The 61,340-nt window shown below is 42.8% G+C and overlaps 5 protein-coding genes across 6 annotated transcripts; 2 read left to right on the plus strand and 3 right to left on the minus strand.

Moving 5' to 3' along the window:
- The first annotated feature begins 17,748 nt into the window (after nucleotides 1–17,748).
- On the plus strand, nucleotides 17,749–24,504 carry slc32a1 (solute carrier family 32 member 1). Its single transcript, XM_053868974.1, has 3 exons — nucleotides 17,749–17,981; nucleotides 18,072–18,547; nucleotides 21,077–24,504. The coding sequence occupies exons 2-3, from the start codon at nucleotides 18,155–18,157 to the stop codon at nucleotides 22,262–22,264; spliced, it is 1,581 nt and encodes a 526-aa protein (XP_053724949.1). The 5' UTR covers nucleotides 17,749–17,981; nucleotides 18,072–18,154; the 3' UTR covers nucleotides 22,265–24,504.
- Nucleotides 24,505–27,725: 3,221 nt separating this feature from the next.
- Nucleotides 27,726–31,793, minus strand: aurka (aurora kinase A). Its single transcript, XM_053868975.1, has 9 exons — nucleotides 31,497–31,793; nucleotides 31,200–31,265; nucleotides 30,669–31,008; nucleotides 30,558–30,597; nucleotides 30,294–30,485; nucleotides 29,899–30,037; nucleotides 29,201–29,349; nucleotides 28,389–28,563; nucleotides 27,726–28,305 (listed from the first exon to the last, which is right to left on the minus strand). The coding sequence occupies exons 2-9, from the start codon at nucleotides 31,260–31,262 to the stop codon at nucleotides 28,129–28,131; spliced, it is 1,275 nt and encodes a 424-aa protein (XP_053724950.1). The 5' UTR covers nucleotides 31,263–31,265; nucleotides 31,497–31,793; the 3' UTR covers nucleotides 27,726–28,128.
- A 255-nt stretch (nucleotides 31,794–32,048) lies between these two features.
- Nucleotides 32,049–37,317, minus strand: prelid3b (PRELI domain containing 3). The gene is made up of 6 exons (XM_053867978.1): nucleotides 37,178–37,317; nucleotides 36,089–36,257; nucleotides 34,393–34,482; nucleotides 33,459–33,529; nucleotides 33,286–33,388; nucleotides 32,049–33,185 (listed from the first exon to the last, which is right to left on the minus strand). Exons 1-6 carry the CDS (start codon nucleotides 37,207–37,209, stop codon nucleotides 33,069–33,071), a joined length of 582 nt encoding a protein of 193 aa, XP_053723953.1. The 5' UTR covers nucleotides 37,210–37,317; the 3' UTR covers nucleotides 32,049–33,068.
- A 1,296-nt stretch (nucleotides 37,318–38,613) lies between these two features.
- tubb1 (tubulin, beta 1 class VI) lies at nucleotides 38,614–43,068 on the minus strand. 2 transcript variants are annotated; one of them, XM_053868385.1, is made up of 4 exons: nucleotides 42,944–43,068; nucleotides 42,221–42,329; nucleotides 42,041–42,151; nucleotides 38,614–40,106 (listed from the first exon to the last, which is right to left on the minus strand). In XM_053868385.1, the coding sequence occupies exons 1-4, from the start codon at nucleotides 42,998–43,000 to the stop codon at nucleotides 38,965–38,967; spliced, it is 1,419 nt and encodes a 472-aa protein (XP_053724360.1). In that variant the 5' UTR covers nucleotides 43,001–43,068; the 3' UTR covers nucleotides 38,614–38,964. The 2 variants fall into 2 exon arrangements, with proteins under 2 accessions (XP_053724360.1, XP_053724361.1); XM_053868386.1 differs by lacking the exons at nucleotides 42,221–42,329; nucleotides 42,944–43,068 and having other exon boundaries at nucleotides 38,614–40,102; nucleotides 42,041–42,093.
- Nucleotides 43,069–44,978: 1,910 nt separating this feature from the next.
- On the plus strand, nucleotides 44,979–59,843 carry LOC128760746 (guanine nucleotide-binding protein G(s) subunit alpha-like). Its single transcript, XM_053868388.1, has 12 exons — nucleotides 44,979–45,695; nucleotides 46,109–46,178; nucleotides 46,508–46,562; nucleotides 46,858–46,977; nucleotides 49,918–50,015; nucleotides 54,958–55,012; nucleotides 55,938–56,011; nucleotides 56,229–56,287; nucleotides 56,359–56,479; nucleotides 56,572–56,702; nucleotides 57,697–57,764; nucleotides 58,567–59,843. The coding sequence occupies exons 1-12, from the start codon at nucleotides 45,557–45,559 to the stop codon at nucleotides 58,711–58,713; spliced, it is 1,137 nt and encodes a 378-aa protein (XP_053724363.1). The 5' UTR covers nucleotides 44,979–45,556; the 3' UTR covers nucleotides 58,714–59,843.
- The last annotated feature ends 1,497 nt before the right edge of the window (nucleotides 59,844–61,340 follow it).

A 61,340-nucleotide genomic window follows, 5' to 3' on the forward strand; every position in this document is an offset into this window, starting at 1 on the left:
CTTCTTTAAAAGTGCTAACTCGACCGAGGACAAGACAAAACTGGCCAGTGCATGGTACGAGACAAGGAGTCAGGAGGAGGCCAGGAGGAAAAATAATATTTACAATATTAGATACCAGATACCAGAAGATGAAGGAAAAACAAGATGATGACCCAAGAAGGACAAAACACAAGGCAAAAAGGAGGAGGAAAACACGAGTCAAGGAAGGACCAGAGAGGCAAAGAGGAGCCAAGGACTGAAGAAAAAAATATATTCAGTAAAGAAATAGCTTTTGTTTAGAGAAGAAAGGAAAGCAGGACGGACACAAAAACAAAGTCCAAAGGAGCATGAAGACGTCATAAGATTTAAGAAGAAAAGAAAGACCATGACTAGAGAGAGATGGTTTTTGAATCAAGGGCCAAAAAGAAGAAGAAAGAAAAAAACAAGACAGACTGAACACAAGGTGTCGCATGGAAATGGTAAGAGGTCAAGCCAGATGATAAGGGAGTCGAGATGGCACATAGATGAGAGGAGACACAAGACCACAGTAAAACAAGTGGAGGCACGTGCCAACTCGCATAAAGACAATCAGAGGTGGCAAGACCAGCTGCCAGAAAAGAAAAGTACACAACAAAACAAAGTATGCAATACGCGAGAAAATGGGTGACGGACTAAAGTAAAATGAAACGCACATCAAGCAGGACAAACCAGGGTGGGCCAAAGCAAAGGTGGGCCATGACAACAGAAGAAAGGAAACACAAGTCAAGAGAGTTTGAAGGAGGAAAACACATTTGAGAGATGAGAGCGGGGAGCAAAAAAACACGATCAGACAACACACAAGAAGTCAGGAAGTTAAGTGTTGAAACAGGTTTGCCAAGTTGTGTAAGACAACCGAGGATAAAAGACTGATCCGTCATGAATATGAACAACTCATCTCCAGCCATCTACTCCCCCCTTTTCTGCCTCCCTCCTTTCGCCGAATCTCTCCCACCCTCGGCTCTCACCGGGGGAGGATCCCAGCGTTTATCTCTCGCATCCAGCCCCGGTGTCTCCTAGCAACAAGGAGCATTTTACTGCCGCTGCATCCCACGTCTCGCCCGTCCTGTTGTTACATCGCCTCGCGTTTTTTCCTTATTCACATCTTTTATTCCCCCGGAAACTTGCGAGTGTCAGTCCGTGTTTCTGTCGGTTCTGCTGGTTCCGAGCACTCGAAGCATATCAGTGCGGCACTCCAGGCAGAGAGACAGGCAGGAGAGGCTGTCAGGATGTGTCACTCCAGGATCCAGAGCAGGTGCATGCACACACACACACTCACACACACATCAATGAGGGACGACAGGACCTGGCCCTCCGTCTGAAAGGCCCTCGCAGAATCAATTAGCATTTAAATTAATGAAGCGGGTAATGAAGAGAGCGCTATCTCTCCTGCCGTCAGACAGGCGGACAGACCGCTCCCTGTCAGGGAGACACAGGCGGGAAAGGAGCATCAAAGATAGTCGAAACAACCAGCCCTGTTTTCAGGTGGAAAAGTGCCAAATAAGAAAAAGAGCAGCTCTGTGGAACAAAGCAACAGAATGTTTCGGGGATGCTCCCATTTCCATATAAAAAGTTGCCCCATTGAAAGGCATAATTAAAGATAAAATGATTGCTTTATCTTTTCAATACCCATCAGTGCAGATATGATTTAGAAGAGGGCGCTGTTTCCGGCCAGGCACCTCGGCTTATTTGGCAGCTGATTAAAAGGCGATGCATTTGCATTTGCATCGGAGATGTGGGATCCGCTCCTCTGACAGAGGAACCCCGACTCATGAAACGACAGGCATATGAAGCTCAACTTCAAGTCTCTAATGGATGACTGAGACTCGAGGTTCGTAGCAAGAGACAGAACAACTCGGAAAAGTGGAAGGGCAAGACAAGGGGTGGACAATGGAATTTAGATAGATAGATAGATAGACAGACAGACACACAGACAGACTGACAGATAGACAGACAGACTGACAGATAGACAGACAGACAGACAGACTGACAGATAGATAGATAGATAGATAGATAGATAGATAGACAGACAGACAGACAGACTGACAGATAGATAGACAGACAGACTGACAGATAGATAGATAGATAGACAGACAGACAGACAGACTGACAGATAGATAGACAGACAGACAGACAGACTGACAGACAGACAGACAGACAGATAGATAGATAGACAGATAGACAGACAGACAGACAGACAGACAGACAGACAGACAGATAGATAGATAGATAGATAGATAGATAGATAGACAGACAGACAGACAGACAGACTGACAAATAGACAGACAGATAGATAGATAGACAAACAGACAGACAGACAGACAGATAGATAGATAGATTATACATTTTTGGAAACACACCTCCTTGTGGGGACCTTTTGTTGGTCCCCACAGGTTTAAACCAGAATTTGAGGATTAAAACTTCATTTGTTTTGGATGGTTATGTTTAGCATTAGAGGCTGGTGAAAGGGTTATGGCAACAAGGGGTCCCCACAAAACATAAATACATAGGCGTGTGTGTTAGCGAATGAGTGACTGACACAGCAGACAGACAATGCAGTTGAATCCTGTATATATATCTGTGTGTTTGTGAGTGGCACATGAATGTTATCAGTGAACACAGTGAGTGTGTAGAGCTCCGCCGCCTGGGGTGTCGTATTGTTCTGTCATTTCTAAATCCCTGCTGACCATCTCAAGAGGAGGTGTGTCCCCTCAACCCCCCGAACATGACTCGCTCAGACGTACACACACCAACAGACCAGACCCACTTTTTCACACTAACAACTGACCCACTTCCTGCAGCATTTAGTAAGCCTTGTGAAGTCTGCTGCCATTTTCTTTTTTGGACTCTGACATCATAGCAGATGACGGCTGTAAAAGACCAGTCACAAGAACAAAGGGAGCGAAGAAGAGCCAGCGTGTGGGACATACGAGGAATTAGGTCAAAGATGCGAGAGACACGGCACAAAAAGAGACCCGGCACGTGGAAATGGAGGCAATATGTGAGTCCATACAAATCTGACTGAAGTTTCTTGACCTGAATTCACCAGATAAATCAAACGTAAAAAGTAAAACACACGAATCTGAGGAACAAGAGAAGGTGAATATTAGATGAAACATTAAAGGTAAGATTAAAGGTAAGAAAGGACAACTGGCAAAAAAGAAGAGGCAGGCAACACAAACCTGTTGAAAATAAGACAAAGATGATTGAGATACTAACAACTGAGTCACAAGCGACAGAAAAGGCTCCACTAGACTATTAAAGTCAAAAGCTTTTATATAAACACAAACTGAGGAGATGACAAGGCTTTAGCTTAGTTGACCAGGACAACTCAGAAGTAGATGGGAGGATGAGGTTTGAAATGAGGAAAAGAGAAAGGTTGACACCAGAAGCCCAGTTTCCTTGCTCCACTGTTTCCCTCGAAGATGGAACCTCCTCCAGAGCATCGTGACCAAACAGAGTCACAAGTCGAGCACCCACCACCCCACCACGTCACCCGCACCACGTCCTGCAGCTGCTGATTTACTTCCCCGCATGGAGAAAACACCCACGCAGCACCGTTTCCTGGAGGGGGCTTTCCTCAAACCGAGGAGACGGGAGGGTGACGTGGGTGGACGGCAGCAGTAGTGACAGTGGAATGCCGGAGGATATGGGAGGCGGAGGCGGGTGGCGATGCTCTGATGTGGAAGAATGGGCTTCATTCAGACACAAAGTGACGGCCACTTCATTCACCAAACATGACTCATGCCTGCCACAATTTTATTTTCACTCCTTCTGTGTTGGAGAGGTGGCACTCTGGTTTCCTCCCACAGTCCAATAGCATACTTTGATGAGCCTGAGTTGGTCATCGAGTGATGGTGATGCATTCTACGAGATGGCAACTCAAGGAGCCAATGATTTGTTGGCAAAGTGGACCTCAGAGAGTCACCAACTTTTGGGAGCCTCCCAAATCACTCAGTTGCCAGCAATGCACCTAAATGCTGATTATATTATCACATACCAGGAAAAGTGACATACTTGTGACAGGACGGAGATTCAGACTCCTCTAAACCTCGTAACAAGAATAAGTCACTAATGCACTCAGATATTTAGATTTGGATGCTACAGAGAGTTTTGGGTGGATCCTTGGTTTCAAGATTCTGTTTTCTAAAAAGCATGGAGACAAGACCAGGTTGAGACAGAGATCCTCAACAATGCTGCAGAGAAATGCCTCCAAATTCCCATAAATTCAGCACATGAGAGGTTTCATTCATATTTCCGTCTTTCTTTCGGCAGCCCCTGATGCAATAGCACTCCCTGCCTCTAGTGAGCAGCGTTGGCCCCAATCTCCGCTGCTGAAAAGTCACTCTGTTTTTCCTTTGTCTCGCTCCCAGGCTGTAGACATGAGACACACTCCCATCCTCGCACACAGAGAGGGGAAGAAGGGAGAGCGCTCAGCATCTCAATTATTGTGACCATGGCAACTATCTTGGAATAAGGCCTGTGGTTACGTTCACCATTACCAGGTCATTGCCCTGCAGCCTCCTATTGACACACACACACACACACACACACACTCACACAGTGTCGAGTCTAATCATCAGCCGCCCAGAAGACACAATGCTTAAAAAGGGACAGGAGGGGAAATAACCATGGCAACAAATCTGAGGCAATTTGGGTAATTCTACGAATTATGACAGACGGGAGAGAAAAAGCTCTCAGCTCTGCTTTTTGAAGTGGCAGGAGCCGAAACTCTGTCTGCGCTTTATTAAAGAAAGAAGCTATATTTATAGCTGCGGCACGTAATCATGCCTTAATAGGAACGTTGACTCACACACACACACACACACACACACACACACGTCTGGGCATAAATGGCAGCTGGCGAAACAGACTTAGCCAGGCATGAAAACCAACATGAATTCCCACTCGACAGGAGCTCCGTGCCCTGATGCGGCGCTGGCTGTGACCCATGTCCCCAGACAGCCCTTCACACTGAGGAGTGGCGAGTGGCAGTGTGGAAGTAATGTCATATCACTGAGACAGAGAAGGCACACGAGCAAGCGTGCTCACAGTAAGACGCGGTGCAGAGTTTGACACTCTCACACGACTAGCAGAACTTGGAGATGTTCGAGAGCATGTTGCGGCATCTTATGCACATTTTTGGTGGACAAGTAGTAAAAGTAGAAAGTACAGAGAGTAGAGAGTAAATTCAGTGGAGATGCATTTGGGGGCACTTTTATTTTTATTTGTACTTCTGTTTATTTATAGGTCCCCATTCATTTCTATTACTACAGGTCACTGGACTGGCTGTGATGGCATTGTAGCATTATAAAATAAAACACTGGATCGAAGGTCTTCTGTAAATCAACTTTCCAGGGTCTATGGGCACAACTTCACTTTAAAACACTTCAGTGGAACTAAAGCAACAGTGCTACCAGTATTGCAGTAGTGGTTTTAGACATGCCATCGACTATCTTTTCTTTTCTCTGCCTTGAAGTAATTCTATATACCAAGCTAAATAACAAGGCCACATTGTGTGCCATATTAATAACCAAGTAATATGCTGGACAAAACAAAATCCAGATCAAATGTGTCCTAACTCTGAAGGGGATTGCACAAACACTGTTTACCTGTCTGATGTCTGAAATGCACTTTATTATGCAGGGAAAAGGGCAGGCACCACTTTATGCACTTTCTGCAGGTGCCTGGTCTAAAATAAAAATATTATAACCTAAATAATTAATCGTCAATTTAAAATTTTATTTATAGGTAAGATAAGGGCGCTTTCTTAAATAAACATTTTCTATATTTTTTCAAGAAAATGTTTGAAGGAAAAGAGACAATCATCAAAAAAGGTTAATTTTTATAGCAAAGTTAGTGTTTTTTTTTAAATGTAGTATTCTGATATAAACATAAAGGACGCAAGAAACAGAAATTTAAATGATAAGTATGATTTAAAAAAACAAGAGGATATTATTTTGTTTTTCCTTGTTTTCATTATAAAATGAAAAAAATCATAAAATCAAAAAAGGCAAAAAAATGAGTAATGTATCAAAGAAAGTAATGATAGTTTTCTCACAGAAAAAGGTTTAAAAATAATAGCAATGAAAACATGAACTGAAAAGTGATATATTGAATGACATGTATTAGGAGAAACACTTGAAGTTAACTTCTCAGGTGGCTTTCTTTTGCTCTACATCAGGAACATTTCAGCTCAATAAATCAGTTATTGGATCATAACACGCAACCCAATACCCAGGCGAAGAAGAGAGTGAAGGCAAGGTAGAAGGGTGGCAGCAAAAGAGAGGCTTCATGGGACAGTAGTGAGAGCGGTCATGATGTTTCAAGACAGGGAGAGTCAGGCCAGATGCCTGTGGAGCATGTTGGACGAGGAACAAATGAGATACTCTCAGCCTTGGTGTTTAAGTTCTGTCAGTCACAGTGTAACATTTACCTCTGGCGCTGCTCCCATGCGCCTCTTGAATCCCACCGACGTTTGCCTTCAGGTAAAACTTGTCCTTTTATGATTACAAGAGGACTAAAATACGCAGCTTGAATTTTGATTGATCCACAAGTTTCTACTCCAGAAACACAGATCAAAGCAAAAATCATTTTTATGAGCCCAAGATGGCGCAGCTGTGTCCATGGTGCCACCACAGATCTCCCCAGAACTCCCTCTAAACTGGGTTTTGAGGTTGCATATCCGTGTATCATGAAAGCGACAGACATTTTTGGACGTGATGCGCTCTTGAAAGGCAGCACCGGTTTTTGCCGGAGCCTCATTTTGGTTTCACGAACCTCCATCTTTCCAACCACCCGCCATTTTGACTCCCCAGATCTTCTCTGACTGGTCATCTTCAGCCTGCCGTGAAGCAAATGCAAAAACCCTGTCATTTCCCGTCAATAAAATCAAAATGGTTGAACTCGGATGCAGTGAGTCTTTTCACCCTCCAGAAAGCACCAGCTGTGGGAAACAGCGGTGACAGAAAAAAAGGGGGAAATAGAAAGAGAGGGGTGCCATTAATCTCTCCCCTTCTTTCAGCGGTCCACAATGACATTGCAGCTGTGGCTGCAGATAGAAACTGATCTTTTTTTTCCTGAGTGATTATTTGCAGTCGGGGTCTGGAGCAGAGGAACAATCACGACGGACCAGGAGGAGAAGGACAAGAGGAGGAGTTGGAGACGAACAGATTTAAATCTCAACTCAGCGGTGGAAAAAGGAGATTGAAATGGTGTGGAACTCAGGTTGTGACTTAAACGCCTGGTTATCATTATTATTCAAATGATCAGATATTTTTTTAATCACAAAAAGGTGAACAGAAAATAATGACCGGAAAACAGTATGTAGAACTGAAAATTGTAATGAATGATGAAAAAAATATATAGAACTGTATACTGTATGTAGTATAATTTATTTTGTAGTTCTCATATTAAATATGAATTTTGAAGCTCTCATATTATAGTGCTATAGTATAGATAGTGCTACAAAAAGCTGCAGATATGGGCACATTAAAGATTCAGCCTCGAACATACAAACAGGCAGGCAACAAATAGAAGAATCCTTTAGTGCAATGCATTCTGGGAGGCTTAAAATAAGTTGGGGCAAAAGGTTATTTGTGGAGTGTTTGTCCTGTCAGGGTCCCCAAGTAGCTGGGACCCCCATGACCACGCTGGAACAGTGACTCATTTGAAAAGACAAGATATGTAAATATACTCAGAAAACAAAACAAAAAAATAAGTTGTTTTTTCAATTCTGCAGAAGTATAACTAACTCAAATTTTCCTCAGAAATAAAGCTACTGAAAAAGGTAACTGGATTAAAAAGGTGGTGTTGATTTTGGTGTTCCACCAAATAAGTTTTGTCAAATAATTTTTCTCTTTATTTAAAAGAAATAATTTTTTTTCATTTAAAATTAAGCCAAAAATTGAATACAGAAATAAATCTATGGAATTAATCATCTTAGAAATGAAGTTTGAACGATTACAGACTTTTTTCAACGTCCAGATCTTGCAGTTACTTCACGGCCCTGTGGCGCATTATTATCCTGCATCCTGTCTCAACTCACCTGAGGGTCGATCGGGTGTCCATCGACCACTCAGTCTGAACTGACCGCCGGCGCGACATCCCCATTCTCATACATTTCCAGCCCTGTGAATGTCAGAGGGTCATTCGAGAGAGCATCTGGTCGCCAGCCACAGTTTCTGTTTCGCATGAACATATGAAAACACTGCAACTGAGGCCCGAGCAGCTGAAGGTGCTGATGGAGGCACAAACTCAAACAGCACTGGGAGATTCCACGGCACTCGTGTGGAGGTGGGCTGCAGCGGGGGGAGGTGAGCTACTGAAGCATAATAAAACACCAAGACCTGGATGCTGGAGATGTAAGGCTCCGATACGGACGTGTTTAATATTGTTTTATCTCCTCTAAACAGAGCGGCACAATAGGGGCGCTATCTCGGCCACCTCAGGCTCGGAACGTTTGAGATCGCGCTGAAGAAGTGATAATGGACACATTCAAGATTGAATTAGGGAGAGTCGCCATCTGATAACTTTCCTCTGCTGCAATTGATGCCGGCGCTATTGACTTATTTTCAGGGGATGGACCCACACCCCACAGCAGCTACTGTTTAGAACAATAGGATGTACATCAGCCAGCCATCTACATTCCATGTGGCCCACAAGAACTTTCACGGTTTTGAACAGCAAACTCCCTTGTTTCCAGATGCTTTCTAGAAAGTGGTGATTATAAACGCCGACCTTTCAGTGTTTCTAGTGTTCGAGGACAGCTCTTTTTTAAAAGCTACCAAACTTTGTGCTAAGAAAAATCGAACAGGCAGGGGATCTCTCCTTTGTGTGCGTTTGACACCCTTGTACTACAGGATGGAGTGGTAGTAGCAGCAGTCGTAGTAGGACCACGTGTGACAAGTATTTTAACCATTTCACACGTGAAATATCCTGTGTATTTTCCACACAAAATGACGTCATCCACCAAGTGACACCACATTATACTGCACAGAAACGTACAGCATTAGAGCAGAGGTGGGCAAATTAGGGCCCAAGGGCCTCATGCGGCCCTTTGCATTCATTTATGCGGCCCTCATTGGGTCATAACAAAACTGCTTTTTTTTTAGCATTCCTTAGTTAATTTTAGGTCCCTGAAAATAAAAAAAAAATACAAAAGTATATTTTCCCCAATTTCATGCATCTCTTTTGTTTTCTCCAAAGCTATTTATAGGTAAATTGAAATGCTAATGAGTAGATAGTAGTGTGTGCCCCTCATCATAAGTCAATCAGACACATTGAAAAAACGCCTTGTGATAAAACCAGTCTATACAGGACAAAGACACGTGGATGCCTTTTATTAAAAATAATATTCACAAATTCATTTCTTTCATTCATTTCCTCAATGCCAGTTTTGAAAAATGGTAAAAATGGCATCACGATTTAAACACCTTTACGTGTCAGTGTTCCAGCAGTCGCCTCAGTTGCCATCGTTCAACCGCTACCCGCCACTCTGAAACTGCGAGCTGACATCAAAGCTTGAGAGCCACCTGACTGTGTGTGGTTTTAATGCGAAGGATTAGCTCAGTACGATTTAAATAAATAAATTCAGTCTAGTTTGAAAACCCACAGTCAAAATGCTGGTGTGACCTTTGAACAACTTGTGTGTGTTGAGAGTCAATAGGGTGTGTGTTTCCCCCGTGTTCTCTAGAACAACACAACAAGGGTGTGAGGAAACAATCAGAGCAGAAGGTGCGAGGTGCCGACCGCCCGAGGGCTGCTGTCGGAGAGAACAAGACACACACTGGACGCTCCACAGGGACCTGAGTCACAGTGATGACAATCTGCGAGGGAATGTGTTCGACAAGCTCCCGGTAAACTGGTCCATCTGATCCAGCGAATATTAACTTTTAAAAGCAGCGACCAGAACGTGTCTTTCGTGCTGTGATTGACAGCCGGACTAAATATAGATTCTCCTGTGATTCTCCTCGGCCAAGACCCAACACACCTCTCTTGTATTTGAGCAGCGTCTCGCACATGGCGGCAGAAATCGATAGTAACATTTATTCTCCCGCGGCGCACGAGGCGCGGCTCCCCTGTCCTGTTTTTCAGCTCATGATAAGTGCTGTAGTATTTTTCTCTGCTCTTGATTGTGTCGCTGCCAATTGCAGTTAATGACAGAGTGCGCGCAGTCGGGGGGGAGAGGGGGTTGGGAAAACCCATTTTTCAAAAGCATACACGGTTTTTATTCATAGACCTGTGTGCAATATGGCCGACGGTTGCCTCTCTAAAGCGAAAAGGAGTCCTCCTCTGAGCCGCCTCAATTAAATCAAAGCTGTTTGAGGGCTTGCCCACATCACAGCCGCCCAACAAAAAGCTTTCAGCGGGTCGCGCGTGTAGTCAATTGCAAACAAGACGTGCATTTCAATGAATCATTCAGAGAGGATGGGGAGAGGAAACGGAGGAGTTAGACTCATAAAAACAGCAGGTCTAAACAAAGACTTGGTGCTCATTTGAACTCTGATGAAGGACATGTTTGATCGTCCTTTGATCCGGAGAGTGAATTGTGTTTATTTTTAGAAGTTTCGGGGGCATTAAAATGAGCTCTGTGGTCTTCCTCATCAAAGGGGCAGATTCAGTAGCCGTTTGTGTCCAACTAAAAATACCCTTCGCTCAAAATGTAAACCCAACAAAGGCATTGAACCAGTCAGCTGAGTGTGGTTCATCTTGATATATATTGTGTGTTCAAACTGTTACCAGTCCCCTTGCACACGTTCTTCACCCTCCATATTGGTCCAGCCTACTGTTTGCACGTACTGTTTCGAAGGATGGACATTGTCAAAAACAAAGTGTGGCTCGTCGGCCACATGTGGCCCTCTTCCTGAATTTTTCCAGCCCTTATAAGCTCCAAGTGAAACTGAGTGGAAATGTTTTAGATCTCTGCTGCGATACTGAGACCAGCTTTTAATATTTGTATTTTCGCTTTATTGTCATTACATTTTATTTCCAGACATTGATTTAAAAGACAATTAAAAACCATATTTTACTGTAATGTTGAATAAAGCACTGATTTTATCAAATTATCAAAAATTCTATTTTATTGATTTCTGTTTAAAAATCTTTAAGGTGAGAATCATAAGGCAAATATTAAAGGAAAACAAATCTCCTCCTATTTATGCCTTTATTTTACAGCACTAAACTTCACAGGACAGGCTCAGTACACGTGTACCCACCTCCTGTACTGTAGTGTCCTGGCGTACTGCTCCAGGACACTACAAAACCATGGCAAAAAAGTCCATTGGTTTGACATCCAATATTACCAAAGTAAATTGGATGTTTTGGTTATAATATTAAACATAAGATTTTTATTCACATTTAGAAATACAGGTTTTATTGACTTTCATGCCATTTACAGTAGCTGTACCAGTTGAATTTCTAGAATATGCCTTTTCCAAGTCAGATTAGAAGGTATCAAGACTGTCAGACATACAGCTAGTTGCAGGATAGAAGTTAATAAATGGTGATACCGGACTTGAAACATGAATGCATAACCCAAATGAGAGGCACAATAGAATTGACTGATTTTCTGTGGAAATGTAAAAGTTCCTGCAGTTTTTTTTCCTCAGTATATTTTGTTCTGTGTGAGGTTAACAAGTCAGTCACTTACTTTTTTGTTTCTTTATCCATAATGCACCATCCACGTTGAAAGAACAACAATGTGCTTCATAGCTAAACTGTGAAGGTGTTTGCCATCGCAAGGCAGGTTATGATTGTTGGCAATTTCTTTCAGAAAATAACTCAAAAACGGATCAGTGGATTTCAATGCACTTGTTGATTATGGTCAATTGTGGAGTTGCCCTGGACAACCATCTGGATCCACTCATCTTTTGAAGGATTTGTTTTTATACATTTTATTCGATTAGATTAAAGGAGAGGGGAAAAGATTGATAACTTTAATAACACGCCAAGTACTCAATAGTATTCTGTACCGGCATGAAACTAAATTCTTAAGTTAAGGGTCGAGTTTCACGGCACTCTTTTGCCACCGTTGGTAAAAACCGACGGTGTATGAACGGGTCTCTATTCAGAGTCAACACGTGACACTAAAAGCGTTCCTGTTTTTCCTCCCTCCTTCAGAGGCAGGTCGAGTGGCGCAGATCAAACACGGCGGACCTCTTCACTCTCCCTGTCAAAGTGCAGCCTGCATCAACTCTCCAAATCCCGCCGGGAGCCGACAAGATGTCGCCTCTCTCGACACATAAAAGTTTAATGAGAACAAAAGCGTTAAAGAGCCACTGAGCGCTGTTGTTTATTGACTCCGCTGGCTGTGAGGAGACCACACATGCAGACGCACACGCAGACGCACTGGACACATGTACACCAGAGCTTCATGGATGACCTCTGGTTGTCAGTGTTTCTTTGAACAGTGGATTCAATAGTTGATCATGAAAAGAAGAAATTAGCTACGATCAAATATGGACGCCTCGAGGCACCTGAACCACAAATACATCACCATCATCATCACCAGAATCATTTCAGCATAACACAACATTAAAGTGTTGATGGCACCTCTTTTTATTTTCCGGCAGCGTGTGAAAAATCGATGGCACAGCTCTGCTATTGCCCCGAGCCATCCGGGGCCCCGCGGGACCGGCTGGGTTTATTGTGCTCAAAAAAAAGGCAATTACAATGTTAATGTGTCGCAGCAGGAGAGCAAACCCGCACGGAGCACGTCAAAGGTTGATGCAGTGACAAGAGTCACCGTGGGTTAACAGCCAAGCGGCGTCAGGGGAGCGCTTGCTATCAAACACACGTGGAGGAATCAACTCAGGGCCACTTCATCCACAGTCGTTTGGGTGAACGCATGAATGGCTGGTGATGGGAAATGATGGAATGGAATTGTACAGGTCACAGGAAGTGAGGATGAACTGAGGATGATGAGTGAAATAAATGGGACGGACGGACAGATAGGTAGATACAGAGAGATGGGTGGGTAGTTCAGGTGGCCCCTCCCTCCTCCTCCCTCTCCTGGGATCCCATAATAAGCCATTAAACAGGCGCATTAGCGCTAATGAAAAGCCTCTCAGTGGCTTCAGCACCTGGGCGTCTCGCCGAGCCGCTGACCACAAAACATGACGTCGGCATCTGTCTGCCTGAGTGTAACAGATTCAATGTTGGACCTATAGTGATCTGAATTGGGTGTTTTGTTGAGGATTCTTATTTTAATTTGAAAGGCTGTTCCGGAAGTATTTCCAGTGATGTGCATTTCGAGCTTACGGCAACAGTTACTTGGCGTTCGACTGAGTAGGGCACAAGGTTTGTATATGATTTATCTTGTAAAGAGACATATTTTATTTCAACTTTATAGTGACTGAGAGCCTGTGGGGAACATTTTGTTTTAGAGCCTTTGGGTTCGTTCCATTTCTTAACAAACATTGCTAACTTTGCTAACGGGATTGGACATCTTTATATGCGTGTTAAATGTTTCAATACGTTTGTTTCAGCTGTTACCGTGATTCACCTGCCATTTGTTTAAGGATAAGGCTTCAATAAAGGGCAACGGAGATCATCAGTTGGAGAGACGGCTCGTCTTTTTATTTCAGTCATCGACGCCACACTGAGAGACATGAGCAGTAGCATGTATGCTAACAATACTATTGTTTCGCGGACGGGCAAATGAATTTAGAGCGGCAAGTCCAGAGACCGTTGTGTTGGAAGATTCCTAACAATAAAGTCAGATGCATCAAATTGAAACACAAACAAAATTAGAAAGCAGGTTCAACGTGTAACTATAGCTGGAAACACATGGACAGAGTAAAGCAACAAAACATGAACTCAAACTGACTCCTCAGTTCATTGGCCCAGTTCTTAGTGGTAGTTCATGGAGAAGCCTCTTTCAGCAACTACGGCCCATACCTGTGAGACCAATGGACAGGGACTCTGAGGGCTGCAGTGGATGTTGCTATTTTTAAAGGGAAACTACGTCACTTTGGAGCTCATGAAACCAGACAGCAGGTATATTCAGTCACCTGCGGGGGCGATGAGATGCCGTGGTGGTCCACAACAGACCCACATGCACCTGTTTGAGGGGGGCTGCAAGAATCGGTGTCTAACTCTCTGTCACTTTCTCTGTGTTGTGAGGTGTTGGACCCTATCCCAGCTACACAGGGCGAAGGTCAAGGACACGATGGACGGGTCGCTGATCTAACACACACACTCTGACGGATGATTCAGAGCCTTAAAATGGGATCAAGTATGCTTTAGCAGAGTGGGAGGAAATTGGAGTGCCCATAGCAAACACACCTAACCGCACCACAGAACAAAGGGAGGCTTTCACTTCATGCCAGCCCCCCTTCAAGATGTCAGTCATCTGTTTGAGGCTCGGTGCAGAGCTCTGGTCGTGGATGATCAATGGACGCCACATTGAATCTCTCTGGAAGCCCGCTGCTCTGTCCATGGTGCTGATCTCACACAGCACTGTTCCCATACAGCGGAGGCGGAGACAGGGGCCACCTGTGATTGTGATGCAAATGTTAATGGACTCTGAGCTGCTCTTATTAGCTTGATATGGACTAATTTCCCTCCTCGTCGATCCCCAGAGAGCCTTTTTACTCTGCCCTCCTACAACGGAGGAGTGTTGGTGGTGATTTCTGCTCCGGCTCAGCCAATCACCAGCTAAATGGCAGCGGTAGTGTTGCACAGCATGGACACGCACACGCACGCACACACACAGTCAGGGGTTATTCAGGCAACATCACCTTTCTCTGGTGCTGACTGTGAGCGCTCACAATGTGCCTGTGCAGTCTACTGTGGAACCACAGTACCTCATAGATGTTAACCAGACACAATACTTCTGTCAACAACATATTTCAAATCCTCACGCAACAATATTTCTGATTGTTTTTTTTTTTTGTAAGTATGAGCGTGAGTCACTCATCTGGGTTATTTTAGTGAAAATAAATCATCTTGAGAAATTACTATTGCCCTAATGGGTCAAGTAGACAAAACGGAAAGCTCTGTTTTTGTTGCGCATTTCAGAGTCACCGTTGTTCATCCATATGAACTGCAACATGTAATACAATGAACACATTAATACTGTTTTGTGAGTTATTGAGTACAGTTTTACAGTTGTTACAGTCTTGAATTGTTTTATTTGTTATTATTTATAGGGTATTAAATTATTTAAATGTTGGAAATTTGCCCAAATCTTTACCTTAATGCCTTGACTAGATAAGCCACATCATTTCTGACTTCTGATATTTTTTTGTGAATTTGTTATGTTTATAACTTCCGAAAAATGTGATTATTTGATATCACTTTTTTAATATATCTTTTGTCAAATACCTTGAAAAACATTTGTCTCCTCTATAATTTCTATACGTATGAAGATTTGGCGTTTATAATGTTTGAATTTTGAAACCTGTCTTTCCAGCTACCTGCGATTTCGCTCGTGTGTAAGTGACAAATGCCACACACACACACACGCACGTGACACACGTCCACGCACGAACACACACACCGCAATAATCTGCTCTAAAAGGCTCCATGATTGCAGTCAATGATGAAAAAAGACGACACACCTGCACGCGTGACACGCATTACAAGATATCTGGCCTTAAATGTGGTGTATATTTTTGGAGTAATCTTGACTTCACCATTACCTTCTTTTGTCATTCTGATGTTACTGAACATAATTGGCAAAATTAGGCTCGTATTGTGGGACTGGATGGGGGTTTGTTTTGTTTGTGTGTGTGTGTGTGTGTGTGTGTGTGTGTGCCGGGGTGTGGAGGAGGGGGTGCCGTCATAGGCGCGGAACCTTGTGCCAGCTCACCCAAGTGTGTAATGTGAAAAGGAGAGCCGGGGGGTGAAACTGGCTGAGGTGTGTGTGTGTGACCGAAATAGAGGACATGGATTTTCAGAACAGATGAGAACGTTAATTTTGGATATATTTACGAGGGTTTGAGCGATTATAGCTTCTGCATTGTGCTGATCAACCTGTGAGGGAAAGATAAGAGGCTCGATTAGTGGCGGGTGAAAGGACAGACATGAGAACCCTCCTGGGACCCTGCGACACCCCCCTCCTCGGCAGTGAACTGAGAAAAATCCATGGATTCTCTCTGCACACCAGAGACGGACACCGTGAGAACATGAGGAAACATCGCAGAGGCCTCAGAAATCTGAGGATCTTTGGGGTTCATTTTTGAGTGTGAAGCAAACGTGTATCTGTTTGTGTCATTAGTTTAAATGTGCGTCTTCAACGTGCGAGTGTGTAGCGCGCCTATTTAGATCGCACACGTGTTCGTCCTCTGGCGTCGGTGTGTGTTGTCAGGATCGTGCACCGGGCGCACGAGATGTTTTAGGACATTTATTCTTAGTGCGCGCGCAATGAATCAGACGAGGCGCGTGTGTGTCGATGCGTCTGTACAGTACGAGACGCTGTCTTTGTGAGGGCGCGCGTGAACGTGCGCGCGTACCGTCACTTATACAGCAGATAAATGTATCAGACAGTTGTTTGTCATTTTCTCTCTTGTGTCGTGGACTGACGGAGCCTCAGACCGCAGGAGGCTGCAGTCTGCTGATAACGGCTGACACACACACACACGCACACACACCAATCATTCCATTCTAAATTGGACTTAAAAAGATAAGCTGTTCGTTAAATATAAATAAAAATGGTTCAAGCCCGAGGTCAGTGCGCAGGCGCGTTTGAATGAACCGATTCCCTCATTTCATTTTGAAGGAAAGGCTCAATGCTGCTGCTGAGCGATTTGCGCGTTTTCAACTGCGCCAAAATGACTCACCAAAGGAAGCGCGCGGATACAGGTGCTCAACCTTTCCCGCTCATGTTGACTCTTCTCTTTCTCCAGAATAGATCGCCGCTCTCGTCAGGTTTCACTCCATTCAACAGGTCTTTCATGACGTCGCTTTTATTTCAAAGTAAACAAGCGCAGCAGCGGACTGTGACACTGTCGAAACGAAGTTGAAAGTCCGCGGTGTTGTATTTCCTCCGATGAGAACAGTATCAACAAATATTTGCTCAACCGAATCATGTCTGGTTTTTGTTGAGTTAAACATCCAAGCACGACTTTAAATTTCATGTAAATTCGTTTCTTATGTTATCAGAAATTTAAAAAAAAAGCAACAACATTTTCCCCCCAAAAGAATTAGACGCAACACAACGACGAAACTGTAAATTTGGATCAATTCCCAAAAATGTTGAGATATAACAAAGAAAAGTTGCATTTATACATCTGACGGCGGAAAAGGCTCGATCCCCATCCTCGTGTCCCTGAGCAGAACTGAACCCCTAAGTGCTCCTGGCGCTTTCGCGTGGCCTTCCATTGTGAAAAGGCTGGAAAACTCGGCGCATGAAATCCCCCAAAAATAACCAACTACGGAGCTCCGTCTCTTAAAAAAAGAGCGTGAAGGTCGCAGAATTGTGACGTTTTTAATAAGAAATGAGATTAAATCTGCTCCGAAGGGTTTTCCTGCCTCCTTTTATGTGCGTAAAGTTGGAGGAGAATCGAGGCCCTCGGAATGTCATTGGATGTGATGGGATGAGGTATTATAGATCAAGGCATGGGGGGGAGACGGCGGGGGTGTTGGAAGCACCTCCCCTAGAAATGCAGCAAATCTTCTCTCCTGGTGGGGGCACGGGGAGGGCTGGAGACGTGCTTTGCATTGGCAGGCTGGTGAAGACACACCCCCCTGCCTCCCCCTCCTCACCCTAAGGCTCCATGGTACCGCATTGGCATCAAGTGAAAGCACCTGAAAAGCCCACAGCCGACTCCTGGACTCGCTGCGTGGCAACCTTACAACCCCGATGAGAAGCATCTCACAGACCCTTTGAAGGAACCTGTGGCTGTGACCCTCTTTTTTGTCTCCTCACCGTGCGTAAAAGCGCCGTTGCGCACCCGCCCGGCTGGATAGGTGCGTCAGAGCGCGTGTGGCAGGATGCAGAAACGGAGCAGCGACGTCTGAAGGTGAAATGAACCTGGAGCTAATCGAAACGCTGAACAAGAAGTGGAGATAGCAACTGACAAGCGACTACATCTTTATTCCATCTCCTGCAGAGAAGCTGCGCAACCATTTTCACCGTCTGGAGGAGGAATAATTACGCACCAATTGAGTAGTTTCAGAAGAAAAGGGGGTGAAGATGGCCACGTTAATCAGAGGAAAGCTTTCGAATAAACTGTCAAATGCGGCCACTGCGGTGTCCAACAAATCGCAGGCGAAGGTGAGCGGCATGTTCGCCAGAATGGGCTTCCAGGCCGCCACAGACGAGGAGGCGCTGGGCTTCGCCGCCTGCGACGACCTGGACTACGACCACCGGCAGGGCATGCAGATGGACATTCTGACCTCCGACGAGATGGCGGGGGAGGGCAGCGGGGATGGAGGCGCTCTGGATGGGGACAGCCATTATCAGAGGGACGGAACCGGTCCGTCGCGCTCCGCCTCCAAGGACGGAGGTCCGACCAACGAGTTGGCCGAAGTCAGACCAAAAATCACGGCGTGGGAAGCGGGATGGAACGTCACCAATGCGATCCAGGTGAGACACCGTTGACGATTCACCCCCTCTCCCTTGAAAGAGAGAGAAAAAAGACTACGCAACAAATCGTGTTCACAGAAATGGAGACCATTTAGATCTGATGCTTGATGAGTCAGTGACACACCCGCGGAAACATTCCACTTGATCTGAATTTAAAAGTCACTGAAGCAAAGTTCAACATTTGGGATTCATTTTATCATATAAATTAACGAAATAATAATGATCATGTTTTAGATTTTATGTGTCAGACTGCACCCTGAAGCCACTGTGCCTCCTCCCACACGCGCGCGCGCGCACACACACACAGAGGGACACACTCTTTGTCTGAATAAAGATGTCCACTGACATTGACGCATAATGAACAAAAAAAAAATCAACTTTTATTGTTCATCGACTGTGGTTTAAAATACATTTTTTTAAAAGTCACAGACAAAAAAACGAAACATCAAAACTGTAAAATGAATAGAAAATGGATTTTAAGCGTGATAAATACTGGCGCGTCTTCAAGCACATCTTCGCGGGCCTCGACCACGTTGCACCTCGCGAGTAACAGTCTGCGACAAAAATCCTCTTAGACGCAATCCTTTGCACGCCTTCACGATGACGTCACGCAGTGTCTCCTTCAGCCTCCTCGTGACGTCAGAAGCGGACGGACGCGCTCAAAGCGAAGTGGAAAACCCACCACATGAAAGTGGGAGGGACGCCTGTCACACAGTCGCGCCTCTGGCTTTGAAACAGACTGCAAGCGACGTTTTACTTCACACACACACGCACACACACACACACACACACACACGCACACCTACCTGTGTCGGACTCGCACAACTTTCCGTATTTAGTATTTTTCTTTTGGTTTTAATGTCGTTCATTAAAACAGAGAGGAAAATAATGACCAAGCAAAATTACGTTAGATTATTTACTGGCGATTTAAATCGAATTTTCATATTTATCATTACTTTATTTAATTGTTCGTTCAAGGAGTGTTTCTCATTTTTTTCTGGTTTTACAGACAAGACACACACACAGCTACAATTTACTGTTAATATTCACGGATCGTATCTTAGAAAAAACTACGCTTTAAGTCAAGATGTTTTTGATATTTTAAGTCAATTAAACACTGAATTTAGATACACCTTGTAGACCAAATTAGCGTGAAGCTCATCGCGGCCTACTTCGTTTAAAAACGTTTCGGTGCGTTTAAGAGGACAATGGTGGAGTGTGATCGAGCATGTTTCGCTTGAGACAAAGTGAAAAGAGTTGGAAGTCAAGGCAGCGTGTGTCCGATGCGACGTTCAATACATCCGTGAAAACTCAGTTTCAACGAACATATATATTATTTTCAATTCCAAAAAAAAGTCAATCTCATGTTAAAGAAAAATATGCTGAACTCCTTAGTTTGGATTGTGTCCGTACAAATGCCTGAAACGTACATTCTAAACCGATACCAAATTCTCACACGCCAGGCTTCAACACATTCCGGTGTTGCGTTCAATGAAAGTCAATGAACGAGATCAAACATCTTTTAACATATACAACCGCTCTACTCAACCAATGACATATTATTGACATTGATATCGATTGACATTAAAACCAAAACTACTTTCTCATTTTGGTTTCTTATCAACATTACCGAGAGGATGAAGGGAAGCTTGAATTCCGGACTTTTCTGCGGCGGTGAACGCATCATCATCTGCTGCGTCCATCGTATTAATGCATTACTCTTATCGGCTGCAGTGTGGTTTTCTAGCGTCAGTGAATCATATATTCCCTTCCTACATATCTACTTTTAAACGCGTGAGCCCAGCAGGCCTCGGATGATGCATCCAGGCCGCGTAATCCCGCGAACGATCCAACATTGCACGCAGTGTTGTGTCAGCGCTAAGCGCCATCTTTGCAGCCCTTAAAATATTTTGACTTATCTGCTGCTATTTCGGGATTACTTTTACTTTTCCACAGCCACACACCAGTAAACACACCTCTATGGAAACATGGGAACTATTCCAAAATGACAACCTAATGCAACATAAGGCCGCGTCTTTGACTTCTATATATAAAACCTTTTTCAAATACGTTTGGTCTTCAATATATTTTAAGGCAATTTCGGATTACTTTTTATTGAACGTATATCACGTGAATTCTGAGTTATCTTGAGTAGTTGGACGGCCACATTTTGTTCACAAAGAAAAGCTACTTATTGAAGCATCATGGCAGCATTAAAATGGTGAGTCATGAAAATGCAATTGCTCAGACAGAATTAAATGACTTAATGAGACAAGCAGTCATTAGCTATAATTGGCTTTTTCTTGGCTTTGCACTAGTCAGCCTCAGTTCTGGTTTATCAGGAATTGAATTTTCAAAATCCCTACGGAGCCTCCTTGCCATCGTTCACTGGGCCTGGGGTTGAGGGTCTTGGATTTACACAACCACGACTCCACATCTTGTAGAGATGCAATGCTGGGTGCATTATTTTCAGATATTCTATGCAGGACAGTTCAACTGACCGGAGTGTCTTGTGTGTGTCTGCTCTAGGGGATGTTTGTTCTCGGGCTGCCCTACGCCATCCTGCACGGAGGATACCTCGGACTCTTTCTCATTATTTTCGCTGCCGTGGTCTGCTGCTACACAGGGAAAATCCTCATTGCTTGCCTGTACGAGGAGGATGAAGACGGGCAGCTGGTACGAGTGAGGGACTCGTACGTGGACATTGCCAACGCATGCTGTGCGCCCCGGTTCCCCACCCTCGGAGGTCACATCGTGAATGTAGCCCAGATCATTGAGTTGGTCATGACCTGTATCCTGTACGTGGTCGTGAGCGGAAACCTCATGTACAACAGTTTCCCCAACATGCCCATCTCCCAAAAGTCCTGGGCCATCATCGCCACCGCTGCTCTGCTGCCCTGCGCCTTCCTGAAGAACCTGAAAGCCGTGTCCAAGTTCAGCTTGTTGTGCACTCTGGCCCACTTTGTTATCAACGTCCTGGTCATTGCCTACTGCCTCTCCCGGGCCAGGGACTGGGCCTGGGACAAGGTCAAGTTTTACATCGATGTCAAGAAGTTCCCCATCTCCATCGGGATTATCGTGTTCAGCTACACCTCCCAAATCTTCCTGCCGTCCCTCGAGGGGAACATGCAGAAACCAAGCGAGTTCCACTGCATGATGAACTGGACCCACATCGCCGCCTGCATTCTCAAAGGTCTCTTCGCCTTGGTGGCCTACCTGACATGGGCTGACGCAACCAAAGAGGTCATCACAGACAACCTCCCCCCGGGTATCCGCGCTGTGGTCAACATCTTTCTGGTGGCGAAAGCCTTGCTGTCCTACCCGTTGCCGTTTTTCGCTGCAGTCGAGGTTCTAGAGAAATCCTTTTTCCAGGATGGCGGCCGAAAGTACTTCCCGGATTGCTACGGCGGCGACGGACGCTTAAAATCCTGGGGACTGACTCTCCGATGTAGCCTTGTGGTGTTCACCTTGCTCATGGCCATTTACGTGCCACACTTCGCCTTGCTCATGGGCCTCACCGGCAGCCTGACGGGAGCAGGCCTGTGCTTTCTGCTTCCCAGCCTCTTCCACCTCAAGCTGCTCTGGAGAAAGTTACAGTGGCACCAAGTTTTCTTCGACGTGGCCATTTTTGTAATAGGGGGTATATGCAGCATTTCGGGATTCATCCACTCCATGGAGGGGCTCATAGAGGCTTTTAAGTACAACATAGAAGAGTAGATCCACGTCGATGTAGACGACCCCCCCCCCCATTTTAGTGGTTAAAAAACAACTTCCTGGGCGAGCGCTGCCACGATGGAGGACCGGACCGTGAATGAGGCTCATAAGTCAGTGACACAGTACCGGTCAACACGGGGTTTAAGGTACTTTTCACAAATCTAAAGAGACATAACTTGATTTCAGCGATGACCCAAATCCACGTCAAACCATTATGGTATCTGTGACGCAGTCAAACCTCTGTATCACCTTGTATTATCTATCCAAAATGTAGCATCAGTAAGTTTATAACGGATAAGAATTCTGAGGTAAAGATAGAAAGAATATGCCTTTCAGCTGAAATACTCCACATTTAATGGACTTGAATCATGAAATTGTAGTTACCTGGATGTAACTCCAGCTCGATTTCTGACACGCTCTGCCCTCTAATGGCTTTGCAAATGGCTTATCCTTTGTAGAAGGACGGAAGGGAGAAGCCATGAGTGAAACCTGCTAGCATGTACGAAATACAAGAGCCAGTGGTTTGTTAAAAATTGGTGAGAAATAGAACTTCTATTTGAAGTAATCAGGGCTCATGCCTAGCTCCATTGACAAAGGAGAATCGTAAGATCGTAACAGTCACCCTAAGTTTGTAATACAAAGTATCTTGTACTAGTTTTGACTAACGCAAAAAATGTTTTAGCATTTAGCAATTAAGTCGCCGCGTACAAGCTTGAGGCATTTGACTTACGGGAGGCTGCGGGCTGCAACGACTCCGATCCAAGTTCGGATCAAGGCCCCTGAGCTTGACTCCCTTCATCCGACAACTCAACAATTCAACAAGTCTTTCCACATCATGTAGAGACGCAAGCGTTCTGCCGACGTCACGGTCTGGTCCTCCGATCACACCTGCTTACTTCATGCGTAAAAAGCGCGCGCAGCACATCTTCATAAACAGCCTTCGCACACATGGTAAAAGCTGAGAGTGTGTGTGTGTGTGTGCGTGTGTGTGTGAGGAAACACACTCGCCTCACTATATGGACAGTAAATGTTGTACAAATGAATCCAAAAGTACATCGACGTATTTTTCAGTGGAGTAAACGTTTACAACATTCAAATGCAAAAAGGAGCGTCGGTGGCCGCGAGACGAGATTTCACTTCACGACAGGATTAAGTGTTTGTTTCAAATTTGCTATCGAGGCAGTGAATGTGGGGGAGGAGCCAGGATGGACAGAAATATTTGCATAATAAGGGTCCCTTTATGAAGCAGTAGTTGAAGGATACAGATGTGGGCTCACAATTTCTGTCATACCAAACACTCCCATGAATATTTATTCTGAGCAATATGGCTGCCAAGACTGTTACAAACCATTCAGAGACGAAACTTAACATGTACAAATTGAAACAAAGCATTAGCTAATAGTATTGCTTTCATAACAGTAACCAGGAATGTTGTAGATAGATAACTATTGAATTAGATGAATAAGAAATGTAAATAAATGCATAATAAACAATCAAAAAAATAGGTTTCATCCTTAAAAAAAAGCCAAATTGTGAGCCCAAATCTTGTACTTTATTTAGAAAAGAAGAAAACTATGAAGGGATTTTTATTATGAGCTGGTACTTTTACTTTTGGACGTGTTTGGACCTTTTCGGAGCAAATACAGGATGTGCAAAATAAATTAAATCCAATACAAAGCAGCTATTCAAACTATGCATTGAATGTATTATACTTCACAAAACACTATGGGAAATTACTTTGTTTTTCTTCTGTGTAAAAAGTGTATTAATAATCCAAACTGGCTACGTGATTTGGACCTAAATAGATACCACAAAAATGAACATTCTTGCTCCTAGATCAACATCTCCATCACTAATAGGTGGCCTGTTCTCAAACAAAACCTCCTGTGTGCAAATTTGGTGTTCCAAGGGGAAAAAAGAAAAAAAAACAAATCTTGATTTAAGGAAAATGTGGAAGACATTTTTCATTATGTGCAATCAAAATGGGGTCCTGTGGAAATGTTATCAAACCGTATGTGTAGTGTGTTCTTGTGGTTTCAAAAAGATGGAATGTATATCTCAAAGTCGTTCTCATATATTGTGAAGATTAATATTAAAGAATAAAGACTAAGTGAAATTATATTGTAAAAAGAAACGTGTGTGATTTTATGTAAAACCGTCTCCAAAAAAAAAAAAAAGGAAAGGAACAGATGGTGTATTTTTTTCCCCCTCGATAATAAAAGAAAGAAAATAGATGGTTGTTTTTTATTCATCGGCACCAATGTGGAGGCTTTATCAAGAAATGATTCCTCTCTTGTTTTCCGCTCGTGCTGGAATTAGAAAGCCAGATTTTGTGCTGCAGGCGTGAGCGAGACGTCATGCTCGACCTGTTCCTCCACAGTGTTGATGTGCTGCACATCTGGATCAACCATTGACTCCACACTCATGCTCTGAACCGCAGCTGTTGCAGCGCCTCGATATTTGGTGCATGAGAATGAACACAGCAAAGGCGAGGCCGGATAAATATTAGCTTCGACATTTTAGAACAGTCCGTGCCGTAAGACTATATCGATCAAAAATCATTTATTTTCTACTCAAGTGATCCTCAATCTCTGGAGTGGGACCCTTCATGGCCCTCAGATGTCCCCGGTGGTCTATAAATTCTTTCTCGTTTGCACATTTAGAAAGTCACTGGACTCATATTTGTGTTGAAAATTATTGATTTTATGAAATAACTGGTAAAAAAATCTAATTAAAAAAGACTTACTTTATTGGCAGCTGTGTTAAATTTGTGCGTCGAACGTCACACGTCTGCTGTGAACAATATTCACTCTGAAATTCCACATACATTAACTGAACAGGTCAATACGAGGGCACAAATCAACGGGTTACAAAACCAAAAACACATCCACGGAATACATAAACAAAAACAAAAACTTTTCATATGAAGGGCGCAAAATCAGAATCAGAAACAACTTTATTGCCTATGTCAGTGAAGATCCCATCAACGGGGAAAGTGCAAACAGCTGCAAAACATAGGCACAGCATTGTGAAACATACAAAAATGAGCAACATGCAATACACAAATGCACAACTCCACATGGATTAACAACAGAAGGCACAAAAATACTAGAAAACTGTCAAGGCAAACAAACAACACAAAGAGAACTACACGAACGCAATGTGAAAACAACAAAAATGTACGTGCTAACCAGCAACACCACAGTTTGCAATGAGATATTAACTAAAAACAAACAGTCGATGCACATTTAAAATCGTAATTATAAACAACACACAACAACAAGCACTTTAATTCAACACGCTCACAAAAGGATATAGAAAACATGCAATGAAAAAGCACACACAAAATGCTATTATTTCTACATGACTTCCGCCTGAGCAAATGATCTCTCGGTAGCTTCTATAGAACAAGAACTGCTGTGACATCACACGCGTCATGTGAGTGGCGGGTGAGTTCTGCAAAGAATGGAAGTCATTAAATGGAGTGTATAAACTGAGCTGATCCACAACTGTGAGTGCCTCAAGTCAACTTGAAGTCCTGACGTCCACACGTCATCCTACTTTTAAGAGAGTCCTAGATTTCTGAACATGGAGTGACGTAGACAAAGACAAAGAGGTGAAGTATTGGTTTCAGAGGGAGCTGAAGAAAGCTAAGGCCCCCCCTCCCCAGCCCTCTGGAGGTTCAGCTTCCTGAACCCAAGCTGTGGGTCCGGACAGAGTTTCCCCTGCCATCCTGAAGCATTGTGCTGCTGAGCTGGCTCCAGTGTTCACGGACATCTTCAATGCTTCCTTGGTGTCCTGTCATGTTCCTGTCTGCTTTAAGTCCGCCACTATCATCCCTGTTCCCAAGAAGGCCAGGATCACAGGACTGAATGACTACAGACCAGTGGCACTGACGTCTGGTTCTCTCTCACCTGAAATCTCTCACTGCTTCTCACCTGGACTCATTGCAGTTTGCCTACAGAGCCAACAGCTCTGTGGACGATGCAGTGAACCAGGCCCTTCATTTCGTTCTGCAGCATCTGGACTCCCCAGGACCCTATGCTAGGATCCAGTTTGTGGACTTCAGCTCTGCTTTTAACACAATTCTTCCAGCTCTGCTTGAAGACAAGCTTCGCCAGCTCGATGTGCCTGACTCCCTCTGCAGATGGATTACAGACTTCCTGACCAGCCAGAGTCAGCGTGTACGGCTGGGGACGACTGTCTCCGACACTCGGACCCTCAACAATGGGTCTCCTCAGGGCTGTGTTCTCTCTCCATGGCTCTTCTCTCTGTACACTAACTGCTGCACCTCCAGCCACGAGTCCGTGAACCTGATCAAGTTTGCGGATGACACCACCATCATCGGGCTCATCTCAGATGGAGATGAATCGGCTTACAGGAGGGAGGTGGAGCGGCTGGTGTCCTGGTGCAGCCACAACAACCTGGAGCTCAACGCCCAGAAGACAGTGGAGATGGTCATAGACTTAGGAGAGTAACAGTTTCTATGTCCCCTCTCATGTTGGCCGGTTTACCTATTTCTATTGTAGACTCCTTCTGCTTCCTCGGAACCACCATCAGTGAGGACCTCAAATGGGAGCCAACCATTAGGTCCCTCATCAGGAAGGCCCAGCAGAGAATGTTCTTTCTGAGGCAGCAACGGAAACTACGACTGCCGACGAAGTTGCTGGTGGAGTTCTACATGGCCATCATCCAGCCCATCCTCACCTCCTCTATCACCGTCTGGTACAACAGCGCCATCTCCAGGGACAAGAGCAGACTGCAGCGCATGGTACGTTCTGCTGAGAAGACTGAGGAGACGTGCAGGTCGGATTAGAGCCGACCCATCTCACCCTGGTCATGGACTGTTTGTTCCTCTTCCCTCTGGCAGGAGGCTGCGGTCCATCCAGACCAGAACCTCCCGTCACAGGAACATCTTCTTCCCCTCGGCCGTCAGACTGTTGAATTTGTGATCAGCCTTTGCTGTTTTATTTTTATTTTAATTAACAGCACTTTATTTCGAAGCACTAGCTGGTGGGACCCCCACTGACCATGGCAATAAATCTATTCTGATTCTGACACGGAGGTCACGACAGAACTGCACCTTGAGTTTCAGCCCTTCTGAACAAATCACATACATTTCTGAGCTTTTGGGGCCCGTTGAGGGACACATCAATTCAGGTGACAGTGAATGGACACAACCGCTGGGAGCACCGGCAGCTTTTAAAAGAAGAGCCAAAGTGCATCCTCACGTACAACACACTCATTTCTAAAAAATTCAGAGAAACTCGATTCAGGTGAAGAAGTGTCAAGGGTCAAAGGTTGCAGAATGTCTGTAATGTGAGCCTGTTACAGAGGCAGAGACGATTCGAACCTCGGGCTAAAATCGACGCAGCTGGTTGAAGTGAAGTGGGCTGGTCTCTGGAGTCCCTGTTCACAAACCGAAATCACAGGACGACAGCAGTTCTTCATAAACATTCAACATTTTTATTTCAGCAACAGCACTTGGAACGAAGATGGCGCCTCAACACCCCATATAGACAAGAGGCCCAGCAGCGTCCTCTGCTGGGGTAAATGGGGACTTCACATTCTCACCCGAATAAGACAGTCGAGCTCAAAATTAAGATAAATTCTATTTATATCCCAACCATTGGCAATTGATAATTTATTGTTTCAAGTCAAGGCTTTTCAGGAAATGTTAAAATTCTCATTCAAAACAGTGAAATATTTACACACAAGCAAGCTGTAGTGGTTCACAACAGAGCCTGAAACAACAGGAAGACCAAAGGTGAAGGGGCATGCAGCGTGGAACGTTTGCATCAGATGAGACAGTAGAAGTTACTGCTGCAGGTCAACCTGCAGACTAGAGATTGGAAAGAGAAGAAGTTTCACTGGGGATCAGTGCTGATGGTGGTGGGCTTCTTGGTGGAGTTCTCTGTGACCCAGGGGTGCGCCAGGACGCCCTGGATGGGCAGACGAAGCATGGGGTTGTGCTTGAGCAGCCTGGCGATCAAATCCTTGGCCCCCGCACTGATGCTGATTGTGGAGGGGTAGGTGTACTCCACCTGGACGACCGAACAGAGGAAAAGCAGTGAGAGATGGCGAGAAAAGAGGTTCTGCAAAAGCAAGAGGACAACTGGTGGTTTACCCGTGAAATCCTGCGATAGGTGTCCTCGTGGGTTTTGGATTCAAAGGGTGGTTTTCCCACCAGGAACTCGTAGCAGAGGACGCCGAGGCTCCACAGGTCGACTTTCTCATCGTGGGTTTTGCCCTCGATCATCTCAGGAGGTAAATAGTCCAGGGTTCCGCACAAAGTTGACCTCCTGCACAAAAACAAAGGAGGAACGGATCACCACAACTCAACTGATGCGTTGTGGCTTAAAGATATTTTCTAGGGGTGAGAGTAGGAAAGAACTCCAGAACACAATATCTTCTACGGAATAAAAAAAATACATGCCACAATATTACTCATAAGTGAACTACATTGAGACAAAACTATTAATTTTTCATTTTAAACTTCTTTGACCACAGTTGTATGTGAAATACATAAGGTCCAATTAATGGTGCAAAGAATTTTTTTCCCTTTAACAGCGTACAGAAAGCATCCCATCCTGCAGCGTGACTCACAATGTCAATGAAAACATGAGGAACTGATAGGTTTGACTCACTGACAGCACCTAAATTTGTATGTCGTATCGAACCAGGCTAAAATATTCATGTTTACTAAAAAGATGAAATATCAATATAGCAGGGATCAAAGCATATTCACAGTCCCATGTTGCAAAGCCCTTCCCTGTATGCTGTAGAGTTTATTTTTCCACATTGTTCTAATGTATTGAATTCCAAATCCATGCATCAGAATTCTCCTCCAGACTTAGCAAAAGTCCAACCCTGGGTTATCAGTCTCGAAAGGAGTGACAATGCGTTACCATGGCAACAAAGACTGGGAACCAGACGTACCTGGACGAGGGGGTGTGGACAGACCAGCCAAAATCGGCAATCTTCAGATCCCCGTTGGCTCCTAGTAATAGGTTTTCTGGTTTGATGTCTCTGTGGATGACTTTCTTGGAGTGGCAGTAGTTGAGAGCATCCGCCAACTCCATGATGTACTTGAGAGGCAAATACGATTACTCAGTACAGAGTTCCATCGAGAACACATCATCTACACTTGACAAAGAAGGGGTTTCAGCGAGGGATTTCCGCTGGCTTCTCGACAAGCCCCAAAAACCTATGTGGCCAATGTTGATGATACAGCCTTTGTTAACATTCATTCCCACCTTTCAGGACATGTCATGTTACCCAAGCTTTCAGGTCAACACAAAGGAGCAAGTCAGGTTTGCTCTGGGGGTAAAACTTCACACAGACAGACTCTAGAGTCTAAATTTAAAAAGCAGTGGTACATTTATACAGGAACAGATTCTTGCATACACCCACGTAGCATGACGGGGTATTAGACTGAAGTTCAATATTTTTAATGGGGGAAAAAAAACGACTTGCACTTCATTTCCATGTATGAAGTGTCAGCTACTTTCCTACTCTGTGTTGCTCCTCCTAGCTCCCGAGCTGTAAGATAGACTACCTCAGCGAGCTCCCTCACTAGCGCCTCGTAGCCAGGTATTCAATAAAACAATTCCTGCAAAAAAAAAAAAAAAACTTACCGTAGCACTTCTGGTTTCACAGAAACCGTTACTGCGCTGCAGCTCGCTGTAGAGCTCGCCTTTCGGTGCAAACTCCAGGATGAGGTACACACGACACTCATCATGGAAGTAGCCATAAAGGCGCAGGATATTTGGATGTCTGCAAGGCGTAAATGATGCAGACGTCAGTCATAAGAACAGTGTAGATTTTAAATATCTACAGGCCTTGGACTGAAATGTTCAAGTTGTATACTTTTGTGCAAGACAAGATCTTGAGGAGCCATGAGGGAAGGGTAGCTTTGCTGGACTAAACCATTTAAAGGCTATTTTAACTTTAGTTATAAAAGGTGCCATTGTCACTGCCAATACAACTAAAGCGAAAGCTCCATACTGTCGCACTAGCTTCAAACGTTTACCTGAGGTGAGACTGGATCTCCACTTCTCTCCTCAGCTGGTGCTCTACTCCGGCCTTCTCCAGCTGCTTCTTGAAAAGAACCTTCAGCGCCAGGATGAACTTGCTTTGCCGCTCTCTGGCCAGATAAACGTTGCCGAATTTTCCCTTCCCAAGAGGACGACCAATGTCGAAGTTCTCCAAGCTCCACTTCTTCCTACGAGTACATTGAGCTCCGTTAGACATTGCAACAGAACATTCCCTGACGTGTTTAAAAGTTTGGACCTACTTTGAAGATGAACTGTCAGCTGAGTCATTGGAAGGTTTGACTATGAAAAAGGGGAAAAAAAAGTTCACAACTATACACTTCAGAGAGAGAAGAGCCATTCGAGGATCTTACCCTGAGTTTTCTCAGTCTTTGCTGGGCCTGTGTTTGAGTTGCACTGCCCTGGATGTGACCGTGGTTCCTTGGAATACTTCTGTTTTGGCACAGATGCCGGAAGTGCAGCAGTGGCGTTAAGACTTGCAGGATTCACGTTCTGATCAGCCATGTTTGTGGATTTTGGAGCGGCGACGGCGATGTTGGAAGCAGGTTTCTGTTGAGCGGGAGGTCGCTGAACTCGTTGTGGTCCATTTGAAACACCTAGAACGTTTTGGTGCTGAGTCGGTGTGACTAATGCCTTCGGAACCATGTGTGCGTGTTGAGATACAGGAATCCTCTTTGGTCCATCAGCTATAGGCTAGAAAATTGTAAGAGGAGAAAACTTCAGAACATATAAATCTGATGACAGATGCAGATGGTTTTGTGATCTATTATTGTATAAGGGGCTGTGTTTGAAATTTCACTAATACATACTACTTCTAGTAGTAGTTATAGTACTACAATACCACAACAAATAGATTATTTATTTCAAACACAACGTTAGCTTACCTTAACCTCGGGACGAATCATCTTCATGTCATACGTCTTTTTGACTCTGGTAGCAGCATCCATGATCTGGAAACACAGCAGGTTTTGTCTTAGAAAACAACGAACACACGACACTCCTTTAGTTTAATGCGGTTCGTTGGAAGTAGAGGAGGTGTCGTCACGCATCCCACAATAACCTGCGACTAACAGTTAGCGTTGTTATGCAGCTAACGCTGGCTAGAAGAGAGGATTCATGGCAAACAATCAAAGCTGACGACACTTATTGAGAACTCAAGTACATAAAAAAACGCCACCCACCTTAAGGTTTATTGCACGTTGACCGGGAACAATAACAATCTTTAAAAGACCAGCAATAGCCGAAGCTACGTTAGCCACGCTAACATAAGGCGACAAAAAAACACTCGACAGAGAAAAGTTAGGCGGTCCTTTCGCACCCTATGAAATCTAGGGCCAACTGAAATAAGGACGGAAACGCATAAGATTAAAAAAAATATCAGCGAAGCATCGATAAAGAGAGATAGCTGAGTGTCAGACGCGGACAGTCTTGAACCCCACTCGTTTAATTTCAAACGATCCCGGCTGAAAGCCTTTAAACAGATCACGCCAGCTGATTGGCTGAGAGAATGCTGCAAGTCGCCATTCATTGGCTCGCAGTTAGTGCGACGTGACGTCAATGAAATCATCCCAACCAGCAGGTGGCGCACATGTCTGATATCACCACATAAAATATGACGCGTTATCGATGATCGTTCAAATTTCATTCAACATATTGAGGTGAAGGAGGTAGTCCAGTGAAGAAAATAGTGTTAATAAAGGCGACGCGTTTTTTAAGCAAACAAAATTCAACGTTTTATTATCATACAGCAGTTGCTTTCATAGTTACTTTTACAGAGGCACACACAAAAAAAAAACAAGTTCCAAATGCAAACTATGAGTGTTTATAAACCATTCAAGCAGTCCTTTGCGCCAATAAATAATCCGGTAACACAACACAGGAAGAAAGCAGCCCCCCTCCCCCTATCACCATGACGCTGCTTTATGCAGCAGAAGACCTTCCAGAAACATCTTAACAGGGGCCATTCACATTTCTCTTATTCATAGATGATCCATATGAGCAGCTTGTGCTTGTCTACACACATGTCAGTACAGTTAAATACGTTTTTTTGACTCCGTTTACATGCAGATGGGGTTATATTAATGCAGTTACGACGGCCTTTTCTTCATCAAACCACAAATAAAGTAACTTGATCCCTTACCTTAAACAACATATGAACAATACAGTTTATATTAGTCAACTGTGCTTGGCGAAGCATTTCGTTACCGAGGCTTGTTTACATCTGTAAACATAAGAGTCACCAGCCTCCACTGGAAGGTAGTAGAATGTTGACACCAGGATCCTGTCCTGTCAGGAATGGCACTCAATCCCTACCACTGGCAAAACACTGTCAAACACAGCCACTCACTGCATCGCAACAGAGTCGTTTGTTGGCAGTCTGAGGTATTTAACCAGAAGCCGCTGGCAATTTGTGTCTTAAAGAGGCTGATCAGATTGACGAATGATCAGAAAAGGGCATCTTCTTCTTGGCACTTGTTGTCTTGAGAAGTCGCCGTCAAAAGAGGGTCGTCTGACAACATCAAATTCCCTCAAGCACACGCAGAGTGGAGCTACAACTTTCCCTTATCTGTAATGCCACATGTTGAGATGCATCCCCAAAATAGATCCCCTTTAAGTTGCAAAGTGCATTTTACACACATCTAATGTAGATGGTAAGTAGGTGGATAGAAGCTCCTGGGATGTAGAAAACTGTGCTGAGCACCACAGACAGGGGGTGCTGGCACTGTGCAGTTTTAGTTTGGTGATGGAAAAGGTCATTTCTCTGTGACTGCCGCTGCCATAGGCGTGCGAATGGTCCCGCGTGCTGTAGCAGCCAGCTCCTCGATTTCTACATTCAAGCGCCTGATGACCCACTCCATGGCTTCACGGCCCTGGAACAAACCGCGTTGGTGTTATTGCTGTGTCGAATATGCAGTGCAAAAATACCAGGAAACAGACATCTGCATATTGAGGACTGAAAGACTCTCTTACCTTCCCTGCATTAGAGGAGATGGTGCTGGCCATGACGCCCTCCAGATAGCTGCTCAGACTGACACCTTTGACTGAGATGATTGCCTCCTGCGTGAGTATTGTTCTGAGCAGAGAAAAGAAAATCAATACCAAGCCTGAGCTGTTTATTTTCCATCAGTCAGTTGACAACTCACTTATCTGAGTCCTCTGGGTGAGGCTTGTATGTTAGTCTCTCATCGACCGACACCAGGTTTGTGAAAGTGATCTACAGAGGAGGGAAAAGAGACGGGAGAAGATGTTAGACATACAAGAGTGCTCCGACAAGTCTCAAAACGGCAGGGTGTGGTTGAAATAGTAGATCAGTGCTAAGTAAAGGTTTGTCTTGTTCACTGACAATCTGAAGTGAAATGAGCTGCTAAGAATAATCGATCAGATCTATCTATCAATGTTAAAGCAGAACTGGGCAAAGCGGGGCCGGGGGCCACATGCGGCCCGTTGCCTACACTTATATGGCCTTCATGACGTCAGAGTGACACTATGAAACAATCATCTAGAAGTTTTGCAACAACAAGTTCCGTTTCTTATTAGAGGTTATCATTTACAGTTGAAGGGTTAAGGACTTACTGTCTTCTATTTCTCCCCTTTATTTTCCATTCCATTACATGCATGGATTATATGAAACTAGGTAGGTCAAATCGACATTTTTGTCACGATGGATTGCCATTTAAAATAAGATTTTGTAATTCTGTTACTTCTCAAATAACTTGATGCTCTCATATTTTCATGTTCGCTCACAACTATTTACTTCTTCATTATATAATATTCACAAACGTGTTAAAATCTGAAAATAAAATGTATTACAATTAAGCATTGCATAATCACATAATCCACGTGACCACACTTCTGAAATCTGTATTTATTATTTGAGAACATTTTGAGAACATATTTATTTACTTTCCCTTACAGTATTCACTTTTTTCCCTGTAGCTACATCTTCTTCATACTTTCATATGGTTTTGGTTAACTGACCCCTGACAGCAGTTCCAGTATATGGCCCCTCATGACATTGAATTGCCCACCCTTGGTCTCAATATTTTATTAAACCCAATCCACTATGACATCACTTACATTTGTGGACTGAAGCTCAAAAGACTTCTCTTTGGGGTCTACAACAGACTGTTCCTGGATGTACGTACACGTCCGAGTGTTACCGATGATCTGAGGACAGAATAAAAGACAGAGTTTACAACTGAATGCTGATCACTATCTGTCATTGCCGATTGCAACAACCGATCACGTGTAACAGCCGGCGCTCTGATAAACCCCAGGTCGTGATGCGTCCGCTCATCCATCCCTGCTGCTCACTAAGCAGCAACATGTCTGCTGTGGAGCTTCTTTCAATCTGTCATTTAAAGTTTGCATCCTGCAGCACATACACGGGAAAATGCTGCACAGGGAAGTGTGTCAAAAGGCTTTGACGCCATGAAATAAACACGCCATTTAAACGACGAGCACTTGACGGAGCACGGAGAGTTTCCCGGGCTCATGAAAGTGAGAACGCTGGTTCCGGAAACTTTGATAAACGCAGGTATGTCTGTCTCCGAGTCCCCCAAGCAGCCATTAAGTAAATATTTCATGTGTGATGTCTCCCATCACACATTAAAAGTTGCAGCATTCTGCAAGGTTTTTCTTTTTTTCTTCTTGGAAGATGTATATAAAACATGTCTGAATTAAATTGATTTAATGGTTCGTTTCCTCACATCACGTACACAGAAGGTCTCATCCTTCATAGTGAATTTGTGTGATCAGTATCGGTGGTGATCAGCACTTTGCAATATCAGTTCACAGTTAAAGTTAACAATGGAAAATAAATTCACTTAAAAAAGAACACAGGCTTTGTGTATACAAAGAATATCCTCTATTATCTTTTAGATAAAATAATGGCATGGCAACATTTTTGAGTCTCCAAAAAGCAAATTAGCTTAAAATAGTTTTTACAAATAAATTCATACCCTACGTCACTTGTATTGCAATTTATTTCTTCAAAACAACAGAGAATTTAAAAATTAAATAGGACCCACTCTGTATCGAGAGGTCTTTCAGATAGCTAAAGAATAAGATCATGGAAGCAGATTACAGCTGGTGCATAATCACAGCCATCAAAGGAAGAGTCAAACATGCTAGTCTGCTCTAACAAGTAAGGTATTTGTGCCTCCATATCTCAAAGCAAAGGTCACCATGACAGCAGGTGATTGACTGACACTGCTTACACGTCTTAAACGTGTCAGAGTTGCTGGAGCATTATCTCACGCTGACTGCAGCCCTTCTTATCTCCATTTCAGGCGGTCAAAGAAGGACGGCACACAGACAGATTTGCAAAAGGCCTGTCTGTTCCACTGACCTCAACCATGGTGACACACTCATGGAGGGTTACATCACAGGGGTTGCATTTCAGCAATGGTAAAAATGGCACTACAATGTTCTGTGCAGCACGAGTGGTGGCACTGAGCCACGGAGTCGTCGGAGGCCCGGTCAGCAGCCAGGTCATCCGCTTGTGACCAGGATAACTTTACAGCATCAGGTCACGGGGACAGGAAAGCATGCACCTCTGTCCAGTCTTAAAATGACGCAGGTCATAAATGAACTTTCACGTCAAGGATGGACCTCTTCAGCCCACTGCCACGTGCCTCTTCTTTCACAAGACTCTGTCATGATGGGTCACATTGTGTCCCAGTTGGAAGGCATGAAATCAGAGCGGTTCAACTGCAATCCTTTTGTGGGTGGCTCCCCATAAGCGAGGACGCAACAGAGAAGGGTGACTCACCGATTTAACTATCGATGGGAGGCCCCACTCTGTACTGAGCAGTCGTTTACTGTGAAGGCGACCCTGTTGGTCGATTCCTCTGTCCAGCACATCCACTCCAAACACACTGGGGTTCATGGGGTTGGGGTACTTCTGCATAGCTGCCTTGATGACCGTCTCCCATGGGTGGCTGGAGGAGAAAACCAGAGAAACAAAACAATAGCGAAGTAGTTGACAGATCATGCGCCACGACATAAATAAAATAAAAATTATGCAAAGACATTATTATTATTATTAATATTATTTATGAGCACTCAATGCAAGACAATAAATGATGGAGGATTTACATACGGCAAATGGAGCAGTTTTTGGTTCTTGAAAATCAGGGCAATATATTACAAGTTACGTTGAGTAATTTCCTAATAATGATAAATAAATTAATATTTATTTAGTTTTAAAATGTCTGAATTTATGAATTCAAGGTTTTTTATTTACTTTACATGGGTGAGAACTGCCCTCGTTAACAGGTGAAACATTAGTGGTTTAACATTTGCGACAATAAAAGACGCATTTACTGCAAATATAAATAAAATTGATGTAATGTTGCTGGCGTAAGCGCGACCTACTGTCAGTTAAGTTTCGAAAATCAAAACGATTATGCGATCGAAGTGCCAGTTTACACATCCCTTTTAAATCCAAATCAACTTTGAGAGATAAATGCGCTGTATGGCGAATCCCACTAGTAACTTCCAACGATGAATGGTAACCATAGAGATGAGCACACGTCACGAGGAGACGTAGCACGCTGCAGCATGAACTAGAGGAAAGGTCGCGCGCGAGGGGCTGGCCCGGCGTATTACGCAACATGAATGCCTTCGTCTTGTATGAATTAATAGCACGTTATACTTCATAACTTCAACGGTGAGAGGGGTTTTAACGAAGCATATGTGCGTTTTCCAGCACATCTGTTGGTCGGACGATCGACCCAAGGTAGTTGTTCGGATATAATCCGCGCTGCCGGCTGCCGGCACGTTCTCAGTCAGCGAGTCCGTGCCCGCGCTCTCGTAACAGACTGTTACATAAACGCAAACGGCTGGAGGAGGAACTCACTTGAAAACGTGTTCCGATGTCCAGATCTTCATGGCTCCGGGTGATCAAGGTGCTGTCGACGTCGCCGGTGTGAGACGCTGGAGTGGAGTTGGAGGAGACGAGGCGAGTCCACGGACAGCCACAAGCCACACCCCCTTCAGGGACCTGTCACATGAGCAGCGTGACGCACTTCCGCGTTGAGTCACTTCGAAATAAATGTCCACGTGCGATTTGAGTCGTAAAATAATGTGGATGTTGAAAAAGGGCGCCTTTAAGCACAATGCTATGAAGTATTTCTAGAATCCAGTAAAATATATTTAACCTTGGCTGTTGCACAACTTAGCTGAAGGTTGCTAGTTCCCTGCAACCTTGAGGCCCTCAGATACACTGACATAACAAGGACACAGGTCATATTTCACACAAATGTAATTGCACAAAAAATAAGTTCAAATATACAATGGAAGGTAATATCTGTTTGCTCCAAACAGCCTGTCATATTGTTAAGTTTGAAAACGTCATCGATGCTTCATGGCTATTGACGTGACAATAGAAATGATACAATCTTTGGTGCACTTTAAATTCAAATAGAGCTTAACTTTATCTCACGCTGACTGCAGCCCTTCAACCTTCGTGGATTTAACTCCAGTCCAAAGTTAAACACAGGTTGTATGGATGGCCTTGCAGGATAATATTATTCCACAAGCAAGACACCAACCAGTTTTTGGTCAGTGGTGAAAAGAACTAAAATAGAAGGCAGAATTATTGTTTGTTGATGTACTTAACTGGAATTCTGTGAACTGTCAAACGAGCAATTTGACAGAGAATATGTGGAGTAATTTGTCATATTATTTTCTGTATAAAATTCCCACTCTAGGTTAATAAACAGACAGATAATAATCCCGTCTTTATAGCGTTGCCAGTGCTTTACTGGCAACCTCTGACCAAGTGCCAGCCCCCATCTGCCTCTGCGTTTTCTGCTTGGACCGCCTGTATATTTTACCTCATTTTGGACTTCTTCCCTCTGTTAAATTGATTCTTTTTACTCAGAGTCGTGTGAATAAACTTTCAGACTCAGGTCCACCTCCCAACACGTGGCATCAGTTAGTTAGAATTGCAACTGCAAAACAATTTTGGTGGACTCATGTCTCGGTTAATTTCAGTGTCTCTGACTTCACTGAGACGGTACTGGCTCTTTTCCACTTCATTTGCTCTTATCATCCAACACAGATGACCAAATGGCACGGGTAGTTTTGCCGCAGCAGGAAACCATGTGACGTGCTGATGTCAGCTTCACGTCCATCAATGCTGGAGGGTCGACATACTGTATTTACCAGTTCTTGGAAAAGGAGATAAATGAATTCATATGTTTTCGTATGACATTCTTTTATCAAAATATTCACTGGTGGAATCTATGTACACAATCATCATTTGTAGCATATGAAGAACAAAGCCTCCTCTCATGAAAGCCGAAGAAATAGTTTGGGTTGTGCAGTGAAAGATCAGAGTCGCTTTCCATACGTAGTTGGGAACATTATTTTTTGCAAGCTTCTCGGGTAACACTTTGAAACATTCAAGTATCGATCATTATTCTCAGGCACTTGGTCATCGTCACTTGCATTCAAAGACAGGCAAGATGTTTGACCTTTAATCTTTTAAAAACACCCAATTTATACATTTGTTGCAACATGTAATGGTTAAAAAGCCGCAGATAAAAGAAAAGTGCTGTAGTTGACAAGACATTTTTGTGTGTCAAGTGATTTGCAAAATTTCTACGTGATTAAAACATGTAATGGAACCGCTCCCATCATCTACTCCTCTTTTGTTGTTTCTGTCTCTGTTTCCTGTTTGGCTTCGACCCGAGGTTGAAGTGTTGCCATAGCTAATGGCAGCCCTTCCTCCTCATCTTCTGCTTCGTACTCAGCGCCCGACTCGAGGTCAGCCGTGGCGTCTTGGTACTGCTGGTACTCTGACACCAGGTCGTTGAGGTTGCTCTCCGCCTCGGTGAACTCCATCTCATCCATGCCCTCTCCAGTGTACCAGTGAAGGAAGGCCTTCCGTCTGAACATCATGGCGAACTGCTCCCCCACCCGCCGGAATATCTCCTGGATCGCTGTGTTGTTGCCGATGAACGTGGATGCCATCCTGAGGCCTCGAGGAGGGATGTCGCACACGGCCACCTTCACGTTATGAGGGATCCAGTCGACAAAGTAGTGGCTGTTTTTCTGCTGAATGGCCAGCATTTGCTCGTCCACTTCCTTCGTGGACATCTTCCCTCGGAACACACCTGCAACCGTGAGGTACCGTCCGCGTCTGGGGTCACAGGCCGTCATCATATTTCGCGCATCAAACATCTGCTGAGTAAGCTCGGGCACAGTGAGGGCACGGTACTGCTGGCTGCCACGCGGCGTCAAGGGGGCGAAGCCCGGCATGAAGAAGTGAAGGCGAGGGAAGGGGACCATGTTGACCGCCAGCTTTCTTAGATCTGCGTTAAGCTGTCCCGGAAACCTGAGGGAGGTTGTGACCCCGCTCATGGTCATGGACACCAAGTGATTGAGGTCTCCGTAAGTGGGTGTGGTCAGTTTAAGAGTACGGAAACAGATGTCGTAGAGAGCCTCATTGTCGATGCAGAAGGTCTCATCGGTGTTCTCCAGGAGTTGATGAACGGAGAGTGTGGCGTTGTACGGCTCCACCACCGTGTCAGAGACCTTCGGCGAGGGCATTACGCTGAAGCTGGTCAGGATTCGATCTGGATATTCTTCCCTGATCTTGTTGATGATGAGGGTGCCCATGCCGGATCCGGTGCCGCCTCCCAGGGAGTGAACCAGCTGGAAGCCTTGCAGACAGTCGCAGCTCTCGCTCTCGTGCCGCACGCCGTCAATCACCTGCTCCACCAGCTCAGCTCCTTCAGTGTAGTGGCCCTTGGCCCAGTTATTCCCAGCGCCGGAGCTACCTGGAACACACAGGCAAAGATTCAGCACCACCCTCAAGCGACTGCTCAAAAGCAGTTGCTCAATGACACGTAGTTTGTTGGAGATGTTGTCTTGACACCAAATGAAGTACACACAAACATACTTCTTTGTTTTTCTATCATTATGGGGACATTGTGAGGCTTATTGACATAACCCTTTCCCCAGCCTCTCACCCTAAACCTAGCCATCCAAAAGAAATGCCTCACCTTTACCTGGACTCTGAACCAAACTTGTGCCGAATGATAGTGACCCAGTTATTTTTAAGTCTTCATCCTCAAATTGAGGCTTAACCTCGTGGGGTCCAGCCAAATGTCCCCACAATGTCATATGGTGTTTTGTCGAGAATTGGTCCCACAAAGTAGGATAAACAAGCCTCTATTCCCTTCCCACACCACACACATACTTGTATCTCTCTCCTTATGAGGACCTGCCATAACCCTTTCCCCGGCCTCTCACCTTAACCATCCAAAACAACTGGCTATTTTAATGTTTTCACCTCATGGCCCAGCCAAAATATCCGCACAAAGCAAAATGTCTTCATAAAATCAGTCTGTTGTCAAAGATTGGTCCACACCAGAATTCCAAACTTGCGATCAATTGTAATAAACTACTTTTACTGGTGTTCTAACCTAACTTTGTGAGGACAGGCTAAAATGTCCTCACAAGAAGGTGGCTTGTCAAAATTTGGTACTCACAACTCCAGCAATACATGCTCACACTGACTGCTGCTAGTTAGACATTTGTAGACAAAAAAAATGAAATACCAGAATCATATTGTGCTGGATGACGGAAGAAGGGTAAAGTCAAGGCTCAAACATGGTGGTGACCATGACCTCACAGCACAACAGTGAACATTGCCATGTTCTGGTGTGTCGCTTTGTCTGTGTGAACCATGTGTGAGCAATGAATTTGTTTGTCATAGGTATCCAGGTAAAAACTGTACTTTACTCAATTTTAGAAGTTTGGAAACAGTGGGGAGGAAAAGACAGGAGGCAGAGCTGGAGGTAGCAGAGATGAAGATGCTGAGGTTCTCTCTGGGAGTGAGCAGGATGGACAGGATCAGGAAGCAGCATATCAGAGGGACAGCACATGTGGTCAGGTGTTTAGGAGACAAAGTCAGAGAGGCTAGATGGAGATGGTTTGGACATGTACAGAGGAGAGAGAGCCAGTACATTGGTAGGGAGATGTTGAGGTTGGAACTGCCAGGCAGAAGGTGGAGAGGAAGGCCAAAGAGGAGATTGATGGAGGTGGTGAAGGAGGACATGAGGTTTGTAGGTTTGAGAGAAGAGGAAGCAGAGGACAGGGTGAGATGGAGGAGGATGATCCACTGTGGCGACCCCTGAAGGGAGAAGCCGAAAGGAAAAGAAGAAGAAGAAGTACAGACGGACAGTTAAGTCATCATGTCTATCTCTGCGCCACACGCCACTGGTATCTTTTATCTCTCCAGCTCGCTCACGTTTCTCTCCTCTTCCTTATTAGTTCAATTTTACACCCCAAATATTTGATCTACATCCACAATTCCTTTCTCCCTCACAGTTCCAATACTTGTTTGTTCTTTTTCAATTCAAATGCTTCCTGCTTCCAGACTGTACTACTAGTACCAGTACGTTCACCTCTAAATGGCCTGGTTAAGGTGCTAAACTGTGACTGGAACAAAATAATAGCGAAAGAAACACTGTGTAAGTGGATTGTTTTCTCAGAATTTTCCTAAAACTGACACACGTTTTATTTTAGGCTTTAGCGCTTATGTGTGATTCAGAAGCCTCAACTGTTGCATTATGGAACTTGTGGTTTGTTGATAATCAATGAGAAGTTAGGTCATAATTCTGAAACAATATCACAGTATGATGGGCTGAAAATGGTCCACAGGTCAGAGGTTTGATATGCCGACAGTCAAACTTGATTTTCACTTTACCATGGATGAAGTTGTCAGGTCTGAATAGCGCCCCAAGATGGCTCCCTCTCACGCTGTCCATAGTTCCAGGCTCCAGGTCAACCAGAAGGGCCCTGGGCACATACCTGCCCCCTGAAATTTAAATGACAGATTCGAAAGTCAAGCACATCTGATGGTTATAAAGTCCGATCCATGTGGTACCGTGGGCTTCATTGAAGTAGACATTGACTCTCTCTAGTTGGAGGTTGGAGTCTCCTTCATATAGCCCAGTGGTGTTGATCCCATGCTCCTCCCTGATCACATCCCAAAACTGGAAAAATGGAGCAAAAAAAGGCAGGTTTAGTGGCTGTAATGAAACATAGTTTAGAGGGTTATCATGTGTAATGATCAATTTTAATTTTAATTTTAATTTTAATTTTAATTTTAATTTTAATTTTAATTTTAATTTTTAATTTTTAATTTTTAATTTTTAATTTTTAATTTTTAATTTTAATTTTAATTTTTATTCATAAACACTCTTTTCCATGAAAAGTAAAAGAGTAACAGTTTTGGCTTTTGCAGTTTTATCTTTTAGTTCCTCTCTCTTGTTTTGTGTTGCTGGTGATAAAAAATTAGTCCCACCCAGACACGGCAAACCATTGCTCTTATCTTTACCCCGAACGGGTGACAGGAACACCCAGTCTTCAACGCTACTTTGTCTCCCGCCATTAATTAAAGAACAACATGTAGTATGTCGTAAGAAAAAAATTATAATTAATATTTTTAAATTATAAAATAAATGTAATAACCCATATTCAATTTAAATATTCTGTTGAAGGCAGGTGTAAAAAAAAAAAAACTAGCCTTTGTCATTAGCATGTCAAACACACATTAGAAATGTTCTTAGTTAAACTTCAGCACTAAGAACTGTTGCAGTTGAATTACCTTTGAGCCAATCTGGTTGCCACATTGTCCAATTTGCAGATGAACGATTTCACGCATGTTGTTTCAAGACTACTGTCAGAGAGAAGGTAGGGGGTCTCTGATATGCTCTTCCTCTTCAGCCGGCCTCTTATAGCAGCAGTGACGACACTGTGATGTCAGGGAGTCACGAACCTGATCATGCTGCCGCCATAAAATTCCTCATTAAATAACAGAAATATTGCTTGTATTCGCATCGTACAATGAAATAGAATTTAGCAAAAGCCGATTGTAGTGTAAAAATAAATTGGTTACAAGTAAAATACCCATTTTGAAACTATGACTTTTTGTCATGCAAGATTTATGATTCAGTGCCTCCAACATCTTATGTCATGTCTTATATCTTGAGAGTGTTGACCTGCTGTTGTTGAGCAAAACAAAAAGACTGTATCACTTTCTTTTTTTTCTTACAAGTCAAATTTAAAGACCCTGATGCTGGGGAAGCCAGAATATTGAATTGCATGTATATTCATTATTTTCAACCTTTCAGAAAACCTATTCAGACTTTTTTATCAAAACTATATCTATTTGTGAACACTAATAATGTTTAAAATAACATCTAATCTTACTCACCATGAAACTATTTAATTTTAAAGTCGTATAATTTTAAATGGATATTTCCAAGATATCTGTATAAACGCCTCTTTTTTCATCTTTTCCAAACAAACAATAACGTTGTTATTGGAAAAAATAGGAAGCAGAAGTGTTTTTAATGACAACGCGTATTTTCTATGCAAATTTTCACAATTGATGCATTTTGTTTGTCTTTTCCAAGTGAGTTCCATTATTAACAAATAAATACATTTATAAACACGTCAAACACAAGATGAGAGATTAAACTACGGCAGGAATTGGAAATTACATCTGCTGCAGGAACCTATTTTTAACATTTCCCACCGCCAACACATTTTTTATTGTGTAATTGCGGTTTGTGTCTTTTACATTATGAAAATTATGTGTATTTAACTATATACGTATTTCGATAGTTAAATATTCTTTTGTTAATCATATTCGTACGTACTGATTTAATAGTTCGGCCACTTTCCTGAAGAGGGCGCCACACTCCTGCTGCAGCTTGGCTGCAGGGAGAGCTGGGCGCTCATGTCATGGACTAAAGTTGTCTGTGTTCATTTCTAGTTGCGAGCATAGATAAAACGGGCTGCTCACAAATGTGGTCAAAAAACGATAACATTATACGGAAAAAGTAATAATAATAATAATAATGAAGCGAATGTTGTTAGTTGAAATTCAAATGAAGTACAGACTTTAAGTATGTATGTGAATGGTGTTACACTGCACAAAATACCATGTTGTTAGTTACTTCAAGAATAGAAAGATAGATTTGGCCATTAACAGGGAAAAGGTTTATGTTAAGAGCCTGAGGTTGCAGTGATATTCTTTTCATAGAAACCAGAGATCTTTTGTTTTTTTGAGTTTAGTAGGAGACAAACATTCTGGCACTTTATCTGTAACACGACCAAGTGAAGCATCTAAAATCACAGTAGCATTAAAAAAGTATCAATAAAAAATGTTTTAAATAATCATTATTATTATTACAGAAACTGAGATAAGATCATTTTTTATTACGGGACATTTTTAGATGTGTCATATTCATTTTAATTGACAATGTATGTATGTATTCATTATATGTCATTTTAATAGAGGCATTTATTCGCTGTAGCCGCACATATATGATTGGTTGTGAATAAATGTTTCCCTTTCACTATAGTTTCACTGTTTCTAAAATGGTTGTAAGTACACTGGTGTTGATGAAGAATAGTTTCTGGATTGAACTGATGATTTTATTTATTTGTTTGATTGAATAAAACGTTTGTTATGAACGTATCTATCTATCTGTCTGGCAAAAAAGAATTCCCAGTGCCACCGCTAACAGACCTCCCTCAGTCTCTGGATTTGTCCCCCGGAACAGAGGTGGCCAGTGGGCGGGGGGAACGACTGTGGATGAGTGATTGAACGCACCGCGTTGCGTTTATGTATCACGCACGTGCAGTCGTAATCGACCACAGGAAGTCCAGGGGTGTCCAAAAACGCCCGGAGAAAGCTGGGACAGCCGGTGTGTGCCTGCCCAACCTGGAAGTCTCAGAGCGGGCATCGCTGTCATCCGGATATCGGGACTATCTATACAAGGGCATCCAGCTGTCAAAGGCTACCGTCGCTGCACCGGTGAAAAGAAACCCACATTACGGAGAAGGAGGACGAAGGATGGGGGTTTGTAATTTGTCTCCTCATATCTGCTGATGTGCCTTTGCGCTGATGATTTCCTTCAACGCATCACATCTGGAGGAACGAGCTCCCCAATCGACATTTGCCAAGGAAATAAAAGGCTTTAGTTTGGAAACATTCCTTCACCGACAGCAGCGAAACGCACCGGAATAATGCGCTCAGATCAGTGTGGATGACTTTACTGCGGAGGTGCGCTGAGAGACTGAGGATCCCTCTCCAGGAGCTCAACATCTGATCACAGCCAACACCAGGATCATCTGCCTCCGCGCTGAAAATATCACTTTTTTTTTTTTTGCTTTTTGGGGGGTAATTTTTCATTTTTTTGAGGTGGAAATGGGCTGCTTTGGCAATAGTAAAACTGAGGACCAACTGATCGAAGAGAAGGCACAGAGGGAGGCCAACAAAAAGATAGAGAAGCAGCTCCAAAAAGATAAGCGGATATACCGGGCCACTCACCGGCTGCTGCTGTTAGGTAGGTTTGTTGTGATGCCATATTTGTTTGTTTCATCAACTTCCTGGAGCATCAACAAATGATGCAAGGACATGAAGTTGATGTAAGCTCCACACAGCACAGTTGAGGCTTGTTTATATTCTTAAGACGAGTGAGAGATGCTGGTTTGATGCCCATCATTCAGGAAGAGGGTCTCCTCATGCTACTCAAAATCTCTCCTGTCATGACATTTCTAAAGTAGAACCCAGATGACTTTTCTTATTGCCATCAGGCAGAGAATTCATCTTATGCAACACATCCAATGCAGTGGATGGTCTTCGAACCTTTCATTGGGAACAAAATTGTGACGATGCTTCATATAGTGGCTCATTGTTTCGAGCTGATCCTCAAATCTGGAGATAATAATGTTCACTTCATTTGTCTCTCCCTTCCAGGAGCTGGGGAATCTGGGAAAAGCACCATAGCCAAACAAATGAGAATATTGCACAACAGCTTCACCGCAGAGTAAGTTTCGCAGGTAGAAAGGTGTTTGGTGGGTAGAAGGCATCATCATCATCATGTGCTTATTTTTGGATGGTGTCAAACATGACGGTATCCCAGCATCTCACTCTCACACAGCGATACCAGCGGTACCCTACTGCCACCTGCTGTCAGATTGATCTTTGTCCAGGCCTCAAAATATATCCTACTATATTCATAATTAGTACAGGGCAATAATGCTGGGTCCACAAGACAACACAATGTGGGTATAAATGAGCTGCCTGACGGAGGTCTGTACTTTCTGTGTGCTTTTCCAGTTTTATTGGACTAACAGACTCGTTTTCTGTCCCCAGAGAGAAAAAACAGAAAATTCACGATATAAAAAACAACATCAAAGAAGCAATAGAGGTAAGAGCGGTTTGACATCGTATAGACCAATCTTTTAAAAGATTATGACCACCTGCTCTGATTTGTGTTTTGACACAATTTGTCAACAAACCTCAACAGCGTTTTTGTTTTTTTTTTGCCTGATTTGACATGACATGAGATTTTGTGTTACTGTTAGCTGAGGCTTCCCTATTGTGGATTTGTGACAGCAAAAGTGAAACCTCACTCAGCTCGGTGGTCATAATGTTACAGTTATTTGGTACAGCACTTTGACAGTTATGGCTTTTGTGGTGAAGCAATTGATGCTATGTTCCAGACCATTGTTGCTGCCATGAGCACGCTCATACCGCCGTGCCAGTTAGCACACCCAGCAAACAAAGTTCGAATGGAGTACATCCTGAACAGTGTGCACCAGAAGGATTTTGAGTTTTCTCAGGTGAGTGGCTCCTCCTTTCTTATTAAGGTGAACAAACTCAGAGGTTTTCAGAGGTGACTCTACTGCGTTGCTGCGCCTCTTCCGATCACTGCTCTGAGTGGAAGCATCAATGTGAATTCCACCTCTGAGCTGCAGGAGGCCAGTTTGGGGTTTGCGTGTGTGGTCAGTATTGAAACACTGAAGTGATGATGATAATTGAAAGCTATGCACTGGATTCACATATGAAGAAGACAAAGAGCGAACTAGAATCAATGGGAGTGGTGGTAAACACAGACATATATTTTTCCCTCCGACACTCTGATTTCCTCCCACAGTCATGACAGACAGTGGTTGGTTGGTGATGCTGGATTGATTTCAGCGTTGTGATAGTGTGTCCTGTGTCTGACTGATCTTCAGTCCAGTCCAACGCACCCTGACTAGCTGGGCTAGGCCCTTTTAGCTCTGTTCTGACAGTCAACATATGGAGACATGGACGCTTCATTACTCAGAATATTGTGGCAATATTAAATTAAATTTCTCTTGTGATGTTTGTGCTCTAACATCAAATGAATGAATGAATAAGTGAATGTTTATTTCAGTCTTCTCTGATAAATTTGCGTATCGTATATTTTTTGTTGTCGTGAGTTTGTTTTATTTCATTTTTTTTTTTGTTTTCGTCTTCAAGTAACGCAGTTATATTATTTCAGTGTGTTGTAGAACATTGAATTTATTCATTCATTCACTCAATTTTGAAACGTAGTTACTATCATATATAGAAAAGTGTAATAGCTAACAATTGTGATATTGTGACACTATCGTAACGTGACCCAAGTAGCGTGATGCATATCGCATTGTGGGGTTGTGTTAGAGGCAGCATTTCAACCAATAATAAGGATTCGACAGCATTGTTTCTCTATGAGGACAAAACTTTACTCCCTTCTGTCTGACTGGAATGACAATAAATATTATATACTTTATTCCGATTTACACTCAACAAAAATATAAATTCGAAGAAAAACATGGACTTATTGTGACGTGGCTAACTATCCAAAACTATCAATACAACGTCATCAATAAAGTGGCTTGAATTTGTGAGCATTAATTTGAAAACAAAAGTCCTGGAGTCACTTCAGGAAGAACACAATGGGGGTCGATGGTCCAAGTGTATCCAGAGCATCCCGCGGGTGTTCGACAGGTAGCATGTCTAATGGAATATCCACCTGGTCGAAGAAAGTCCCAGCATATCTTCAACAAATACTGAAGAATCTGAGCAACTATTATGACGTTAGATTTTTGTTAACCATTTTAAGTGTGTTTATATTTTTTGTTGAGTATATTTACTGAAGTGGACCCAGAAATAACTGAGCTAAAGGAAGTCTCATGACAGCCTGTCTCGCCGCTTCATAGCAAGGATGGGGGCCGGGTGTGAGATAGGTGGCATGTCTACTGAATACGGCGACCAGTTGAGGACAGGAATATCCACCTGGTCGAAGAAAGTCCCAGCATATCTTGGCCGCAAGCTTGGATGATAGAGTTCAATAAATACTGAAGAATAGAGCAACTATTTTAACATTCTATTTGTGTTAACCATTTAAGTGTGTTTATATTTTTGTTAAGTATACTTACTGAAGTGGACCCAGAAATAACTGAGCTAAAGGAAGTCGCAGGCTGTCATGGGACTTCCTTTAGGCTACTGCTCCAGCCTCACCGTTTAAGCTGACGGGAAATGTGTAGCGTCTTCTAACATTTAATCTATAACCCATAAAAGATCCATACTGTGGAGTGAGTACTCTGAGCGTGACTGTCTCAACGTCTCCATCCTTCTGCTTCCTCTGCTTTGGCCTCTGTGGCCCAAGGGCACGCTGGAAACAAGTTGGACTGGTTTGTTGAAGCTTTAAACGCAGGAGGACAATCAAGTGTTTGAGTTACCACAATAACCTGTGTCATCATTTTTTAATTTACCGCAATAAACTTCAATTTAAAATTACTGTAACATAACAGAATAAAAGAGGAAAAAATAAAGGCAATAATTAATTATAAAATTAAACTACGCATTGTTAACAAATGACAGCTTTATTGTTATTCATAGTAATGGTATTTTAAAATAATTAAACTACCACAACAACACAATTCATGATAAATCACATGTTTTCAATGTCAATATATTTTTAGTGTGAGGAACGAAAGTGGCTTTGCGTTTTCTAATATGTTGACCTCACTTTTATGTTATTCATTTAGTCCATCGGTATTTTTAGGTGATAATACAAATTTAATTGTGAAATATTTCCCCACTTGAAAAACATCTGTCTGAACAACAATGTAAAATAAGAGTGTATTAACACATTTATGTTTGAATATATTTATATTTTTAATGTACACTTTGTCATTTTTTGTGTTCATCAATTTTGAATGCAGATAAAAATGGATAAATATGGGTGGAATTGGTCCCTTTTATACTTTACAGTAGCTCGACTCTCATAGCATCAAATGTGTTCATCTTACTTGCTTTTCAAAAAGGCAGAAATGACTGGTTAGTGGTGTCCATAGCTCACTTCAATGCCAGCTCTGTTTGAACACACACACACATTATGGTTATGAAGGTTGTTTATGTGCATTATTCAGGAGCGGGTGAAGATCCTATGAAGCAGATAAGCCCAGATGTAGTGAGAGCCCAGCTTTGTGTTCTCAAAAATCTTGCCGTCTCTTCATGAACTCTGTGAACTGCTCCGTTTCCTGCCTCTGCCAAAATCTTGCCCATCCAATACTCCTCGGTCTGCCCTCCGATCCAAACCAAGCATGAGCCTGGAGCTGCCTGCTCCAGCCTTAAATCAAAAACACTGTCTCCAACTCCACAACTTGTTTCGTCGTCTTCATTTGTACATTTGATGAAGACAAACATTGTGTCTCAACTGGCGCTTGTTTCCATCTGCATTGTGTCATTGATCTGTCGTCTCTTTCCAGGAGTTCTATGACCATACAAAGCAGCTCTGGCAGGACCAGGGAGTGCAGGCCTGCTGGGAGAGGTCCAACGAGTATCAGCTCATTGACTGTGCACAGTAGTGAGTCTCCTTGTGATGTTTTACATCTGTGCACACACTTTCCACGTGTGCTGCTTTTCAACAGCTCGCACTTTTACTAGCTCACTACTGAAATGGGATGTGCTTATTTGTAACAGTAAAACGTGTTCCTCCAAGTGTGTCATTGAGGTTTGTGGAGTATTATGCGATTTGATTTCAGTATTTGAGGAGTTTTTTTTTTGTTTAATTAAATTGTGGCTCATTCATATTTTAAGTATCCAATGAATGATTTTGCACTTCCACCCACTGGCTAAATGGATCCACTGCAACTATCTATGGCCCAATGTTCTGTACTCCAACCTGAGGCGAAAATGACAAAACAAAGCAGGCATTTCTCTGGAAAACCCCGCCACTTGTTGCGATGCCGCAGCCCCGCCTGCAGAGTAGACCAGCAGCTGAAGGCAGAAGAGCCAGCCAGCCACGATGTTGATCCTTGGTGACGGTGACCCCAAAAGCTAAGCTAACCAGAAACCAATGCTAATGGAGTTTATTGTTTTGGATGAGCAGCTGTCTTCTGTTGTGGAAGACCTGAGCTTCCAGCACACCTGGACCACAGATACTCATTCCCTGCACATGTAGTCAATGTAAAGAGGAGCGGTCTGTCAGGTTATAAGGCAACATTCCGGTATTAAACAAGTGATGAGTGAAGTTTCCATGGTGGGTTTGATCTGTTCAATGTTCATTGAAAAGGGATTAAAATAGATTCATTTTATTATTATATATTATTTATGATTATATATTTGTTTTATTATGTATATAGAATTGTGTAGCATTATATTTATTTATTTGCTATAAAAGTTGCAATGTTTTCTATACGGTTTTGTTCAGTGTTATTGTTATTTGGTTTAAAAACAGGAGGAAAAATAAGAAGACACATTTGGGAAAAAGCAGAATAATAATATAATATAATTTAATTTAATTTAATTTAATTTAATTTAATTTAATTTAATTTAATTTAATTTAATTTAATATCTCTCAACTGACCCTGGAACACCTTGGTAAGACTAAAAGTAGGTTTAGACTCCACTCTGGCTCGAGAACCTCTCTTGATTCATGTGTCAGAATTGAGTCACAGGATGTTATTCAGAGAATAGTATATGCTTTTCCTGCCTCTTTTTTTCTGTGGTCTCTTCCGTTGCCTCTCTTCTCCTCCTGCTGCAGTTGTTCTCTCATGTCTCATCTGTTCACATCTGTCTCTCCCTCCCTCTGGCTGGCCTCACTCCAGTCAGCGCAAGATTTGGAGCTGATTGTCTATTTATAGCTTCTGTTGTTCTGTCGCCATGACAACCAAGCTGGAAGCCAGGGCGCCAGGCAGTTATTTTTGGAGCAGCGCTGTAATGTCATTACTCAGCCTTATCTCTATTTTCTTCCTGCCATTTCGCTCCCTCTCTCTCTGTCTCTCCCACAGTTTATGTGTTTGATGGAGGAGCAGCTCTGAAGTTCTGGCCCGGCCCAGATCCTTTCTCCTGCAGAGAGATCCTTAGCTGTTTCACATTTTTATATCTATTTTTTAAGTATTATTGGGCAGTGGATCAACTCTCGCAGTCACAGTTCTAGGTTTGATCGGAGGAAACTGGATGTTTAGATGCTGAGTCATATTTGTAGCTTGTCAGTTGTCATTATTGTTATGATTATTATAGTATATAGGTGGAGTAGTAAACATGTAGTAGTAGAAGTAAACATGGTTCTATCATTTTCTAGGTTTTAGTCTTATCCTTTACTATTTCATTTATTTTTTTCAGTTTGACTACTTTTTATTTGCAATATTGAGTTTCGATTCTAAAAATTTAGGTGGAAAGAATCAGTAAAAATAATTATATATATATATATTTAAATGGATGATTGGGTTTCAACCGTGTCATGTCAGAATTTCATGGCCTCTCTGCACCATTCTATCCCAATATTTTTGAATTTTTCTTTCTCCTGAGAGAGCTGAGCCAGAAGACATTTAAATGAGATGATTTTGGTGTTCGGTGATATTGGAGCTAGGGGGTCATGACTGACAAGGGAAACATGAATCCATCCTGTGATTAGCACAAAATGAAACTGATGATGACTCATGAAACTGTCGATATTATCTAAGATGGAAGATAAAACTTCACAGATCATGGTCATCATTATTCTGATTTTGAGAATCCCAGTTAGCTCAGGAAGAAAAGCATCATCAGTCAGGCTATAAACAGTTGACATGTGACTGCGTGTTCACAGAGAAGAATTTATTTTGGGATTTCCATTTGTTTTATTTTCGAAGAAAAAAAAATGTTTATCTGGTCTTGTAAATATGGAGCTATTTTCATTCACCGCAAGTGGCTGGTGTGTATTCCCGGAGTTAAAGTCTTGCATGTCTGCCACCCCAGAATAACCCTGCCCACACAGAGTGCTGTCTCACTTTGGCAGCCACTGTTTGTACGAGGCAAAGTTCTCATCTCCTCTACTATTACTAGTCATGCGCTGCTAAAAATGGTGCGATGTGTTTGTGCTGGGTGTGTCGTCGCCTTAGACCAGAGCCGGATATAGAGCTCTGGTTTGGTCTCGGTGGATGTCACAGGGCATCCATCCGGCTGTCATCCTCTAGGTCTTCCAGTGAAACATATTTAGAGAGTGTGGACCTCAGCCAAGCCAGTCATGTACATGTCACGAGGGAGTCCCCTTTAACCCTTTCTCTCCATCTGGAACTGGAGTTTACCAAAGATGGCATGTCTGCCATCTCTAAAATGCAAATAATGTCCGATTCACTTTTTACAGACTGTCTTCCTGTTTGAACGATCTTTTTTATACCATAAAAAAGAGGACCATCGCTGACTCTGTACAAGGTATCAGGTGCAGTCATGAGTGAGTATAGTGGTATAGGCCAGCTGGTGTTGGTGCCTAGTTTTGACTTAGTGTTTATACCCTACACTTATTCAGGCCATGTTATAGCTGGAGAAAAGTGTCAAGTGTGATTTGTGACAAAAGGGTGTCGGCAAGGATGAAAGGGAAAGTGTACAAAAGGGTGGTCAGGCCAGCAATGTTGAATGGTTTAGAAACAGTGGCACTGAGGAAAAGACAGGAGGCAGAGCTGGAGGTAGCAGAGATGGAGATGCTGAGGTTCTCTCTGGGAGTGAGCAGGATGGATAGGATCAGGAAGCAGTAAATCGGAGGGACAGCACATGTCAGGAGTTTAGGAGACAAAGTCAGAGAGGCTAGATGGAGATGGTTTGGACATGTACAGAGGAGAGAGAGCCAGTACATTGGTAGGAAGATGTTGAGGTTGGAACTGCCAGGCAGAAGGTGGAGAGGAAGGCCAAAGAGGAGATTGATGGAGGTGGTGAAGGAGGACATGAGGTTTGTAGGTTTGAGAGAAGAGGAAGCAGAGGACAGGGTGAGATGGAGGAAGATGATCCGCTGTGGCGACACCTGAAGGGAGAAGCCGAAAGAGAAGATTTATTCATATATTTCAAATCCTCTCTTGAAATGCTGTTGATTGCAACAGGCACAATGGAACAGTAGGTGGCAGTAGCCTTCTGGAACTTGCTTGCACTTGATTGATTCAGGTGTGCTGAATATAAGGAGGGCTTTCTGGAAAAAACATTGTGGTGTGGAGAGAATATTTTCCTATTTAGAGTGAAGAGAGCTCATTGTCCTCAGCTTTGTTGATGACTTTGTACAGTGTTGTGGATCTTTGATCTGTGGCTGGTTTTCATGTTCATGATTTTCACATACTGCATGACCAAGGTTAGTCCGTACGTTTCACTCTGTAGCCCACCCAAACCAGTGTCCTGGATCAGTTCTATATCATTTTGACTATTTGCCACTCAAGTCCAGGTTCCACCATGCCTCTCGGAGGGACTCCGGCCCTCTGCTTTCCTATTAAGAGAAACGTTTAGCACTAGTTGCAGTACATTATGGGACATTTTCCCTTCATATATTCGCCAATATAAGGCGTCAGTAATTCGACTTCCCTCTTTACCTATAGACAAGATCTTTTGCAATTGTTAAAGCCTGTGCTAGAGGATCAGCTAAGACCTTTGAGGTGAGCACTGCCTCCTTATTTACATGTTGTTGCAGCTCCAAATGACCGTAAATCTGACACACTGGAATATTTGATTTCCCCTCTGTGACGCCCCTGACTGTTCAGATAATATAAACATGATGTCACTGTCTTCCAGTAAGTGTGTTGACTTCTCAGTTTATTGGATCAGAAACCTTGGTTGTTGTGGGATTAATTCCAGGCAGGAGCCAATATTTGCTCCTGGAGTTTGCAGAGTGATCAGTGCTAAAGGACCTCTACATTTGAAAGCTGTCCAATTCTGTGGGAAGAGTCAGACAAACAAGATATTTGTCAGGTGTGCTGGTGCCACTCACGAGGACTGGTCTCTGGGAGAGAGCCACACATGTAGTCATCGTATAGAAATCGCAACAATGCACACACCCCAAAAGAACATGCCTGAGATGAATAACCGTGCTCTGCATAGCTGGGTGATTCCAGAGGTGCACTGGAACTGGAAGCCCCTCAGGAAACAAGTAGTACAGCAGCTTCAATGATCAGACTCCCAACTGCTGCGGCACACTTCGCCCTCTGGTGGATGAATTGTTACAGATAAGCGTGGCTTTTCTTATCACTGATAAATTACGTGTTACTTTACTCCCTTTGTGGTAAAAATTTAATAAAATAAAATACATATTATTTAAACATGTTGCATTGAGAGCACTTGTTCCCACTTTTGTCTTTTATTATTATTAATGTCTGGCTCAACCAGTTCCTTCTGGCCTACATGAGAACAAAGCAGATATGCTGTGTACTGTGGCAACTGACCTCACGAATGGTATGAAGGAGCCACAGGAAGGAGTGAGGTTTGCAGCGTTACTTCTAAAGAACACCGAAGGACACGTGGCTGTGCCTGCACTTGAGCATGACTGATTCCCAAATGTGTTCTTTTGACAGCTTCTTGGATCGCATTGACGTGGTCCGACAAAGCGACTACATACCCAGCGATCAGGTGAGAGAGCTGTCTGTTTTATGACCCCTTTGATAAATCACATAAAACAAGTGACGCCTTTCTTATCTGGAGGCATTTGATGTGAAACCAGTCCTTCATTTCAGTGATCTGTCTTTTTCACCCTGTGAGCCAAACCCTCTCACATCAATACAAGGCGTGGGACTCACTCAAAATATGACCTCAATAACTAGAAGCCTTATCATTTATTAATCATGATTAGCTGTATTTGAATGATCGATGCCAAATTTTTAAGATTTAAGATGAATCTGCACACAGTTTTTGTCTTTATGTCCTGAAGTTTTTGAAAGTTTAATTGTTTTTGGTGGTTACATCACCTTGTGTAATGTGCACCTGGAATTAGTGACCTGGAAAATGACCCTGTGAAACAAAGTTTATATCAAATAAATCTGCGTTATTTGCATTCATTATTTTTATCTTCAATTAATGAATTAAAATCACCAGCCCTATTTAATACACATTCTCATTGAGATTGTTTTTATATTAATGTTTACGCCTCAGAGTCAATAGTCAATTTTGTGAGATATTTTCCATTATATTTATGATATATAATGTTTCAAAATATTATAAAACAATAAATGGGACCATGGCAGGCACAATATTATAAATAAAAGATTAATATTTTCTGTTTTAACCATCAATAAATGTTGGCAACACAACACAACCAGCTCCTGCTTTTCATTTGAAATATCTAAAACAATTAAAAAAAAAAAAAAAGCGAGATGTAAATAAAGTACATTGACTATAATTATTTTTAATGAAACAATTTGACTGAATTTACCGTCAGTTTTGTCTAGATAGTGAAAATGATCTAGTCTAAGTGATGGATGTGTAGCTCTCTGTTTCCAAACCCTCTTGTGTTCGGCTTCCTTCGCCCACCGTCTGACGTTGCTTCATTCCTCTGCAGGACCTGCTGCACTGCAGAGTACTGACAAGTGGGATCTTGGAGACCAAATTTCAAATCAACAAAGTCGATTTCCAGTGAGTGACCAAGACGCTTGTTTCTCTTCATACCAGAGGAAATTGTACAATAAAAGAGTTTGAACCTTGAAGATACAGATTCCAGATGTTTAGCTGCTGATCCAAATTGACGTTTTCAGAGAAATACCTCAAAGTTATGTCTCCCTCATCACCTGTGTTTAATATAGCTTGTTGTGACATTACAATTTTCAGGCTTAAAATGACTTTTTTCTCATAGTATGTTTGACGTCGGAGGCCAGAGGGACCAACGATGCAAATGGATTCAGTGTTTTAACAGTAAGAGTCTCAGCTTTATTGCCTTGACCGTTACTTCATTTTCTCATCTTGTGTGGTGTTACCCAACACAGACGTGACAGCCATCATCTTCGTGGTGGCGTGTAGCAGCTACAATATGGTGATCAGAGAAGACAATCAGACCAACAGACTACAAGAAGCGCTTAACCTCTTCAAGATCATTTGGAGTAACAGGTCAGAAGCGATGGTGATGTCTCACCAGTATCAGCTGACGCACACACTGCAGTTTGCTTCTGACTTGCTCACTGGCTCACTTCCCTTCACAGGTGGCTACAGAGAATATCGGTTATCCTCTTCCTGAATAAAAAAGACCTCCTGGCTGAGCAGGTTCTGGCTGGGAAGTCGAAAATTGAGGACTATTTTCCAGAGTTTTCACGTTACACAACGCCTGAAAATGGTAAGACGCCATCATCACTGTATATTCGCTGAAATACAGCATGTTGTTACCGAGTACACCTTTTGAGAATGTGCTACTTTAGTAGTGTACTCCATTATGACCACCTACATCTAGACTTTAGATACTCTCGAAACTGAACTGGGATGCAAGTTGGGTTTTATCAGATGAGGCTTCGTTATTACTGTTTTACTAATTTTTACTATTTGTTTGGTTGGTTGACTTGCTGGTGCTTTTCACCGCTGCTTAACGTGCCTAAAAAAAGCACACAGAAAAGCTGACTTCACTCAACAAAGCATTCAATCCAAAACACAATCGATTTGTGTGAGACTGCTGTGACAATATTTGCTGTTGTTCATAGTTGAGCAAGTTGGCCTGCACTCGTCTGGTCTAGAAGGCTGATCCCAGGGACCTGGGTTGAAGTGTTTTTACCCTGATCATACGTTGTTTTTGAGTCATGTAACTTGTATTGATTTTATAATTTTTTGTTTTTTTGGAGTTACATTGCAACAAGAGCTGCTCGGTGCTTTTATAGTCAACCAGATAGACAACTTTCTAAGTCCCTCTGAGGAATTTCCCTCGCCAAGAGTCCACACTATGTGATGCCGCTGGAACTTTCTCTGAGCAGCTTCACTGGCTCAGATAAGAGAACCTTTTAAAGAGTCTCCCCAAAGTGCTTCCTATATCATCTCTAATAATGAGGCGGCGCTCGTTGGTTGCCGGTTTGATCTCCAGCGATCTTTGCGCCGGAGTGTTCCTGAGTAAGAGCAAGACTCCTCCTGCTTCTGATAGGAATGGGTGAGTTAGTGTGAAGCTCCGGATGCTGGGAAAGTTAGAATTGTTTTTACACCATTCAGCATTTTCTTCACTGTGTGCTGGACTCTGTGTGTCTGAGTTGTCAATATCATATTAAATATTGACCACAAACTTCAACTGACTTCAACTGTTGTCACTTTGTAATGTGTCGGCTACACAATGATCTCTTGTTGTTCAACAGCAACACCGGAGAAGAGCGAGGATCCACGTGTCACAAGAGCAAAGTACTTTATTCGAGATAAGTTTCTGGTATGTCAAATTCCCTTATCAAAATCGATGATCGTGTCACAGCAGAGGTGCACTTGTGTTAGTTGAGTTTGTTGAGGGAGCTCCTTTTGGGAACCTCTAAGTCTACTTCCTCAGGGGTTATAGATTGGCACTGTTGTGGAGGAAGAAGTAGAATATTGGAAAAAAATGCAAGAAGAAGTTAGAAAAATACAGATTTCAGTGTGATCACATGTGATAAAAATGGTTTGAGTAAAGTGTTTTATCCTCATTTTTTATTATGTAATATATATGTATTATATTATCAATTTTATTTCAATTTTTTTATAAATCAATAAATGTATGAAGATTATCTATCCAAGTATTACTTAAATATAGGTACAAAAGAAAATGATAGCATAGAACATTGACCTTGTTTTTTTCATTCATTTTGAGTGAAAGATCAACGAAAGTTATTACTCCAGCTAATGTAATGTAAATCATGTGTGAAACGGATGGGCAAATAAAGGAGAAAAGAAAAGTCACTGCTAAAACCTTGGCAGTGTATATTTCACTCTGACTTTATGAGGGGACATTAATACAGACAAGGGCCACAGGTGGCCCTCAGGTCAGCTCTAAATTTTGTGTGTTGTGAACCTCCGGCACAAGGGTCAAATCCAGTATGTGGTCTTCAATAGCCTGGAATAACTAGCTTAAAATGACAGTGAAGAGTTCGGCATTGTCCCTTAATTTTGAACTATGAACTAGATTTCACAGCCAGCATGTCATTGTTTTTCACCTTGAGGATTTGTTTCCTTGAAGTTAAAAACGCATGTGTCCCCTGCAGAGGATCAGCACAGCCAGCGGGGAGGGCAAACATTCCTGCTACCCTCACTTCACCTGTGCAGTGGACACAGAAAACATCCGGCAAGTCTTCGACGACTGTCACGACATTATTCAGCGGGTGCACTTACGTCTGTATGTGATGTTGTGATGAGCGTGTCCACCGAGGCTCCTGTCGCTCTCTTTCACAGCCCTCCCTCCTCCCTCCATGAGGTGACTTAACATACTTTTGCCAAACAAAGTGGCTATCAGCTTTACTGCTTTGGAGGAAGCGCTTATCTACCACTCACTGATAGATACACACTTGCAGGTCCGCACACTCACACTATCGCTGATATCATATCACGACGATGCTGTCCACCTGGAGGACGGATGGGAGGAAATGCAAAAAAAGAATCACACTAAAAAAAAAGACACTCAATAAAATGCACCAAATCACATGAATTTCATGCACGCCAAAAAAAATCTAAGCTATAAATATATATAGATATTTATTGATATGGGTGTATATGAATATGTGTATATCTATGCATCATTTTTAGTTCTTATTCACCCTTTGTTGTGTCCTTGTGGGTGACCTGTCTCCGCACCACTAACCTTCATATAAACACCCATTCTGCCTCTGCTGCTATTCTAAAATAGAGAGAAGTTTTATTTAATAACAATACCTGCCGAAATGTCAGCAGTGAGACTGTTTCTCCCTGACACGTCCACCTCTCTTTGTCTCTCTTTTGTCTGAAACGCCCCCCTCTGGTTTGTTTTGTTCTACGGCTGGACTATTATTCTTGTACAGACTGTGAAATGTATTATTTTGTACAACTACATTGAAGAAACAAAATGACTTGGAGAAGATCCCTGTGCCTTGATCACGACTGTACGCGTAAAAAAGCAACGAAGAGCTAAGACGTTACTTATGTACCACTGCGCTGTGAAGCTGGACAGGTCTGTCCCACCTCGTCCTTGCTAGTTCAACCCCACCGCTAGGGTCGGGGGGGCTGGAGGAAGGGTCTTCAGAATGGGGCGGAATTGCTTACTTTCCATTTTGTTTTTTGTTTTGAATTTTCTATGGAAGCATACCTCTCCACCTTTAACGCTGTGTAGTGACAAACCCACACTAACATGACTTAATATATATCAAATATATTTCAGATGTAGATCTGAACGTATATTTAAATGGACTGTACACTTCTATGTTTCCCTTGTGAGCTTTGCCCTGGTTTCCTTTGTCAGGAACATCTGGAGGCACCTCTGGTTACACTGGGGAGGTTTACGAGAGGGAAATATCCAATTGCAAAACTGCTTGTTTCTACATTAAACCAAATTCTTTTTAGCTTAAACAATAAGAAACAACTGCATCCGTGTCTGGCTCATTATTCCACCTGTCGAATGTTGTTTTGGTTTCACTTAGTCTGATATGTGTACAGTGGTAGGTGCCTTTTGCCAGGGACCTACATAATGAGCCCATGATGATTGTGGGAGCTACGTCCTAGATCAATTTCCGAAAGGGCCACTATGGGAACTGTGACTGTTGTGAGGTGCTATCATGCCAAAAAAAAAAAAAAAAAAAAGACGCTGATGACTACAAAAACAATACAGTACAAGGACAAAATGGACATAAATGATTCCATAAGTAAGTAAAGCTATTAAGAATTGTAAATACATCATGTAACCAAAAAAAGTTAAATTATATATGCATTTTACTTGAATAGAAATCAAAATAAAACTATATGGATTGGACGTTTAAGATTGATGAAACGGCGATGTATTTAAAAATATATTTTCAATTTTATTTCAATGTATTTTGAGGAAGAAGAAACACGCATAAATGGAAACTGAAATGGGAAAAAAAAGTCTTAAAACAAGAACGCAGTTACTATTAAGCTAGTAATAGCTAAAAAAAAAGAAGCAGGAACAAAAATAAACAAAAAAACAAAATACAAGGCCTGAAGTGCACACAAAATTCATTTTATTTATAATTTGAAATGCTCCACAATGTGGATCACTTCCACCACAGGATGATGCCGAGACATCAGCGTTCAAGTCCTGCCGAATAATTAGCCATATTTGAACAGGCAAACAAATTTCCATGAACAATGAAGAAAATTCCAAAAACATTATCTCAGATGGAAGGAAATTCAATTAAATCATTGAAAAAAGTTTACACCCAATCAGGTAAAAACAGAGGAGGATTTATTTGTAGCATCAGATCCCAATAACATAAAATACTATGATATAAAATAAGTGAAATAAAGAAATGGAATAATTGGAAGGTGGAAAGGTGAGTATGTTTGAGGAGAAAAGAATCTTTCATGTGAGACTGATAGCGAACCATTTACTGTTATAAACTCTTCGTGGACTGGGATATTTGTAACGCCTCTGATCCGACCTGCACGTCTCTGGGTGCAGGTCGGATCAGACTCGAACCATCTCACCCTGGTTATGGACTGTTAGTTCCTCTTCCCTCTGGCAGGAGGCTACGGTCCATTCAGACCAGAACCTCCCGTCACAGGAACAGCTTCTTCCCCTCAGCCATCAGACTGTTGAATTCGTGAACAGCCTTTGTTGTTTATTTTATTTTATTTTATTTTTTTATTTTCTGTCAGCACTTTATTCCAAAACACTTTCCTAGTTGGTGGGATCCCCACTGACCATGGCCATAAATTGGATTCTGATTCTGCCAAGGAGTTGGACTCCGTTTATCATTTTTGCCTCATGTCGCTCACACGAGAACACGATTTTTCTCCACTCTTCTGGCAAAAGTAGAAAATATACGATATT

Source organism: Synchiropus splendidus, chromosome 6 (genome assembly GCF_027744825.2).
Source record: "Synchiropus splendidus isolate RoL2022-P1 chromosome 6, RoL_Sspl_1.0, whole genome shotgun sequence".
Lineage (NCBI taxonomy): Eukaryota > Metazoa > Chordata > Actinopteri > Syngnathiformes > Callionymidae > Synchiropus > Synchiropus splendidus.

Coding starts and splice junctions, on each gene's coding strand:
- tubb1 (XM_053868385.1), bottom strand. CDS start 43,000: ATGCGTGAAATCGTTCATCTGCAAATTGGACAATGTGGCAACCAGATT. Junction 42,330..42,943: donor GCAACCAGATTGGCTCAAAG/GTAATTCAACTG, acceptor CCATTTTTCCAG/TTTTGGGATGTGATCAGGGA. Junction 40,107..42,040: donor ACCTGACAACTTCATCCATG/GTAAAGTGAAAA, acceptor TGTGTGTTCCAG/GTAGCTCCGGCGCTGGGAAT.
- slc32a1 (XM_053868974.1), top strand. CDS start 18,155: ATGGCCACGTTAATCAGAGGAAAGCTTTCGAATAAACTGTCAAATGCG. Junction 18,548..21,076: donor ACGTCACCAATGCGATCCAG/GTGAGACACCGT, acceptor TGTCTGCTCTAG/GGGATGTTTGTTCTCGGGCT.
- prelid3b (XM_053867978.1), bottom strand. CDS start 37,209: ATGAAGATCTGGACATCGGAACACGTTTTCAA. Junction 33,530..34,392: donor TTGAGCTTCAGTCCACAAAT/GTAAGTGATGTC, acceptor CCTCCTCTGTAG/ATCACTTTCACAAACCTGGT. Junction 33,186..33,285: donor TCTCCTCTAATGCAGGGAAG/GTAAGAGAGTCT, acceptor GGTTTGTTCCAG/GGCCGTGAAGCCATGGAGTG.
- LOC128760746 (XM_053868388.1), top strand. CDS start 45,557: ATGGGCTGCTTTGGCAATAGTAAAACTGAGGACCAACTGATCGAAGAG. Junction 56,012..56,228: donor ATCAACAAAGTCGATTTCCA/GTGAGTGACCAA, acceptor TTTTTCTCATAG/TATGTTTGACGTCGGAGGCC. Junction 57,765..58,566: donor TTATTCGAGATAAGTTTCTG/GTATGTCAAATT, acceptor TGTCCCCTGCAG/AGGATCAGCACAGCCAGCGG.
- aurka (XM_053868975.1), bottom strand. CDS start 31,262: ATGGATGCTGCTACCAGAGTCAAAAAGACGTATGACATGAAGATGATT. Junction 30,598..30,668: donor AAAGACTGAGAAAACTCAGG/GTAAGATCCTCG, acceptor CCTTTTTCATAG/TCAAACCTTCCAATGACTCA. Junction 30,038..30,293: donor GAGATCCAGTCTCACCTCAG/GTAAACGTTTGA, acceptor TACGCCTTGCAG/ACATCCAAATATCCTGCGCC.